We start from the raw sequence: 72,089 nt of genomic DNA, 5'->3' as shown, positions 1-72,089 counted from the left end.
ACTGAAGTTGCGCACAACTTCAGTTTCTCAAGTGTAACACCCTTTGTCAACATATCAGCAGGGTTCTTACTTCCACAAATTTTCTCAAGTAGCAACTGTCCATCATTTAACAATGATCGTATAAAGTGATACCTGATCTGAATGTGCTTAGTCCTGGAATGAAACGCTGGATTCTTGGCAAGGAATATGGCACTCTGACTGTCACTGTAGAGAGTGCCCTTCTGATTCTTTTTACCCAATTCCTCCAAGAAGCCCTGTATCCAAACCATCTCATTTGCAGCTTCTGAAACTGCAATATACTCAACTTCTGTAGTAGACAAAGAAACTGTCTTCTGTAGATTGGAACCCCATGAAACTGCAGTACCACCTAGAGTGTAAACAAACCCTATGGTATTTTTTCTGCTATCAATATCTCCAGCTAAATCGGTATCAACATAGCCCTGCACCTCTAAGTCCTCAACTGAGAAACACAAGCACGTTTCTGAGAAGCCTTTTAGGTACCTCAAAATCTACTTCACTGCTTCCCATTGTTGTTTTCCAGGGTTACTCATGTATCTACTCACAACTCAAACTGCATGGGCCATATATGGTTTAGTGCAAACTATAGCATACATAAGTGAACCAATAGTTGAGGCATAAGGAACCTTACTCATATAGTCTTGTTCCTCTTCTGACTTTGGTGTCTAATCCTTGCTGAGTCTGAAGTGACTACCCAAGGGTGTGCCAACTGACTTGGCCTTGTCCATATTGAACCGGTTGAGTACTTTTTTCACATACTCAGCCTGTGAGAGTCTCAACGTGCCTCTGACTCTGTCTCTGACAATTCTCATGCCAAGGATTTGCTTTGCAGCTCCCAAATCCTTCATTGCAAAATGCTCTGACATCTACTTCTTCATATTATTGATCTCATCAATATTTGCCCCTGCAATAAGCATGTCATCCACATATAGCAACAAAATAATGTAAGAATTGTCAAACTGTCTGACATAGCAGCAGTGATCTGCCTGACATCTGATGTACCCTGCACTGTACATGAAACTGTCAAACTTCTTATACCACTGTCTAGAGCTTGTTTCATGCCATGCAAGATCTTCTTCAGTCTGCAAACTGAACCTTCCTTTCCCTATACCACAAACCCTTCAAGTTAGTGCATGTAGATGTCTTCTTCAAGATTTTCATGAAGAAAAGCTGTTTTCACATCTAACTGCTCAAGAAATAGATATTCAGTAGCAACCATAGCCAAAACTAACCCGATGGTTGTGATCTTTACCATAGGTGAAAAGATCTCAGAGTAATCAATGCCCTGTTTCTGCTAAAAGCCTTTTACAACAAGTCTGGCCTTGTATCTCTTACTGCCATCATGCTCAGTTTTCACCCGGTACACCCACTTGTTTTGTAATACCTTCTTCCCTGATGGAAGTTCTGTCAACTCTCATGTTTGATTCCCTAACAGGGAATCCATCTCATCCTTCATGGCCAACTCCCACTTGCGAGAATTTTTATCTTGCAAGGTTTCTTAGTAACTCTGTGGTTCTCCACCATCTGTTAATAGAATATAATTCAAAGTAGGTGAGAAACGCTGTGGAGGACGAATAGTCCTAACTGACCTGCGAACTACAGCTGTAGGAGTGGACGGCTCTAGATCTGACTGCGGAATAATAGGAATGGGTGTACTGGACCCATTCTCCCAGTCACTCATTTCTCTAGACTGCACTGTGACCTCTGGTAGGTCATCCAAACTCACAAACTCAGACTCCTGAGGAACAGCTTCAGCAACTGTACTACACTTGTCTTTGTACACAATCTTCTCATTGAAGATCACATTCCTGCTTCTTATAATCTTCTGACCCTGATCGTCCTAGAAACGATAGCCAAACGCCTTGTCTCCATAGCCAATGAAATAACATTTCCTTGACTTAGCCTCAAGCTTGCCGCGAGCATCAGAATCAATAAGAACATAAGAAAGACAACCAAAAATTTTAAGATGAGAAAATTTGACCTCCTTCCCTCTCCAAGCCTCCTCAGGCAATCCACAATCCAACGGAACTGATGGCCCTCTATTTATCAAGTATACTGCAGTGCTAACTGCATCTGCCCAGAAAGTAGGTGATAGCCCAGCATGCAGCCTCATGCTTCTAGCACGCTCATTTATGGTTCTGTTCATGCGTTCAGCAACTCCATTTTGCTGTGGTGTTCTAGGAATGGTCTTCTCCATTCTAATACCCTGAGTTGCACAATACTCCTTGAACCCACCATCAATATACTCACCACCATTATCTGACCTCAAGTATTTCAACTTCAAGTCTGTCTCTGTCTCAACCATGGCTTTCCAAATTTTGAACACATTAAATACATCAGATTTATGTTTCAAAAAATAGACTCATACCTTCCTACTGTGGTCATCAATGAATGTAACATAGTAACGAGAACCTCCAAGGGATGCCACTAGGGAAGGTCCCCACACATCAGTGTGCACAAGATCTAGTCTCTCTGACTTTAGTGTTCTGCCACTCTTCAAGAAACTGACCTTCTTCTATTTCTCCATAATGCAACTCTCACACATACTGAGATCAACTAACTTCAGTTCTGGTAGCTTGCCTCTAGATAGAAGTTCTTTCATGCCCTTCTGACTCATATGACCAAGCCTGCATTGCCACAAATCTACTGTGCTCTCTGCAACAGTAGTAGCAATAGTGTTATTCAAACCAGTAGTCATGTAAAGTGTACCAGTTTTCTTACCCCGAGCCAGTACCAATGCCCCTTTGGTGACCTTCCAGGTACTATTTGAAAACACCACTGAATGGCCACAATCATCAACCTGCCCAACAGAAATGAGATTATTCTTCAACTCAGGAATGTGTCTAACCTTTTGCAATGTCTATTTGTTCTTGTTAGGAAGTGCAATATCAATATCTCTCATCCCTACAACATTCAAAGTCTCTCCATCAGCCAAATACACATTTCCAAAATCACCTGCAACATAGTTTTGCATTATCTCCCGATGGGAAGATATATGGAAGGAGGCTCCTGAATCAAGTATCCAGTCATCAACTGGACTATGAACTGCAAGCAATAGTGCATCATGTACTTCTTCAGTTACCACATTAGCACTATCATTTTCAGTCTTCTTGAGATTTCTGCAATTCTTCTTTATGTGGCTAGCTTTGCCACAATTCCAGTAAGTTGCCTGCTGGCCAGGCCTTGACTTGCTTTTGTCCCTGTTCTTTGATTTTGATCTACCTCTGTTTGAGTTCATGTCTTGTGCTCTCCCTCGAGAGTCAACATCCAGTGCTGAACTCGAACTCGAGGTCTCACTTGAATCTCTCATGCGCACCTCCTCAGTCAAAATCAAATCACGGATATCATCATATTTTAACTTTGACTTACCGCCAGAATTACTGACAGTCATTCTCATGACTTCCCAACTATTTGGTAGTGATGCCAATAGTATCAGTGTGCATATCTCATCATCAAATTCAATTTCAACAGAAGACAATTGATTTGTGATAGTATTAAAATCATTCAGATATTGTGCAACAGACGTAACATCTGTCATCTTCAAATTAAATAACTTTTTCATCAGATGTACCTTGTTATTTGCTGACGACTTTTCATACATACCTGACAAAACTGCTATGAGATCCGCATTCATCTTCTCCTTGATGACGTTGTGTGCAACGGATCTCGACAGGGTTAATCGAATAACCCCCAGGACCTGTCGATCCAATAGGGTCCAATCAGCAACTGACATGTTGTCCGATTTAATCCCCAACAATGGAAGATGAAGTCTCTTCCCGTAGAGGTAGTCCTCCATCTGCATCCTCCAGTATCCATAATCCGTGCCATTAAATTTCTCGATCCCTGATACTTTCACTTCCTCTCTAGCTATCGTTTATTCTCAGACCCGAACCTTGGCACTTGATACCAATTGTTGTGAAAAAATGATGACAATAAAGTAAATTCAAACACGGAAAACAAGCAATCACACACGACATAGTATTTACATGGTTCGGCAAATTGCCTACATCCACGAGAGCTGCAGAGGATTTTTATTTCTTGAGGAATCACAATACAATATATGTAAAACGGCTACTGTTCACTCTGATACAGTACAAGTAAAAAACATAACAAATATATATGTCATGCGGCGGAAACCCTAAACTCAGCAGAATTAGTGATGTTCGCTCAAGCGGCGTGTCGAGCCCGCATCGAGCGAACCTGTTTCCCGCAATCGCTCGAGCCGTGTGTCGAGCGGCTCCTCAAGCGAAGCTCTCTAACTTCCCTCTGCTCGAGCTGTGTGTCAAGCGGTGTCGAGCGAAACTCTCTGACCTGCCTTTGCTCAAGCGGTCTGTCGAGCTGTCTGAGCGAAGCTCTCTAACTTGTATTCGCTCAAGCGGCATGAACCAGACTCCATATACTCAACAATCCCCCAAAAGAAAAAGGTTTTCAGAACAAAAATAAATCAGAAACGTGGACTTTACAAATAACATTTGGGCCTCCTAAAAAATTAAGAAAATAAAACATTCTATATAAATAAAAAGTAAAACAATCACACAAACAGGTATATGTGGAGGTACTTAAAATTTATAAATTACAATAAAAATTCATTTTTGGGGCAATTTTAATTTGGGATGAAATAAAAATAGTCCTGAAAAATGAGAGATGTAGGGATGAAATTCAAATCTCATTCCAGAAAAAAACGAAATGTGTTTACCATTCGAACATGAAAAAAAAAAGTTCAAACAAAATAAAATAAACATTTGAACGGATATGATATATGATCGAATGACAATTTGGTGCGTTAAGTGACAAAATTTAGTGTGATATTGACTTATCATTCAAACAACATACAACAACGTTCGAACGATAACATTAATCAATGTTCGAACAGATATTATATATGATCGAACGGGAAAATGACGTGTTAAGTCACTAAATTTAGAGGAAAATTGAATTACCGTTCGAAAATATTATTGTACCGTTCAAACAATAGGTTAATCGATGTTTGAACGTAAAATACAGAATTTGAATGGTAATTTATTGCAAAAATATATCTGGCAAGAATGGAGAACGTTCAAATGGTATATATTCCTTTTAAACTGTGACATTAATTTTATAAAACATTACAATTAATATATATATATATAATAGAAATCAACAATTAATTTAGAAAAAAAAAAGATCATTCATAATTAAATTAATTTTACAAAACACGAAATATTGTCTATACAAAAAAAAAATACAAATAAAAGATATAGAGATGGACGTGTCTCTACTGACCCAACTCTCTAACAACATCCTCAACTACAGCTAGGTGTGTCACTAGATGTGTTAGACAAGTACTGATCATGACCTAAGTAACAGATATGGCATCAGTCTCTGTACTTAAGTCAGAGAAGTTAGCATTAATCTATGTAGGTAAGTTAAAGATGGCACTACGGATCTCTGTACACATTGCATCAATTATCTTTGATGTTTGTGCACATATCTCTGCAAGCACTATATCTACAATCTTGTCACGAGTAGCAATGTGTGATGTCTCGACTTGCGTGAATGTCTCATTGGCCGATACTCCACGATCCGTCGGGTGTTCATCTCCCTGAGTATAGACCGGCTCTAGAATAGGAGCATGAAAACGAAGTCTCGAGTGTCTCGGGCTTCGTGATAGGGTAGAGGAGTTGGTCAGTCCAGTCAGCTTCGGACACGCTTAGCAATATCTGGCAAGACCCCAACATGTAGCAGAAATTGTGTGATCAGGATCCGAAAGGGCAATATATCCGTTGTAATGTAGGAAGCCTCTAATCGAATTCTAGTGAATATATAACCCACTTGGTCAATAGACACGCCACGGGTGACGCGTATCATAAACTTCACTCGATCCTTGCCAACCTCTATCTTTTACTGCCAAAGATCAATATTGTTGGTGATGATTAAGTTCATGATCTTGAAGAAGCCAGATAAATCAGCCATGGATTAAAAAGTCATGATTGTCATGTATTTTTACAACGTATCTTGCTTGTTGGTATTTATGGGTAACCCACTTGACAAGAGATGTGTGCGTGGCTTCGACTGCGTTGGGGGCATTTTTTAAATACTTATGTGCTTGAACGTTGAATGTAGAAGCTTTGAATCGTATGGAACGGAAAATTGTTATAATATTGTGTAAGCTTGTGAGTATTTACCCACTGTCATTCTTCAACATTATGGTTCACTTAACTATTCATTTGCCACGTGAGGAACGACTTGCAGAACCAGTCCAGTATAGATGGATGTATCCCATTGAATGGTTCCTTGGGAAGTCACAGTGGATAGCAAGGCCCACTCAGAAGGATCAATTGTAGAAATATATATTAACAATGAGTGGCATAAATTCTGTTCTAAATACTTCTACGGAACTAATACATCATTTGATCGGCCGAAAGAAACTTTCATGTTGACCAAGCAAGACAATAAAATGGATTTTCTTTATTTCTTCAATAAGTACGTCCAATTGGTGCAGTGCATGGTTATGATTTGTGTGGAAGAAAGTTCAGTAGTACGTGCTAAACCATTGCCCAGAGATAGAGAGCCACTTGAAGTAAGTTGTTAATATTTGTTAATTAATATTGTAATTTACTAAAAAAAAGATTATAAGAATATAAATTATTCTGTAATCTTCAATTTCAGTGATCATCAACCAGAAACATGAAAAGGAGTTCCCGAAATGATTTGAACAATGGGTAAAGACATTACATACGCGAGTTTGAATTATAAAAAAATATATTGATTGTTTATTTTTGTATATTTATACTTTATACAATATGTAAGAGCACTGGTAGTGGCTTCTTCATCTTCATCTTCATCTTTAAATTTGAAAATATGTCTTTAAAATCATCCACATTGGTTTTTCTATCTTCATTTTTATCCATAGCTATAAACAGTACTTCTTCAAATTTGAAGAAGCACTGTTTTAGTCTTCAAACATTAAAAATAATGTTTTTTCTCTCTCCATCCGAACTACTTCTCTCTCTCGTGCGAAAAGTCTCCCTCCATCCTCTCTCTTGCTCTCTTCTCTTCGACAAACCCATTTCCCTTGACGAAAGTCTCCCTCCTTCTTCTCTCTTGCTCTCTCTACTCTCTTCTCTTCGACAAACAAGATTTATCTCTAAAAGTCTCCCTCCTTCCTCTCTCTTCCTCTCTCTGCTCTCTTCTCTTCGACAAACCCATTTCCCTCGAAAGCCTTCCTCCTTCCTCTCTCTTCTCTTTGCTTTGCTACAACATTGCCCAAAGCAAAGCTAAAGTGCACCACGGGGTTGTTCCTTCATCAACGACGACCTTTTCTCTCACCCAGTACTCGATTTCTTGCGACTATTTGGAAACCCTAGAGAAGGTGATTTCGTGCAAGCCACTTGTTTTGATTTCACAAATTGTTTTGTGTGATTTCCCCTCATATGGAATGTGTGATTTCCCCTTATTAGAGTTTTTTTTAGGATTTTTGTGTGATTTTCCCTAATATTGAACAAAGAATAGAGATACATAGAGCAGTGATTTTCCCTGATTGGTATGATTTGCTTATGTTCTCTGCCCTTTTATTGCAAAATTGAAGAAAACTACTTTGTATATAATACCATTAAAACAGTGCCTATGTTCATGGTTTTTGTTTGGAACGTTGTGTCAATAGCCCCCCTGTCGCTGACAATTAACAAAGCAAATTATTGTGCCTAAAACTTTGGAGTGACTTGCTTAATTAAGTCCCCCAATCATTTGTAGACTCATTAAGGGTTAAAAAGATCGTTCGGATTCTAGTAACAGTTTTCTAGTAGCTATATATACATCTTGAATGCATGGAGGGCAGTTATGTATGTAAAAGAACTCGATATCCAACTTATTGGCATTTTGATAACATATATCATGCATAAACATCAGCTTCTTTCCTCGTGCGTGTTTGAGCTCCAGTGGGCATCTGCTTGTGTTTTTCGAAGGGCAAGGGAAAGAAATCTAAAATGTTGCGGACACCCAATCTTGATTCTTGATCAAGAGGCATAAAACTAAATCAAAATTTGAATTCGACCCATACCAGTGATACCACTGCCCATTCCACGCAATACAAGTAGGCCATAATGTGCATTATCCTTGGTTATAAATATAAATTATTTCCCCAAACAAGTTAATTCAGATACTCCATACAAAATCCCTCATTAAAGCCATGGCTGGTCGCCAACATCTCTCTCTCTCTCTCGCACAAGATGATGCCTCAACACCTGGCTCACGAGTTTGAATAGACGTTCTTAACAAACTTGCTTCAAGCTCATTCAACTCATCCATGTCCAGCTCATCATCATCATCAATAGGATCCTCTTCAGGATCAGCAACGACATTAGCTGAGGTACTTGTTCCCTGCTGCTGAGCTATCTTTGACCTGAAATTGAACAACTGATTCATGCAAATGTTCTATGTGCAACACACTAGAACAAGCTCATTTTCCATATTTAGTGCTCTTCCATACCAAATCTAACGAAAATGTCTCGGTCCGACTCTTGCAAATAGACTTGTCAAAAGGTCTTATACTCTAGAAACAACAAATGTCCATAATTGACTTTTTTGAGAAGTTACAGAAGCTCAAGAACACATTGCAAAGAAGGGTACTAGTTATCATGATATGGATGGTTCTGACTAATGCAGCCTTTCTGCATCCCACCATTGCAAGTCTTTCTTGTGCACAGAATGCAAAACTATTCCATGATGTGACAGTTAGTATTTGAAGTTTTGAACCAGACAGCTCACTTTTAGGGCACTTGTTCCCCATTTCTAACCACACAAGACTTAAACAAAGACCCGTCTCAATCTCCACCCTCTTCATGTTAATTGTTCTAAGATGGTAACTTAAAGTATCTGCTTGGGGAGGCATAAGTCTGATATAAGAGCAGCCATATGAATGTCCCGAAAGTTAGATTGTTCCTTTTGGTTGGAAGTTGAATGTGTATGGAATTTATTTTGGGGTAGTTGAATTTGTATGTAATTTATTTGGGCAATTGAATTTGTATGTAATTTATTTAGGCAGTTGAATTTGTATGGAATTAAATTATATTAAGTTGTGAATTTGTATGAAATTTATTTGAGTTGGATAGTCTATTGAGTTTTTTTGCCTTCAGGTAGTGTAATTTGACTTGAATTTATTGGACCATCCACATTAACAATAGACCATCTAGATGCACAAACCAGATTTATAGGAAAAAAAATTATAAAATAATGAATACTTTATTATTATTTGATTTTAAGATGCATAATCCAATGTTGGACAAGTTCTTCATATGCAAAATCAATCTTCAAAAGATGTGATTTTGCATATGAAGATGCATAAACCACTACCAATGCTCTAAGTTGTACAAATGCATGCGAGTAATATAAACGATATATAAGATGAATTGTATGCATTGGCCCGTGGCCCCTAGAGACGCGTTGTATGATATTTTGCATATATTTCTCGACAAAGTAGGTATCATACAATGGATCGAGAACGCTAAAGAAAAACACAAAATAGTGGTATCCTAGTCGAAAGAAGTCATGACGGATAAAACATTGATTTCTATGGGTTATTGTCGATATAATTGGATGCAATATTTGGGAGAGCTTGTAATGTATCTGTTTAAGTATGATTGGTGGGATTTAAGCAATCCTCGAAGGGGAGTGCGCGATGATGAATATTTTTTTTAGTATTAATACATCAAAAAAATGGTATGAAGATGATCATTTTATTTTAGCTTCCCAAGTATCTCAAGTATTCTACTTAGATGATCCTGAATTAGGAAATCAATGGCAAGTAGTACAAAAGTTTTCTCAAAAAAATATATATGATGTTATCCCTGAGGCAGAGGGATAAGATAAAAAAGAAGATGATCTCCCTACTCAAGAAACATACCAAGAAAGTCAACCCGTCTTTAACTTGTTTGTGGATTTGAGCCAGTATGAGATGATTTCATTGTATAGAGAAGATATTAAGACTGAAATTGTTGATGCAACAATTGAGTAAAATTTTAAGTCATCTGAAGTATCTACAGATGATGAGGGTGAATAGTGAAATGAAACTGATACATATGATTGACCGATTTTGTATTCACATTACACTTTATGGCAAATCTTTTGGGTAATGAATATATCAGTGTTTCAAAATTATGCCATCGAAGAGGAAGGAATTTCGCATCTCATCTTCACTTGTTCCTAACTCTCTATCTGACTTGCCACTAGAGATTGACTCTATAGAACAAGGTAAAAATTTAATAGTCATTTTGTTTCAATGAAGGTCATTCATACATATTATATCGTTTCTAACAATCATTTACTGTTAACAGTGCAATCTCGTCAAGGTAGAAGCACTACTAGAGGCATGATGGTGGAAAAATATCGTAAAGTGGATAAAATTAAGGTTAACATTCCTAACAAACGTATCGGAGGTGAAGGCTAACTAGCACATGGCAGAAAGTCCCTCAAGATATGAAAGAGTTTATCAAGAAGCGTTATTTAGTAATGTTTAAATAATTTATTTATATTAATATTATTTAATATGTATGCACAATTTAGAATATTCTGGGTGATAATATCTTTGTATATATATTTTTTCAAGGGAACAAAATTTTGGTCAGAGAGGGGAGTGTAAGACTGTCGATGAGCTTATCTATAATGCTTTCTGAAAATATAAGGTGAGGTGTCATGAGTATTATAATAATTTTGAGAACAATGAAGATATATGCCAACATCCTTTTCAGGATGTTCGACCTTCTGATTAGGAAGAACTCTTTGACATGTTTGAGGATCCATCATATAAGGTAAGTTAAATGAATTTTTTTACATGTCCTATTTATAATTATCGCTTCATAATATTTACAACTTCTATACAGGAGCGATGTTCTATAAACAAAACAAATAGATCGAAGTTGAAGATTCATCATCATGCAGGCTCAAGATCTTTTCATTGCCTCTCTAAGAAATTGGTAATGCTATTTTATTTTTTTTATTGTATATAGTTTATTATTTTGAGGTATTCTAATTACTTTATATTTCAACAATGTCTCTTGTAACAAGAGTCAGATACCAATTATGATATGAGAAAATTATATATTGCATCACAAACTGATTGAAATTGAGAGTGAACTCATCCCGATGCCCCTAAAAATTATGTAGGTATTATAATCTGTTTTAATTAAACATATTTGAATATTTGTGACGATGTTAATTCTTTCTTTCGTGTGTAGAATAAAATGGTTGCCCTACTTGCTGAATCTACGTCAATTTCAAATTTCTCAACAAGTGATGTTGAAAAGAATTTTGGGATCTATTTTGTTGAAAAGCTACATAAATAATCATGTTCATCCTATACGTACAGATTTTGGGATCTATTTATGTACGAAGAACATTAGTACTACTGTTTTATTTATTTACTTCGCACTTATTAGACTACTTTTAAGGATTGGCAAAGTGTTTTGATATTTCTCAAATTTCTGAAAAAATAATTTATGACGCCACCTTGAAAATTTCTGATTATTGTACATGACCACACATATACTATTTCAACAATTTTGTATGATTGAGCAACTTTGATCAAAATGTGTAAAAATGATGATGTTAACTTGATGAGTATGGCGTCTAATATGAAGGTTAAGTTTGAGAATATTGGGGGAGCATGTATAGGATGAACATGATTATTTATGTAGCTTTTGTCCTTAATCCTCGATACAAAATTTAAGTATATGGCATTTTGGTTGAAAATGTTTAAAGGGATTAAGTATGGAGATAGAATTGAGACCAAAGTGATATTGCTCTTAAATCGTTTAATTGAGCAATACCATAAGTTTCAAGGGCTAAGTAGTGGAAGATCAAATGTACCCCAAGGAAGTTCCAATGCTACTTCCTCAAATATTATTGGTGATAAATCAAACTTTAAAGAATTTGGTTCAACTCTAGATCAATACTTTGAGGAGAAAAATAGTAGAGTATTTGGTTCAGAGGTGAATAGGTATTTATCAAATGAGATTGAATAAAAAACACCCGAGTTTGAGATTTTGCTTTAGTGAAGAAGAATTCATATAGATATCAAATCCTTGTCGAGATTGCACGTGTTGTGCTGTCATCTATATTCCTACAGTCAAATCCGCGTCCCATTTAGCATTGATGGATGTGTATTGAAGTCACGTTGAAGTCCGTATAAAAATGTTCAATTTGGCCCAAATGCACTCTCATTTGGTATCCTTGTCGAGATTGCACATGTTGTGTTGGTCATCTATATTCCAACTATCAAATTCGCGTCTCATTCAGCACTGGTGGATGTGTAATGAAATCACGTGAAGTCCGTATAAAAATGTTCAATTTAGCCCAAATGCACTCTCATTTGGTGTTTCTACTTCTGCATTTGATGTTAACGGTCTGTTTGTTCTAATTATTATATTTATGCTCATTATATTGGGTATATGTCTTACACTTTACTTCCCCGGTCTACAACTACTACCCAACAAAGTGTGTTCAAGTATTGGACTGTGTTATATTAAGTCTCGACTTGTGAGGTTATTAATTCCATTTTCTTCTTTCCTTAAAATGAGTTCTGTATCATCAAAAGCCTTGAACTAAATCCATAATCTGAATTTATGCAACAACATTATTGAAACAAAGGTTTTAGAGAAGAGTGGGAAGGAATTGGAAGTTGGTGAGGAACTCCAATGTGCTGCCTATGAGATTACTGCTTAATGGATCCAAACTCCTCTAAGACAAAACAAGAAAAAAGTCAAAATATTTGAATATTTGAACATGGTTATTTTCCCTTATGTCCTCTTCTATTTGACTGCTATATGTATTGCATGTTTTCATTTTGTTTTCTATTTATCATTATGGAAAGAGATTTTGTAAGATATGTTAATTTCTCATTCCATATATTTGTGTTATTTGCATTATTTGATGCAATATGTCCTAACTCCTCAGGGTTATACAAGGATTTTCTTCTTTCTGGATCAGTAGCTTTTTTTTATTTATCATTTGTCGTTTCTATTTCTGCATTTGTGTTGTAATGGTAGCTTGATTTCCTGTTGAAAACGTCATTCCAGAGACTTGGTTTCACTGTGGCTCAAGCGAACTTGGCTCGACCTTGGTTCGAGCGAACCTCAAATTGATTGTTCACTCGACATCTTGTCGAGCAAAATTTAGACAGATTGCTTGCTCGACATCCACCCAACACCCCGCTTGAGTGGATTTTCAGAAAACCTAGTTCTCATGCCATTTTATATATAAACGTATTTTTTGTAAATGGAGAGATGTGAGAGCTATGGCCAAAACAGAGAGTAAAGAGAGAGAACTCCTTTTGTGAGATTTAAGAGCTTATATATTGGGGCTTTTGGGATTGATGAGTAATTTGTGATTTCTCTCTTGTACTCCATCTTTATGATAGTGAATTCCTTGAGATTGACGCCGCCAGTGTACGTAGGCTATTAATCAAACCAAACCACTTAATGTTAGTGTTCTTTTTATGATTGTCGAATATTTTATTTGTTTCCGCTAATCTATTTCAAAGTCGTCTCTAGATATCTAATTAATCTTAACAATTTGCAACCCCAGAAAAGTCCTACGAAAGACCATGAAAGTCCTGGTTTTTAATAGAAGAGTTTAACTAAAAATTGCAGGCACAGGTGGTTCCTATGATCTGTTCTGTCTATACTCTTCCTTCTGTACTTTTTGTAACCAAGTTGCGTAATATTCTATGATGTTGAAACAACATGATTAGATCAATTATCAACTTGCTAATATTATGATTTTCTTTATAAAGGATACATGGTGCCACAATATGCATTATGGGAATTAATGAAGAAAATAGGAAAAGTTAGAAATAAGATCATTTGAGCAACATTTATTGTAATTACAGTGTAATTATTTTGTGTTATTCATTGCAATAACATTCCAATAGAGGAGCAAAGGAACCAATAGATATGAATTTGTTTATGCAAAACTTATATACTTTTAAGAAAAATGAGGCTTCAATTAGTTTCTGCAACAAAAGATGGAGATATGAATTTGCATCCAAAGCTGGATACTCGCTCGGGTTTTGACCCCGTTTTCCTCAAGCGTATATCTGCCTGCTTTTAAAAATTCGGATGCATATCTAGGTATTTTCAGATACCCAAATCTGTATCCGAATGCACAACTTTATTGATCAAGTGTAACAGAAAGACTTATTCTTTTATAAGTTCTTTTGATTTGTCTATAGTAGTGGGCACCACATTAGGAGTGCTTCTAAGAGTTATTTTGACATCATCACCTAGAAAGCCCATTTTCTTTACCGTAAGCCGAAGCTGAACCAAGTATTAGCTTGGGGGCCTTCAACTCCCAAAATTTCAATTTTTTTTTTTTATATATGAGAAAAACTTCATAAAAACTAATTTTACTCCTCTAATAAATATTATTATAATTTTAGTATTTCATCATATTGAGCTATTTGATTCCACCCGAACATAAGAATATGAATACTCTTGCCTTTTTATTTTTAAATAAGTCTATTTGCAATATTGTTTATTAACACATTGTTAATTTGGAAACATGTCAAAATAATATTAGTATATTACTATCTTCTACAAAAATAATTGACCCCACAAAATAGGTCACTACTTGTGGGCAATTAGCAACCCTCATTGTAGGAATGGTGATATGTGACACGACTCGTGAACCCGACACGAACACCATACGAAATTAGCTGATTTGGATTTTATGTTAATGGGTTTGGGTCAAAACTAGTTGACTAGTTAAGACACGATTTATAAATGGGTCAACCCACTTAACCCATGTTGACCTATATAGTTGAATGTTCATGATTTGACACGATTCGAAAACACGAATTGTCACATCTACCTCATTGCCCCCAACCTAGCTTGAGCAGGGTGGCCATATGCAGCCCCCGCCTCATATGGAAAAATCTGGCTTGAGCAAGACTGGCTGATTCACCTAGTTATGTACAACTCAGACAAGAAAAACCTAAAATCCATAAACTATATCACAAAAAATAAAATAAAATAAAAAACAAAGAATCAGCAAATCTAAAAATGTTGAAGATAAATTGTCAGAATATATCAACTCAAAACGTGTATGAAACTTGAAAACAAGCTTTAGACAAATAAGGAGAGAAGAAAGCAAACAAAAAGAGAAGAGCGAAGAAAATGCGGAGAAAAAGAAGAAGAAATAGAAGCAGCATGGACGAATACGATGAGAGAAGAAATGAAACAAAAAGATAAAAAATGATAGTTGCAGTCATGAGTGCACAAACGTCGTGCAATCATTTTGAAAAAAATGAATAAATACGGGATCCACATGAAAAAAATAATAATATTTTTTTAATAATGGATCTCACTCATTTTTAAAGCGATTGTACGATGCTTGTACACTCCATAAATATATATACTATTACTCAAAAAAATAGTAGAAGAAGGAGAAAAGAGAAAAAGATGTAAAGAGGGTGTTTCATTTCTTTAATGGGTGGCTCTACAGCCACCGCTCACAGCTCCCGCTGAGAGTTACCGTTAGTCTTAGGATTTTTTTTTTTTTTTTTAACTTTTTCTTATATGTATTTTTTAACATTTTTAAATATTTTTTAAGAAAATAAAAAATACAATATTATTAAAAATATATATCCTTAACAACTAAGTAAAAAAAGAAAAAAAAAAGGGAGCGAGACCTGCCAGCGGTAGCCCCCAGCAGGAAGGGCGTCATTTCCCTTCTTTAATTTGCTTTCTTTCCCTCTTTACTTGTAAAACCAAAGGATGATTGGGATATCACTTTCCCCCAGCTTCTAGACTCTAGAGCATTACTTTGTCTGGTCAAAAGAAAGAATATTAATTTTCTGTTTGGGTAAATGGATTGAGAGCTTGAGAGAGTGAACTTGGAGAGAGAGAGAGAGAGAGAGAGAGAGAGAGAGGAACGGATTGAGGAAGGCCAAGGAGCAGCATTTAACGTAAGCGTGAGGCAATCCGGGAGCGTCGATATGTATCAAAGAATAATGCGTCATTGTCCCATTAGAGAGTGTAAAACGCCCAAAAGCACCGCGTCCGGTTTTAATATAAATTCAAGAGTGGTGCTACTGTGCCGTTTACAGTGCACCGCTCAAGTTTACCGCTAGATTAAAAAAATAAAATTAAAAAAAATTAAAATATATGAGATGTTAAAATAAGTGGACAAATTGAGTGGATAAAATAATATTTTTCTAAATTCAAAAAAGAAAAATGAAAAGAATGTGGAAAAGAAGCATCAGTGTAAATAGTATTTTCGACCGCTCGTGATAGAGAAATGATATTTGTAGTCGTGAGTGTGCAAGCGCCGTACAGTCGCTTTGAAAAAAGTGAATAATTATGAGATCCACATGAAAATAAATTAATTTTTTAAAAGTAGATCTCACTCTTTTTCAAAACGACTGCACGACATTTACATATTCTATGACTATATATAACATTACTCTTCGTGATAATGAATGGATCTTTTCACCCATGACCCTTGCAGGTCAAGGGGATTGGTGGCCAAAATGAATTATAAAATTCTGCTTAATCACAAAAAGTGAATGTATTGCGGGTCGGGCGGATTGGTACCTGAAATGAATTATAAAATTTGTTTTAGTACTGTTTAGACAGCGAGATGGAGTAAAATGAGATCATTTTAAATAAAAGTTAAAATTCAAATAAAATTTTATTAGAATATTATTTTTTAATATTATTATTATTTTAAAATTTAAAAAAAGTAAATTATAGTATTTGAAAAAATTGTAATGATAAGATGAGACGAGTTAAGTTGAAAAGATTTCTCAATCCAAACGAGACCTAATCACAATAATTATGTATTGCACACTAAATTTATAAAGACTAATAATTTGTACAAATGTGAAATAGGTAAATTCTATGCAGTTTCTTTATATAAAAGTGGTTCTCACTTTAAAGAAATATAAAAACTATATTTTTTTAGTAGAACTCGTTTTTTGACGAAAAAAAAAAACTGATGCAAATTTTATCTATTTAGAACTTATACTATCCTTGCTTATTTATAAATAATATATATAACTGATCTTAAAAAATATAAAACTAAAAAGTAATAAAATATTAATACAAAGTCACCAAAAAAGATAAAATGAGATGAGGTAATTTTTATTTTTTGGAATTTGATAAAGGGAATGGTATCACCAATGATTGAATATTATTTAATAATTATTGTGTAAGAAAATCGAAATTTTGTATTCTAATTATATATTAGAATAATTTTGATTATTGTAATAGATAATTATATGTATTAAAAGTGTGATAGATCTTTTTTCCCCCAATTTAGTAGTTTCGAATTTCTTAATAAAACCCCAAGACCCAAACTGTTGAACTATTCAATATTTCAAAAAATATCAAATTTTTTTTATAAAATATATTATTTTAGCTATGACTTATTGATTATTTTTACTATTAGGAAATCGAAAATATTTGCGTCGTAATTATGTATTCCAATAAAATTAAATATTGTAATATCAAATTATATTTATTCAAAAATTTGAATTTTTTCTCTCTAATATTTTTAATACAAATTACTGCAAATCTATTTGAGCATTAATGTTATAAATTTTTAATTCATATTACTGAAGGAAGGCGTGAATTGAATATTTGCACATGGGCTGTCAGAAGCCCTTAGTCGGTGTCTAAAAATTGGTATGGTTACATTCATCTATAGTGCACAGATGAGATGAATTTTTAAACAAAAAAAAAAACTACTCTGCCGCCTAATGGCTACTGTTCCATTTGACAGTAGCCTAATGGCTAATAATTTTTAATGTAATTCTTCTAGGGGCAACCAAGGGTGGAGAATTCTCGAGAATCGACTAATTTGTTAATGCCACGTCATATATTAAAAAAAAAATGACGAAACATAAGCAAAAATGGAGGATCTTCGTGTGTATTGTTTTCTCCAATATTCGTTTGAGAGACTTGGTAAACTAGAAGTTCTCAGTTCTTTTAAGGGCTTTTCTTCTATTGATCATGGATTTTATTTTGCATCAAGAAAGGTTGTGACTTCTTTTGGGTATCTTTATTTGTGTGTATTTGTACAACTAATTTTATTGTTAGATCATTTGTGCAATTTATTAACATCTTTCCATAAATAGGAATCGGCGACTGCTAGAGACGAAGAACTCTCAAGAGTTGGTGAGAGCTGCTTCCTTATGTGAGGGAATTAAGATTCAAGAAAAACTCAGATACTCAAACCTTTAATTTTTCCGTTTGCGTGACCAATCAGATCTTGAAATTAGAGCAAGAAAACCAAGTATGAATGTGAAAGAGACCAAGAAAGTGAGGGAATTAAAGTGGAAAGACAAGGGAGGCTAAGAGTTTACTTACAATCGAAAATGGGAGATCCCAAATGGGTCTTGATAGAGATGAGTTTTGATTTAAGGGATTGTGATGGGGAAAAAATCATTACCTTAGGTCCAAGAGAGCAGGAAGGGCTTGTTGCAAGAGTTGGGCCAACTATGGGGCCCGGCCCGGCCACCTAAGCCTAGACAAGGAAAGACAAGGCCAGGACTTACACCTGGGCAAGGCGTTCGGGTCGGGCAAGATATTCAAAAGAAGAACTAGGGAACGAAGAAAAGAAGACTGTGACGTGCGACACCGAATGGATAGAACACAGAACAGAGGTCACGTCGTATTTAATATAGCCCAGAACAGAGGCCACGTCGCATTTAATGCGTCCCAAAACAGAGGACACGTCGCATTAAATATGGCCCAGAATAAAGGCCACATCGCATTAAATACCTCCCAAGGCACAAGGTGTGCGGCATTGAATACAACCCAAGACCATGGAGTGCACAGGGAAGGCCAGTCGTCGTCGCTGCTCATTAGGTGATAGCGCTTAAGTTGCTCGGTAAAGCAATACGCAGGGCGAATTACTCCACACGACACGTCGCCCCGACATAGGAAATCCTAAACGGCAACTATAAATAAGGTAATAAGAAAAGGTACTTTCTCTTCGTTGATAATTCAAACATCTCTCTCAAAGATCTTTTCTCTCTAGATACTGTTTAAGCTTCAAAGGATTAACGGACCTTAAGGTCCTCTCTTCGTTTTGATTGTGTAGGACCGCGCTCATATACCGAGGGTGAGAAGTTGCTCAGGCCCGCGAAACACGACATCAACAGGGATATTTGTTCCTTGTAGATGTTAATGTAATTTGTATACAAGGGCAGTGTTTCAGAGCATGTTTTGAGCTCTTGATGTAAGGCACACGTGTTTCAGAGCATGTTTTAGAGTGAGTTTGCTTGTCCTCTTTTACTTTGGTGGTTTAGTATAGCCAGGTCTGGGGTGGAGAAGATGAAGGGAAGGGGTTGGCTTCGTGGAGAAGAAGTGGGTGCAACGGTGCGTTTTGAAAAATTCAAATGAAATTGTGCATTTCATCTCCACGTGGGCGCCGATTTCCCAGTGGTTCCCCAAGAGCGGTTGCGCACAATATTTTTCTTTTTAATGTATTGATGTATTTTTTATATTTTTAAAAAGATTTAAAAATGATAAAAAAATGTGAATAAAAAAAGAACACCACTTTTACACTAGCGGTCACTTTGTAGTGGTAAGTTGCAAGTAGCACAGTAGTGCAGCTCATTTTTAAAAGGAAAAAGCTAGGATCCCACTGGAGCTGCCGCTTTTTAACACTTTTTAAAAAAAAAAATTAATTTATAATATTATTAAACAACACTTTCTTAATCATTAAAAAAAATTTTTTAAAAAAATAGGAGCAAGAGCTCCCAGCGGATCCTTAGTATTGTCCTTCTTAAAAACTGAACTAATGTGCGTTTAGAAACACGAATGAAGCCAGCCATACAACTGGGTTGAGATCCATGTATCCAAACAAGATAATGATAGTATTACTATTTTCCTAGTCATTTATTATTTTTTTTATATTTGATTTTTATAAAATAAAATTTATTTAATAATTAAGAAATAATACGACCTTAAGGTTTAAGTAATCCGAGATGTTGACAGCTTTACCAATAAGAATTGGGCTATCCTTAAAAGTTGTTGACAGCTTTACAAATAAGAATTAGGCTATCTTTAAAAAAACAGTTCCTCTTCCGAACAGACGGGCTGGTCTCAGGGAATAAACAGCCTCCAATTATAACAAGACACGTAGACTATTTCATAAAAAATAAAATACATCATTTTCTATCTGATTACACTTCTTGCCTTTCACTTTCTCTCTGATTTCACTTTTTTCTTTCATCTCTTTGAGCAACTCCGTATCTTCATCGATTTTTCCAGCCCTACAGAAGCAATTAATTAAAGTCGAGTAGCTAATTGTATCCGGTTTCAGACGGAAGCTCTTCATCTCATCAAAAACTTCTTTGGCCTCAAGCAATTTTTTCTCCTTACAAAATGCATTCATCAGGGTTGAGTAAGTGAATACATTAGGATTGCATCCATTTTTCCTCATAAATTCCATCATCTTCCTAGCACGGAGAACCCATTGATCAAAACATTGTAAGTTAGGGCATCAGGTAAGATCTGCTCCTTTGAGACCATTTCCTCGAACATATCAACTACTTCTTTGAGTCTTCCACTTTCACAAAGGCCATACCTGCAAAATATGGGGGTCGCGAAATAGTCCGTCGATGGGGGTCACGAAATCAGTCTGTCAATAGGGCTCCTCAAAGGGTGGAAGACGAAGACGAAGAAGAGTGGGTGTGTTGTGAAGGAAATCGCTGGGTAGACGAGACTGAGGGGAAGAAGATGAATGGGTCTGCTGTGAAGGAAATGGCTCTGGTCAATTTCGAAGAAGAGGATTTTGTTGTTTGAGCTTTTGATTCTCTGTTGGGTGGATGTAGGATAGTTAAATTGGATGCCTTACAAGGAGAGTTATTATTGAGGGACTGTTATGTTAGGATGAACAGACCGACCGGCTTGAAGGTTAACTCTTAAAAAAAACTTAAAAACACACAGCTTGAGTAAAGCTGGAAAAAGTAAAGCTGTTTGTTGATTAGAGAAAAAAAGTAAAACAGTTTGTACCTTATGTACTTTAATTAATTATTGACGATATTAATTATTTTTTAATTTTTTTATAAAAAAATTAAACTTATCTCCATCTTTAATCATACATTTAAATATATATTTAAATATATTTATATTTTAATATATTTTAATAAAATTTATAAAATATTACTATTTATAAATCAACTCAAATCATCTAAAATCACTGCATCTTTGAGACCTTGGCAGCTAATAAATTATAACGACTTTTATTAATTAGATCACTTATTAAAAACTAATGACTAACCATAAACTTTCCTTTTTATGATTGTAATTCTTGGGCTTCTCTATTAATTAATCATGAATAAGAATTTTTACATTTTTTATATTTTAAATTCTTAATTAATTGAAGGAAAATATGAAGGACGGGAAAAAATATAAACGTGTCAAACATTCCTTATATATTTGATTTTGAGTTATAATTGAAAAATATTCTAACCACAAAACAATTACATAAAAATAATTATTCTATATGGCTTAATGTGATTTTTTAAATTATAAAATTATTTTTATTATTAAATAAATCAGTTCAGGTAAATTTATAAAATTATTTTATTTATTAATTAGTTTGTGAATGTAAATCTCTAACAGCACTCTTAGATCTTATTGATGTTTCGTTCTTTGATACGGCCGTTTAAGTGAACTTCAATCATCCTAATATTTTTAAAGAATTATTTTCGAAGATAGAAGAAACGAAAAAGAATTACCAGAATGATTAATCATATGGAGAATCAAAGGAAATATATAGCTCTATATTTACTAAAACCCAGATCTAGTTACATACACAGCCCAGAAATTTTTCTTTTTCTTCCCAAAACCATTTAAATGGTTGAAGAGTTTCCCTTGCAAAATACTTTTACACACATGACATACCCATGCATACTAAATAGTCATGTTTCTTCTGATTGGCTTGAAAGATTACTCCCTGTGCCCAAGGAAAACGTCTGTCAGGACTGTGGTGGAGTAGAGTGAAACCTTTATCAGCTCCAAGCCCTAGAATGCATGCAGCACAAACTCAAAATCACATGTGACGGTAGAAATCATATAAAAAAAACTTTTTCTTCTCGGAAAAGAAAGAAAGAACAAGATCTAACCTTTTTAATGTCAATCTCGACGTTCTTCTCCTGGACAGAACCCATGTCTTTGATGTTTAAAGTGTTGATCAGAGTGGTAATGCTAGAAATGGTTGACATGGGTTTCACCGTCAAATCATCCATAACCATGTATGTCACCACACCTCTAACATACCCTTTCTCAGTATTGTTTTGAACATTACCACCGTAGTAGTAGTGGGGCTGAGCCCTGATCTCTTGATCAGGTGAAACGAAATTTTGCAGCAATGGAGGGGTAAGAGTTGAAGATTGGAATGCTGGTGTAGGGTTCAAGAGAGAACCCTTGGTTTGGTTTGGAAGAAGATAGGAGGGGTCAAGGTTTTGGATACTCTCATGGACTCTGCCCAGGGACCCTGACCCAGCTACCAAGTCATTATCCCGAAGAAGTCCGATGATGGAACCGAGAGGTACCTGTAGAAGTCCGAAGAGGAAGTCCACGAATTCCTTTCCGGCCTCTGCAAACACCACCTTGTTTGAGCTTTTGTCTACGAGGAGCTTCAAGCTAACTGTCGTCTCGCTGCTGCTGGGGTTTGTGGCCATCTTTGTTTCTGCATCAATTTGATGGGAGCCATGGACTCTATATATTGATGGGAGTTGTGGCCATTTTTAATATTTTTTTTAAAAAAAATTTTGAGTTTATTCTTTTTAAATTATTTCAAATTTTCTATTCATTATTCATATTATAATAAATATTTGATAAAAGAAAAAAATAATAAAAATTAAAAAAAAAGTAGAGTGTGGAGTATGAGAAGATTGTGAAGATTTATTCAAAAAGTAAAGTTATAATTTTTCACGGGTAGTAAGAAAATTGCCGAATGAGAAAGGAATGGGAATTTTTCTAAGAAAGAATAATTGTTGGTATCCAATTAAGCAAAGCATAAAAGTTTGCCAAATCTTTAAGGATTTAGATACGATTTTAGAAAATAACTTTAATTCGATATATACACTACCAGAAAATTGGTCTATACCAGTGATTTTTTAGTCGCTGCAAAAAAAATCGCTGGGAAAGGTATTCTTTAGCGGTGATTTAAAAATCGCCGGTTGTTTTAAAATCAAATACAACCAATGGTACGATGGGTCCATTAATCAGGGCCATTGCAACGCTTTTATGGTATTTGGCGACGATTAAAATCGATGGGAAAAAAATTAGCTTTACGACGCTCTAAACTACGTCGGAATACATTGTGTGGGCGCCAAATCGATCTCCTGTTTATCGAAGAGTACTTTTATTTTCCCCCCAAGCACATTTCCCCCCAACACTCAGCTTCTGCTCTTCGACGAACCCTCGACTACAGTGCACCTGCATTGCGACCTTACCCAGTGTTTGTGCACGGCGTCACCTCTTCCATCTTCAGCAAAACCTCATGTTCACTGTCCCATATTCCCACACCCTTCTCCCTTCTGTTGTTGGTTCTCCATTTTCGACGATCCTGCAAAATGGAAAAATCGGATTCCCTTCGTTTCGGCTAGTAACAACGCTATGACCATACGTTTTCTTCCCTTAAAATATAGGTTCTGTGCCTCAATTTCGTTACCCAAGTTGAACTTTTGCCGCAGTCCAGTATAATCGTCGTCTGCTCCAGGGAAGGGAACCACCATACAGGTATCCCTCGTTGCTAATTTATTTGTTTTTCCCCTTCATGTGTAGGTTGCATTCCATAAATTGTGTTTTTTTTTTTTTTTTGTCAATAATTTTTGTTTAACTTGTGAAACTAATGTGCATGTTCCTCTGTAACTTATCAAAAAACTGTTCTTCTGTTTGCTTCAAAATGTTCTGTATCTGCCTAATTTTGCGGTTTAAGTGCCGATTTTGAACTCAATGCCTGGTTTTCTTAGTGTAATATTACTGTGTTTAGTGTTTATATATAGATTTAGATCCCAGATGTAAGCTTAAGATACTGTTGCAAGGCGACAGTTCACAGTTGCCTTGTAACAGTTCACAGTTAAAATCCTATAGGAAAATGAACCAGACTTTGAGTACTTTTATTAATTTGGTAAAGGGGAAAAACCAACTCAAGTATATTATGCCAGAATGAATTTCATAATTTAAACCCCTAAAAGGAAAAATAGGCCGCCAACTTCAGGTAGGCCTAGCTCATATAAGTGACAAATTGATGGAGTTTAAAAACTGTTTCAGATTTTTTACACTACTAACTTCATATTTTTCTAATCTTATAATATCATAAAAGTTAATTTCTAGTTTTCTTAATTAGGAGCAATATTAAATATATCGCTGCTATATTAGAATATATAAGTCTTGCCACTACAACACAATTGTTTTTTAGTGACGGTTAGGAAATTGTGACAGTCCCTAGACCTTCACTAAAAGGTATTTTCTGTGACAGTTTCTGCAAACCGTCACTAAAGATAGAATGAGATTTTTTTACGTTCCAACGTATGGGAAATATGCGTTCGAGCGTTACATATACATTCGAACATTATGTCTGTTTACGTTTGAACGTAAAATGTTTTGGCGCAACCGTTCGAATGTTATTAATTTTACGTTCGAACGTAAAATGTTTGCACCAATGTTCGAACGTTAAGTAATATGAACGTCCGAACGTTCATTGTAAATTTAAATTAAATGACTTTAATTTAAAAATTATGTGGTTTTTATTGTGCATAATTTGTGAACAAGTCTAAAAAATTGAATTGTATATATTTATATATACACACTTTGTAATATATAAATATATATTATTGATTTATATATATTTGAAATGTAGTGATTTAGTATTAAAGTTGAAAAATATAACATCAAAGAAGATTAAAAATTGAAATTAAAAAACGATAGAAATATTCAATAATATTTTTCGTTACAAATATTAAAAATAAAATACAAAATTTGATATTAACAGTCAGATGATAACGTTATCTGCAAAAGTCGAACTCCGTACCTCCTCAGTCAAGGTATCAACCTTGTCGTTAAGGATAGTTACACGATGGGTGAGTTCGGCAACAGACGCCGATATAGCCTCGAGCGATCGATCGATCTTATGATCGATATGCGCAGTCAGCTGTGAGATGACCGCATCAACCCAAGCAGGCCGCACATCTCCTGCAGACATACTCGGCGTATGCTGACTACTACTCCCGACATGACCTGGCTCAGGCTGCGTCGGAGGAACTAGATCCTCTACAGGGGATGGCTGACGTCCCCTCGCCTGTCCAATGCTACGTCGATGCGTGGTCATGTCGAGGGGGCTCATCTGATCTTTAACCCGCTCCTCTGGCTGGGTCGGCACTCCCCGTGCAAGTAATAGTCGGCTGATGAGGACACCATATGGGAGATTATCCGTGGAGACGATGCTCGCCTCGTAACGGATCCTCTGAAAGATGTGCAATGGCAAATCTATAGGATCTCCACGTGCCACTCGTATCAAAAATTGTGCCCGAAGCCGACTAAATGTGGTTTTATGAGCCACAGGATCGACATTTGTTGCAACAATAAGGTGCAACATGCGGAAGAAATGCAGCAGATGGTTCTGGTTGAAGGCGTTCTTCCGCTCGATCTGCATGCGATCCCTCCCGGTGAGGATGTAGAAATCCTCGTCTCGGTCATCATCCCGAGCCTCGACGCCAGTATCCTCAGCCTCTGACTGGCCTGCATCTCTGGCTGATGCTGGCTCACATCCCCGACCAGTAGATGATGTAGAAGTGCCTACATCCTCACGGGGTGTCGAGTGTGCAAATGTCTCCACTCCTCGACGAATCCCAAGGTGCTCGCCGATGACATCTGCTGATACCTCAATGGAAACACCGCGTACAATCACGGTGTGAGAGGATGCATCCTGAGGCATGTCACACATCCCCATATAGAATTCTTGAACCATTGAGGGGTATACCTTCCCCTCAATGTGCAGATATTTCCCCAGCCTCTACTGAAGAAAACATCTCTCAGGTTCGTCTGCTGCCAATAGAGTTCGTCGAACTCATTAATTAAGACCTCTCGCTCTACCATAACCGTACGAGCTCCGATACGGGCAGTGTCCGACGTGGCTCCTTCCCTCCCTCGTTTCCTAGTATGCAGTAGAAGAGCCATATCCTGAAAATATAAAAGGAAAAAAAAATTATTTACAATAATGCATTTTTTTGTATTAATTTTAAGATGCTCTGCCGTAACGTTCGAACGTTTTATCTTTAACGTTCGAACGTTAAAGATAAAACGTTTGGATGTTTATTTATACGTTCGCACGTAAAATAATGTCAATATATTTACATTCGAACGTAAAACAAATACATTCGAATGTAACAATGTACGTTCGAACATAAGCAGTAAATAAATATTGGCTGACGTACGTTCGGACGTTAAAACAAATACGTTCGAACGTATTTGTTTTACGTGTGAACATAAATATGAACGTCCGAACGTCGAAGCATGAATAATGTAGAAAATCATTAAGTTCGGATGTTATAATTAAACGTTCGAACGTGGAAGCCGTAACGGCTCTGTAATTTAAACGTCGTACGTTCGAACGTCTTGGTGAAACGTTCGAACGTTTCGATGTAGAATGGCTGAGTCGACTCAGCCATTATTGAAATCTCAAAAATTTCTCTACACGGTTCTAAATACCGAAATGTCACCGTGCAAATGAAGTATACACTTCAAGAAACATTTCTACGGTGACTATTCGGCCAATGACTAGCCGTGGTGGCCGGAAAATGAAGTTGAAAATCCGGCAACCACTTATCCGGTTTTAAACAAAACTCAATCCAAATCTCAATAAAATACATGTTACTTGAAAAAAAGATGAATGCCTACCTTCAGTGACGATTGTGGCGGAGTTGACGGCGGCGGTGAAGGAGGCGTGGCGGCGTGTTATAGCAGTGATGATACGTATTGGAAATGTCGTTTCGACGTTCGGTTTTGGCCTTATATACACAGAACGTTCGAACGTACTTATTATTACGTTCGAACGTTTTTTAATTTAATATTATATTATAAATGTTTATGTTATATATTAGGATGTTATATAATATTATTGACAATTAGATTATTGGTTTTTTTGTGAGTGCTTGTTATATTTCTAAAGTTTAGCAATATGTTTATACATATTGTTGTGATTTTATGCTTACTCTTGAAATAATTGTGATTATTGTTTGTGAATTTTGTGAATAGTTTATGAGCTTATGGTGTTTATTGATGATTTAATAAGTAGTATATAGTTATAAATAGATATATAAAATGTAGTATAAATATTATATTATAAGTTAGTATATAATAAAGAATTTAATAAGTAACAATTTAATATATATTATTGATTTATATATATGGTATAATTTATATATTATATACATTTATGTTCTCATTTAAAATATTATGCTATCATACTATACAATGTAGTATATAGTTATAGATAGATATATAAAATGTAGTATACATATTATATTATAAGTTAGTATATAATAAAGAATTTAATAAGTAACAATTTAATATATATTATTGATTTATATATATGGTATAATTTATATATTATATACATTTATGTTCTCATTGAAAGTATTATGCTATCATACTATACAATGTAGTATATAGTTATAGATATATAAAATATAGTATACATATTATATTATAAGTTAGTATATAATAAAGAATTTAATAAGTAACAATTTAATATATATTATTGATTTATATATATGGTATAATTTATATATTATATACATTTATGTTCTCATTGAAAGTATTATGCTATCATACTATACAATGTAGTATATAGTTATAGATATATAAAATATAGTATACATATTATATTATAAGTTAGTATATAATAAAGAATTTAATAAGTAACAATTTAATATATATTATTGAGTTATATATATGGTATAATTTATATATTATATACATTTATGTTCTCATTGAAAGTATTATGCTATCATACTATACAATGTAGTATATAGTTATAGATATATAAAATATAGTATACATATTATATTATAAGTTAGTATATAATAAAGAATTTAATAAGTAACAATTTAATATATATTATTGATTTATATATATGGTATAATTTATATATTATATACATTTATGTTCTCATTGAAAGTATTATGCTATCATACTATACAATGTAGTATATAGTTATAGATATATAAAATATAGTATACATATTATATTATAAGTTAGTATATAATAAAGAATTTAATAAGTAACAATTTAATATATATTATTGATTTATATATATGGTATAATTTATATATTATATACATTTATGTTCTCATTGAAAGTATTATGTTATCATACTATACAATGTAGTATATAGTTATAGATATATAAAATATAGTATACATATTATATTATAAGTTAGTATAGTAGGAATCGTACGTTCGAACGTTTCAAGTTAACGTTCGAACGTTAAAATAAGAGCGGGAAATTTCCCGCTCGATTAAGGTATCTGTGTGATTATTCAGACGTTCGGACGTTTAGACTATACGTTCGAACGTTATTTGATGAAATCACCAGAAAATTATGTACATTCGAACACCAAATATGTTAACGTTCGAACGTTAGTTAAATTAGTGCGGGAAATTTCCCGCTCAAATATGGTAACAATTTGATAAAATGTACGTTCGGACGTTTAAGTTAAATGTTCGAACGTTTATCTGTAAATTTACGAACGTTCGAACGAAAAATTGTGATACATTCGAACATATATGAGGAAAGTGCGGGAACTTTCCCGCTAGATTTTATGTTATAAATAAGAAGGGTACGTTCGAACGTGTACTGTAAACGTCCGAACGTTATGAGCGGGAATAATTTTAGCAAATAACGTTCGGACGTACAACTTAAACGTTCGAACGTTTAAACTAATAATTTACGGTATTAATCAGTACGCGCACGGGAGGAAGCGGATCATTTCTTCTTCTCCCGTGGGCGCAACAGACAGAGAGAGAGAGAGAGAGAGAGAGAGTTAGTGTGAGAGAGAGTTGAGTTAGAGAGTTAGAGAGTTAGAGAGAGTTGAGTTTTGGTAAGAAAAAATTTTTATTTCTTGTCTTTATTTGAATTTTATGATATTTATACAATGTGTTTTTGTTATAGAATATTTCTAATAAGTTAGTGTTGTATTTATTTGAAGGATTGCTTGTTTTGGGAAGTTGGAAGATTTTGATTTGTAAGAGGATATTGTGAGTGCTAGGTATATTTCTAAACTTTATCAATATATTGTTGTGATTTTATGCTTACTCTTGAAATATTGTGATTATTATTTGTATAGTTTGTAAATAGTTTGTGAGTTTTTGTAAATATGTTGTGATATGAATTTGAAATATTGTGTTTCTTATTAGAAATATATTTTCATTAGGCTTTCTTAATACATGTTTATTACTTACTCAACTTTAAAAATATGTTAATACATGTGGCATGTTATTTTGTGAATATATTGTGAGTTATTATGAATATATTGTGATATGGACTTTAAATATTTAAATTATTATTTGTGAATGACGTTTGAATATATTTACATTATTACAAATGAGAGACTTTGATGAAATGTACATTCGGACGTTTAAGTTAAATGTCCGAACGTTTATCTGTAAATTTACGAACGTTCGAACGAAAAATTATATACATTCGAACATATATGAGGAAAGTGCGGGAACTTTCCCACTAGATTTTATGTTATAAATAAGAAGGGTACGTTCGAACGTGTACTGTAAACGTCCGAACGCTATGAGCGGGGGAAATTTTAGCTTATAACGTTCGGACGTACAACTTAAACGTCCGAACGTTTAAACTAATAATTTTAACAAATAACGTTCGGACGTAAAACTTAAACGTTCGAACGTTTAAACTAATAATTTTAGAACTTAATCAGTACGCGCACGGGAGGAAGCGGATCATTTTTTCTTCTCTCGTGCGCGCAACACAGAGAGAGAGAGAGAGTTGAGTTAGAGAGTTAGAGAGAGTTGAGTTTGGTAAGAAAAAATTTTTATTTCTTGTCTTTATTTGAATTTTATGATATTTATACAATGTGTTTTTGTGATATGGATTTGAAAAATTGTGATAATAATATTTCAAATTAAGTAATAACAAATAAAAGTAACTCTTTAAGAATTATAATAATTAAAATTATTGTATAACCATTGAAATTTAAGAATGATAATTAAATATTTATAATAATATTTAAAATTAAGTAATAACAAATAAAACTAACTCTTTAAGAATTATAATATTTAAAATAATATTATACTTCTTTTACAATTTAGGTATAACAATTTAAATTATATTTTAAGAATGATAATAATTAAAATTATAATATAACCTTTAAAATACTCTTCAATAAAAAAGTCTTGAAACTACTAAATAAGTAGAGTTTGAATATGTAAATATACTTATTTATTATAAACTAAAGAGAAAGGAAATAAGGATCAAATATATTCTTATATAAAAATTATATACTTATTGTCTATATAAGTAAATAACTCACTCAATTAAGTATAACAATTAAGATTATAATTGTGGAATGATAATAATTAAAATTATATAATAACCTTTAAAATTATATATAACAATTATAATCTGTAAATTTTGGTCTAATTGCTTGATTGTCATAGTCTCTTCGGCCTTGAGAGGAGAGTCAAGGTCGGACAGTTTGTGACGGTTAAGTAATTACTAATTAGACCAATTTTTAAACATTTCATTAAGATCATTCTCCCTCGTTGTGTACAAAACACGAAACGTAGGGTCACATAATCTTCCATCCCTCTTTAGTTTAACAATATGGAGATATTGTTGTATGATTATACTGCTAGATGTGTGTGACATTGCATAAATACCCTTAGACCCGTTTGGGAATCAGTGTACATTTATGTGTCCACTGATTCCTGAATTATCCAGTGTGGACAGTTTGAGATTATATTATCTGTATTGCACATTTTTGTTACTCGCTACTTTCCACGTTTAATATGAAGTTTCGGTGTCTTCTTCTATTGTTCTTCGGGTATACTGTTCGTAGGGTCACAATCCCGATATTTGAACATGTATACTTGAAGAATTATGGGGAGGTGCTGCCGAAATTTCTACTAACGTAGAAATTAGTAGAGTGACGAGATTTGTGCAATATGGAGAATATAATCTCGAATGGGATAGGACCAACTACCTTATCAAAAAAGTAATGACAATTGGAGCATGACATGCATGTGAATTTTCAATGTACGTGTTATTAATATATAGATGTTTTTAGAAATGGACAAAAATTGGATGCGTCTGGACGATAGACTTGGAAAGGATTACGTACCCTATGCATGTGGAGTAAGAACTTTCATTGATTTTGCACGGGCTTCTGCTGATAGTCGTGGTTACATTAAGTGTCCATGTCGAGGGTGTAAAAATTTGTGTGCGATAGGATTGGATGAAGTAGAGCGTCATATATTTGTGAACGGTATGGATCTGGGGTATACGCGATGGGTACTGCATGGTGAGCCGTATGAAGGGTCAGCAGATGTATTGGTCGATCATCACAATTATTTGCGGCACATGGATGATGATTATGAGCACGATGAGATGGAGGAGATGTTGGGTGACATTGGAGCTGGGATGTTTATGGATGAGGTTAACGACAATGCCTCAACTGGTGGATCAGGGACTGATTGTGATAATTTCCCTTCACTGTGGGAAGATGCAAAGCGCGAGCTTTACCCAGGTTGTACAAAACATTCCAAAATGTCGTTTATTGTGCGGTTGCTTCACATTAAATCATTGTGTGGGATGTCGACGAAAGCAATAAACATGGTATTGGACTTATTTAACGAGGTTCTTCCCGAAGGGTCTGCATTGCCTAAGAACTTTTATGAAGCGAAGCAGTTGAGAAAGGGATTAGGATTTGAGTACAAGTCCATACATGCATGCAAGAATGATTGTGTATTGTTCTGGAAGGAGAACGAGGAGAAACAAGCATGTCCTGTATGTGGAGAGTCGAGGTGGAAAGGTAAGAAAAACGTCCCGGTTAAGGTGTTGCGGTATTTTCCCTTGAAACCTAGGTTGCAAAGACTATATATGTGTAAGAAAACAGCTCATGATATGAGGTGGCACGAGGAGAAAAGAGTTAAGAATGACGGGTATATGAGGCATCCAGCTGATTCACTTGCGTGGCAGTCTTTCGATAATCAGTATCCAGAGTTCGGGTTAGAAGCTCGGAACGTGCGCCTGGGACTCACAACCGATGGATTCAACCCTTTTGGGAATATGAGTACAAGTTATAGCACTTGGCCCGTGGTATTGATTCCGTACAATCTTCCACCATGGAGGTGCATGAAGGCGCCAAACTTTTTGTTAACTTTACTCATCCCTGGCCCTAGATCACCTGGGAATGATATTGACGTATTCATGCAGCCGTTGATTGAAGAGCTGAAAGAGTTATGGGAAACAGGGGTTAGAACTTATGATGCATCTAAGTCGACATCTTTTCAGATGCATGCTGTGGTAATGTGGACCACAAATGATTTTCCGGCGTATGGGAATCTTTCCGGCTGGAGTACGAAAGGGAAGTTAGCGTGTCCGACGTGTAATAAAGAAACTGCTAGTGAGTGGCTAAAATTTTCTCAGAAGTTGTGTTTCATGGGTTATCGACGTTATTTACCAGCAAATCATGCATGGAAAAGAGAATGTGCCAAGTTTGATGGAAGAGTAGAGGATAGGATTGCACCAAAAGAGTTGTCTGGAGAAGAGATAGTGGAACAATTGCAACATGTTAGAGCGAACAATTTTGGCAAAGGTCGGGGAAAGAACAAGAGAAAACGAGCCGTACAAGAATTGAATTGGACAAAGCGTAGTATTTTTTTTGACTTGCCGTATTGGTCGTCATGCAAGTTGCGACATAGTTTGGATGTAATGCACATAGAGAAGAATATTTGTGATAATATACTGGGTACATTGATGAGTATTAACAAAAAGACGAAAGACACGATCAAGACAAGGAAAGATCTTGAGAGAATGAGAATTAAACATAATCTGCATTTGCGGGTGGAAGGCAACAGGGTGGTCATGCCGCATGCATGTTTTACGATGACGAGGGAGGAGAGGATGGATTTCTGCAAATGGTTGTAAGGTGTGAAGTTGCCAGATGGTTATGCTTCAAATATTGGTAGATGCGTGAGTCCTGATGATTGGAAAATCAATGGATTGAAAAGTCATGATTGTCACGTATTTTTGCAGAAGTTATTACCTGTGGGAATTCGTGGGAAGCTTACATCTAATGTACGTGTGGCCATATCTGAACTATGTATGTTTTTCAAGGATTTGTGCTCTCGGGTAGTAAATCGAGATGTGTTGTCGAAATTGGAAGAAGACATTGCTACTATACTATGTAAATTCGAGCAGATCTTTCCACCATCATTTTTTGATGTCATGGTCCATTTAGCAATACATTTACCGCGAGAGGTACTTCTGGGTGGACCGGTGCAGTTCCGTTGGATGTATCCAGTTGAAAGATATTTGGGTCGATTGAAGCGCACTGTTAGGAATAAAGCCAAAGCTGAGGGTTCAATAGCAGAGGCCTATATACACGATGAATGGTTAACATTTTGCTCTCTATATCTTCGTGGTGTTGAGACACGATTTAATCGTCAAGAGCGAAATGCTGATCTTGCTACTCCGCCTCCTCGTGAGCTATCAGTGTTTTCCCAGAATGTACGACCCTTGGGTGCACAAACAGGTTACGATTTAATTGATGGAGAGTTGGGTAAAGTTCGGTGGTATGTGCTAAATAACTGCCGAGAAATTGATGATTATCTTAGGTATGTCATTTCATTTCTTTGAATAATTATAGTTTTCTTTAAATTAATTAGAATTGTTGTGCTCAAAATATACTTCTTTTGCAACATGTTATAACAGTGACCACATGGACAAACTTAGGACGGAAGGCGTAGAAAATATAGAGGCAAGACACGAGGAAGAATTTCCCGGATGGTTTGAAGAACGTGTATGAACTAAAATTATATATATGTTATATTGTGAAATTTTTAACTCTGGATAATGAAATAATAAATATATACTATTTCAATTTATAGATTTTGGAACAACGTGCTCGTGATCCCGGATCAATTTCTTCTGAATTGTATGCATTGGCCCGTGGTCCCTCAAATAGAGCACTTCGATATACTGTATGCATAGTTCGAGGTTATAGATTCCATACTTTGGACCGTGAACGTAATAGAAAGACTCAAAATTGTGGTGTGTTAGTCGAGGGGAGTCATGGAACAGATGATATTGACTATTATGGTGTCATACGTGATATTATCGGATTGAAATATCTGGGTGGGTCTGTAACATATGTCTTTAAATGTGATTGGTGGGATCTAGGCGGTGGTCGGGTTTCGATACATAGGGATAATCACTTTACGAGTGTCAATACTGCATCTAAATGGTACGAAGATGATCCATTTGTATTGGCTTGTCAAGCTACCCAAGTCTATTACTTGATTGATCCAATGAAAAGTGCTGATGAAGATAGTGGGGAGATAACTTGGCGAGTCGTACAAAAATTTGTTCCTCGAAATATATATGAAGCAGGAACGGGTGCAGATTACGAGAATAGTGGAGATGAAGATGACACTCCGATTGTTGAGGCATACCAGGAAGATGGAGAGGGTATTAATTTGTTTGTTGACCTCGGTGCACTCGAGTTGCTCCCCTTGTGTAGAGATGATGTCCCACCCGTACATCTCGACCCGTCTGTATTAAATGATCATTCAATTCAAGTCAGTGAGGAGGAAGAAGAAGAAGACGAGTCAGAAGATGAAGACGAATCAGAATCCGGGCAGGAGGTGGATAAAGATGATGAAGAAGAGGTGCATGATGATGATGAAGATGTTATTGATGGAGATTCTGAAGCATGCATGGAAAATTCATCTGAAGAATAAAAGTACTAAATATTTTATTCATATAGGTGACTAAAATATCTTGAATTTTCATAATTTCTTCTAATTAATTTTCTTTGATATAATTAATTATTTTCAAGAATGCCGCCAAAACGACAACGAAGAAATGTGCCTCCGCCAAGTCCAAGTCCTGAACCCATTGAGGACTTCCCACTCGAGGAATCCGTTCCTGAAGATGAAGCTAACACAGAAGAGAACAACAGCCAGTCGACACCTACCAGTAAGGAAATATTGTCGTTGATAATTATATATATAGTTAATATTTTTTTCTCAATAACTATATAATTATAACTATAGTATATCTATTATCATGTAGTTGATGCATCTGCACGTCGCGGTCGTGGCTATACACGTGGAATCTCTCTTGAAAAAAATAGAAGGCATGGTAAACTGAAAATCACAATTCCTGATAATTCCACTGGAGGAGTGGATGATAGTGCAGCAGCGCTTTCCTCCTATATTGGCACAGTAGTTCGAGCTTATGCTCCATTTTATGTGCGCTCATGGCGAGATGTTCCGATAGAGATTAAGGAGCACATTCGAAGTCGTGTGCTGGTGAGTTTACTTTTCAGTACATTTTTTTCACCTAGATTAATATATTATATTTTTTACCTGATTCCCTTATTAGGATGAATTCGACCTCGACTTTGGCCGTAGCGAGGATTTGAGAACCGTGAATGAGTTGATGGCTACACTATTCCGACGTCACAAAGGACGATGTCATGACCACTTCAAGAAGTTTGAGACGTTGGAAGAGGCTGCGCAGTCTCCTTTTCAGCATATGAAGTTAGATGATTGGAGAAAGTGTTGTGATCTTTTCGCATCTCCAGATTATCAGGTATTTTACATTTATATCTTTTAATTATTTACATTCATATTCGTTTTATATATTATATGTATATATATTACAATTAACATTTTTAATATATTTTGTAGCACTTGAGTTCTACAAATGCACAGAATAGATCCGTTCTGACTGTCCACCATCGTGCCGGTTCAAGGTCATTCCACCGTCTTGCTGAAAAAATAGTAATTAAAAAATTATAGAATTCATTTATTTTCCTGATATTATTTCTGATAAGTACTAATATTATCTTTTTAAAATTGCTAATATTCTCGCTTTGTTAGAAACGTGATGATCCTGAAAACTTTTCCCTCATTCATGTCTATGCTGCTGCTCACACTAATGAGCATAGTGAGTGGATGGATCCTGTCGCTGCAGATAATTATGTAAGCAGTGTTAATTTTGTTAAATAAATTATTTATATAATATTTTAATAGTTTATTTCTTATTTCTATTTCTTTTAATACGTTACTAATTATTTACGATCATTACCTTTTAAATTGCAGAGCAAAATGTTGGAGATGCAGTCGGCTTCTGAGGAATCCTCTCCTAGTGACATAGACATATTCACGCAAGTGCTCGGGCCGCAGTCTAGTATGGCAAGAGGTTTGGGACGATCTATCAAGCATAAATGTTCATCCTCCTCAACCTCATCGGCTTCACAAATTAATAATCTTACGGCAGATTTAGAAACTGCAAGGCGTGAGAATGAGTATATGAGGTCGAGACAACAAGAGTTAGAGTCTCTCTTAGAACGACAGTATCATTTAGAGACGCGTTTGCAGGACCAACAGAGAGACCAGGAGGAAAGAATACGCAATGAAGTGCAAGAGCAAGTGCAACGGGAGATGATGGTGCAAATGGAACGTGTTATGTCGTTGCAACAGAATCCCCGTGGGCGAGGGAAAAAGAAGAAATAAATTTTATCAATATTTCTGACTAGTTTTAATATCTAATTTTGTACTTTTATAAGACATTGTTACTTGTTAATTGGGTATGTAATATGATACAATTGGTATTATGTTTTTAAATTTTATGAAATTAGTATTTCTGATCTGTACGTTCGAATGTAAATAAAAATCGTTCGAACGTTGGTTCACACTGTAACAAACGTTCGAACGTAAATACAATTGAATCGTTCGAACGTACTCACGCTAAAACGAACAAACCGTTCGAACGGTAAAGCGACTAACGTTCGAACAAAGAACTTGCATTCGGACGCTCCTTCATTTACATTCGAAATAACGTCCGAACATTAAACGCGCTACGTTTGAACATTTACGTTTACGTTCGAACAAATATTCGAACGTTTAATGTAATTAACGTTCGGACGCATTAACATTCGAACGTAAATTTTATACGTTCGAACACGATATCCAACGAACGTCAACTTCTCTCATTCGAACGCCAATCGGTCGGGTATAACGTCCGAACGTTTGATTTTACGTCCGAACGTGATTTTCTGTGACAGTTCATAACCGTCACAAAAAAAGGAACGTTCGAACGTTGTACCGAACGGAACACTTCCAACTGTCACTAAAAATATTTTTTGTGACGGTTGAACAGTAAACCGTCACCAAATGTTTTCTGTGACGCACTTTAGGTGACGGTCATGGTGACAGTTTCAAACCGTCACCAAATATGTTTAGTGACGGTTTGCCATTTTTTTGTGACAGTTTTCTCTGTCACAAAACACACATTCTGTTGTAGTGTGCATAGTCTCATTGACTTGGATAATTAGAGTGTATAATTAACTGGTTGTGGAAAGCGAATTGGAGAGTGGACATAAACTCTGGCTTTGATAATTTTGCTATATGTATCTTCATAATCGAAGATGTCGTTAGTTCCGACAATAATGAGGAACAAAGACTTAGAAAGCATACTAGCTGTTTTCGTTGGACCCAATATCTCAGTGATGTTAAGCCTAACCAAAATAAATTGTTGGGTCTGCTCTTTCATTGACACCACCTCTTCCTACAAGATTTCCATATTGTAAAATCATTTACTGACCAGTTAGCTTATATATATTCATGCACTGCTTCTTTTATCTCTAATTACTTGCATATTCTTTGTTATAACTTGTGAATGATCACTCATTTTTCCGAGTTAATGATTAATGATGGGGGTTGTTTGAATATCATACACAGACTGTTGTTTTGGATTAAGAAATTAGTCAGTCATCTCCTTCCATGTGTGGAATCTCCTCCATGACAGCCACCTTGTTCTGTTTTGATCACCCTGCAACCATGCATTAATTGAGGTTTTAGGATATGCGGGGATGCATAAGTTATGTAAATATTGCTCCCAATGTCGTATGCATAGATGTGGTTTGAGAAATCTGTTTCAGCATAATCATTATATAATTAAGGCAAACAACTCAGAAAACAGTCTTTGAACTTTAACTGTTAACCTACTTTTTTAACTCTAATTTACTAGAATCTGACCTGGAATGAGTATAATTACCCTTGCTTGATAGGTTAACAAACTCTTGCTTGTGTGTATTATTGCTATAATCTGAATTAATTACATTGTCAAGTACTGTGGATTATTCTAAGCAAAGTGTGGTGAGAATGATAACTCATATAATTGAAATCTAGTAATTGGGGATCTAGTTCAGTAGATCTTAGGAAGCAAATTGCATATGCTAAAAAAATAGAAGAGTCATGATATATATATATATATATATATATAATGCTCATGATGTAATGTTGGACCGACCTTATTTATATGTCCATATATATGTATATGGTTGTAAGTCATATATATATATATATATGTATGTATGTATCCATGGCATGGTAGACATTGATGAGTAGGGTCCATGCAGTACGTACATTGAATGCATATCCATGCATGCTGCATGGACCATGGCCGGCTTAGCTAGCTAGGTAATTAGTTTGCTTCATCTGCTCCTTTTGATCATCATTATAGTTATATTTTTGTAGTTAATATTCATATATCTATGTTCTTGCTAGTTGGGGGAACTCAAGTTCTTTCTAGTACTGGTCAATTAAATAGCTGAGCATTGGCAAAAATTTCCCTTAGGGTTTCAAGTGCTATAATACTTGTCAATACCTTCAGCTATTGAGATTTTCTGTACTAAATATTGAGGCAAACATTATTTCCCTTGGGGAACTCAAGTTCTTTCTGCATATAGAGATTAATTTTTCTTACAATATAAAAAGCTGATCAATTAATTATCCTTGTCACAGCAAACTATATAAATATATATTAGGGGTGTATATATAAGTAGGTATGTATTTCAGTTTGTATGACAACTATTTGTAATTTCTGTTTGTGATCAACCAAACATTTATCTTTGTATATGCATGAAAAACATATACTTTTTAGAATAAAGTTGTACTAGGCTATTTGTATTATTACTTTTAAGAATGAAGCTAAACTATATGAATCTTTTATCCCAACATATTTGTGTTATTACTTCTAATATTTAGTCTATAAAGCCACCACCCGGCCAATTTTGTAATTACTAATTAAATGAAAACTAAATAATATATAGCAAAGAGTTAAATTTATCAACTAAAATATAATACATCAAACAGAAATATGTCTAAATCCTTTTTAAAGTTAAAATTTTTTAAAGGAAAAAAAATTATATTACAGCGGTATCATCTAAGTATTAATGATATATATATTTTTCCCATGAAACGCTACTTAACGGCGATTTTCTAATCGCCGTAATACATGTTTTCCCATCGATGTTATAGTCGCCGCCAAATAATTTGGAAAACGAAAGGATATTACCGGCGAATTTATAATCGCCGTTATTTAAATATTAGCAGCGATGTTATGTTCGCTGCCAATGAGTATATCTCAATTGCAGCGATGTTAAAATCGCTGGTATAAGTCATAGCCGGCGCAATTTAATCGCCGGCATTGTTATTTCAATTCTGCTAATTATATTACAGCAATTTGAAGACATCGCTGGTAAATATTATTTCCGGCGATTTTTTCTCTTTTAGCGACACAAATTAATTGCTGGAATTAGTCTTTCCCAGCGTTTAACAATTGAATTGTATCTTCATTTTGCGGCGATTTGAGGTGATATTGCGGCGTGCTTTATTCGCCGGTAATATTGCAATGTTTGCCGACGATTTTTGGGTTCTGTTGGAGTAGATCTAAAGTGGGACTTTAATACCGGCGAACTTGCAGCGAGTTATAAATCGCTAGGAAAGGTGTTTAGCAGCCATTGTGAGAGTTTTTCCAGCGATAGTGAATCGCTGGTAAAGGTGCCAATCCTTATAGTGATAGTAAGTAAAAGAGCACTAAGGATGAATTATGACTTTAGGTAAATTGTCATCTTAAATTAAGTTCTGCATCTAAGCAAATTAAAGTTTGCACATCTTCAATAAACTTATACGTTTTACAACTACTAAGATGAAATTGTTCAAAAGTATAATGAAAAAGAAAAAACCTTAGACCACATAATTAATTGCATACACAAAGTGGTAAATATAATTCTAAATTACTTGAGAACGAGAAGTTCTTACACTTTATTATTTCAACAAGTTGCAATTGTAACATTGATTAATCTTTTAAGAGTACAGTCTCATATATGGCTTGAGTTTTATTTGTATTGTTACAAATGCTTTCAAAACTAATTTCAACTAAAATCATATTATGTGAAGGAGAAATGTTATGTGAAGGAGAAATGTTACATATGCAAAGATATAATATAAAAATAAATTAATAAATTGATGTAATTTCACATGATTAATTAGATATAATTTATAATAAAAATAATTTTATAATCTGACATATTACATCATTTTATGAATTAACTTTTAAAAAATAAGTGCCTAAAATATTTTTTTTCATAATTATATTTATTACATCTCAAGGGTATATTTGCTTGGACAATTAGATGTTAGGTGGGATGTCATCGTGGAGTAGTAAACCTACACAGAAAATATGAATAGATGGCTAGTACGAGAATACACCATTAATTTTTATTATTTTATTATTAATTTTTAATTATTTTCTATTATTTTTAATTATTTTATTAGAATATTTAAATATTTATAAAATATTTAAAATTACCACACTATCCAAAGTAATCTAAAAGATAAAAACTCACAACCGGTCGGGTGTAATACCCAATTTCACACCTGCCAATAAGATCGCACCACGTATGAGATTTATTTATCTTCCAATGTCACCTATCTCACGGAATAACTCAATTTCCTTTCCATCTCCTCTCTCTCCTCCTGAATCCCTGCAACTTACTTTCCCTCTTTCCTCCCGAACCCCTGCTCTCCCTCTCTCCTCCCTTTCTTGTTCTTCCGATTCGAAGGATCCTGAGATTTGAAGTTCTTGTTCTCCCATCCCGATTCCAAGGATCCTGATTCGAAGGTGAGCCGATTCGAAGTTCACATATATAATTTCTACGGGGTGCTGCATATATAATTTCTACAAGGGCTAGAAGGCCCAGAACTGGGCAGCACAGCTATGTGAAGGTTGGGGTCGACGAGGAACCATACACAGTTGTTGCACTCCAGACAATTTCTTGACACTTTTGCTGGTGATGCAATCATGGGTCAGGTTCAAGCTACCCAGAGAAACCTTGGGCAAGATACTTCCTTGGGCAATCATGTCCCTTAAGAATTGGTTCCCAAAATTCTATTTCTATCATGTACTTGCGATTATATTGAGAAGTTTTAATTTACTAATTCTCACCTTATTTCACCAGTTACTCAAAGGAAACGGGCTTGACCAGAAATCTGGTAAGATGATTCTAAAAATGGTTTCTTAATATGCATTGTTGGTACTGGAATTTAAAAGTCATTTGGCATCTTCATTAATTTTGTATACCAATCAGGTTGCAAACTGGTTTATTAATGCACTACCTCTGGAAGCCCATGGTTGAGGAGATGTACAAAGAAGAGTGGCAGATCAATTTTGAACTCTAATCTTCACCAAAAAATGACTCGAAAGCACCAAGGGATAATTTTGGGGCTTTTGAGGATAGGGGGAAAGACGGGGGTTGGGAGGACAGTGGATGGTGAGAGCAATGCCTACTTTGTTTTCACACAAAGTAGAGAGAGAGACGGGAGGAGGCCGACGATGGGGCAAGGAGGAGAGGCACAAGACTTCTACGTTGGCTCAATCTTCTGGCATCGCATTTTAGGAGATCTTCAAGCTATGAAATTGTGATCCGCTGCATGTTGTTCCATTCTCAACATAACTGAAATCTGCACGTGGCATTTGTTTAATGACCGGTATAAATCAACTTTAGACACCCGACTAGCTCCAAGTGCCACTTAATCTAAAAATATCTCTGAGCAACTACTCATGTGGAGGCAGACTGGCAGTTATCATTTCTCCTGCACAAAAGCAGAAATCCTAGTCCTTTCTTCCCCCTTCTTCTACCTATGTATATAAGCGAGATGCTTGTACTTTTAAATTTTTAATAATATGCAACAAGTCATTTTTTTTTAATAGTCAAAATAATAGATCTCAATAGACAATCCAAAATAATAGAAAATTGTAAAATTAAATCCTAATTGAAAATTAATGTCAAATATTTCATCAGTTAGCCGTCATAAAGACAATAATTAGAACAATCTACTTCCCAGATTGCTTGAATATGTATTAAAAATAATAAGTTTTTCCACAACTATGCATTAGAATATAAATTTATATTAAAATTATTTGAATTTTATTGAGTTTTTTCTATATATGTACTTCAAAAATAATAATATTTTAACAGAAAGTTGTGAAAAAATTGTAGAATGGTTCTCCCTATCACTTTTCAATGCATGACTTACCTAAGATATTTTTATTTGATTTCTTTATCGATAAAGTATTTTTTATTGCTATTATAAAAATAAAAAGTGATAGAATCACATAGAAATTTTATAAAAATGAAATTTACATATTGATTTAGTTAAATATGATATGCTATATCTATTTGTAAGAAAAGGGCACCCATAGTGCCACCCCTTCACCTCCTATTGGGATTATGAAATGGCTCTTAAGCCACTTTATAAGGCTTGATGGCTGGCTGCCAGCTAGGGGGTTACACTAGAGAGGCTATTTACATCTCTCCCCATCTTTGGAATAGACTTGCATCAAGAACGATTTCTCTCTCAAATGATTCTCTATTGTAACAACATCTAAGTTGTAGAACGTGTGAGTGTTGCTCTGGTATTACCACATAGCACACTCCACTATTGATGTGAAGATCGTGGATGAACAACGATGCTGGAGAATCCGTGGAACAACCGCACTAGATCCGAGATATTTCCTGTGAGGTAATATCGCTTCCGCTGTGCATTCTGATCTAGTATTTCTAACATTAGTATCAGAGCCCATTGGTTGTTCCCGATTTGTATTTTTTTGACGTGCGATTTATAATTTCATTTACTGAAATATTTATGCACGATGAAAATTTTTTTACCAACAAGATGGCTGCCATTACGGTGGTAGCGCCGTTGTGGAATGGCTGCAACCACCCAATCGAATCAACAAAGACAAGGCAATATGTGGCAGCAGTGTTCATTAGAAAAGGTTTGCGCCCATGTCGCTTCGACCACCAGCCGCAAGCAACACTGCACTAGGTGCTGCATGATGCACAACACCACAAAATGGTGCTGGGTGATAGCAATCGCTGCTTACCAAGGCATGTAAAGATCTGCCTCGCGCGAAGCCATGCACCATGGTGGTGCCGAAGGCTGAACTGCAACGGGCAGATCCGCGTGCAGGGCCGCACGCAGAGCTAAGTGCTCTGCGCGGCACCTCACCTTGGCGCCACAAGGGTCGTTTTGCGGCCTCTACTGCTTGCAGAGGAGCAGCGCGCGCCAAGGGAGATGCACCGTCGAGGTACTGCGGGCACTAGGTGCAACGCGCACCAGGGAGCGGCAGAAGGCATGAACCCCGCGGAGTGTCTGCCATGGAGGGCAGAGCCTTGTGCGCTGGTTGAATGGGTGGCGACGAGCACTGCAGCTTCGCGACACTGCCATGGTGCAACGTGGGCCACAGCTCGGCGACTCTGCCACGGCTACGAAGTGCATCGAGCACTGCAGCGTGGGCGCACCAACTGGGTGCAGAGCCATCCAGGGCGTCGCGCGCACCAGCTGGGTCGTTTTCCATGGCGCTGCTTGCACCGGTTGGGACCCCAGGGTGCCGCACGAGGCAGCGCCGCATAGGGCAGCATTGCAACCTGTGTCGCATAGGGCAGCTCCGCCATGGAGATGCACTGCCATGAAGGCCAATTTTTCTTCCGTTACAAGCACTGTAACCGTATGGTGGACGAAGATGAACAGTGTCCTCATGTGTTTTACGGATGAAGACGCACTGTGATCTATTGCTTTTTAAAAGTACACGGGCTTGTTTTAAATCTTTTTCGGCTTTGATGAATTTGGGTTGTGGTATGTAAGACCAAGTGTTTTTTTTTAAATCAATGTTTTAGGCCCGGCCCATAACCTTTTTTTATTTTTTTCAACAAAACAAAAACAGGTTTTGTTTGGGCCATTTTTTAAAAACTCCGACCCGTATCACATCCTGTCAAGGGTGCTTGTGGATTGGGTTGTGAGCCCAACAGGCACAAGCCCGCTTTGTAGATGGGCGCCCAAGGGGTGCGGCTCATTGGCTGTCTAAAAACAGTGATTTATTTTTTGACAAAATGCTTGGGTGGTATTTTGAACCTAAGACCCCACACACAATGGCTATAAGCTCAACTATTGGGCTAGAGCTTATTGTTAGTGTGTGTTAATTTTAGTTATTTATTCAGCATGTTATTGTGGCATAAAATATTTTTTTTGAAATATTTTTGCATGTCATTATGGTTATTAAATACATGCTTGCCATGATATTATTTTTGTCACATTTGTTTGGCATTTTATTTTACATTATAAATTGCCTAGATTATTGTTTTTGTGAATAATAATTATTTGAATGAAATGTGATGATTATTTTTTGATACATGTACTATGATTGCATGTAATTGTGAGCTTAATTTATTACTTATATTGTTAGACTATTTTTTAGAATTGTCTTCAGTTTTTTAGAATGTGATAAATTAGAGGATTAAGTAGCCCGAGTTTGATTAGTCCATGCTTCTGATTGGCTCAAATGAATTTCGTCGATCAGAGAAGAATTTTTTTTTTTTATGTGACTAACTTGGTAGATTGCTTATCCTAGTGGGAGTATGGTTGAGATTAATTTAGAATTAATCTCCTATACGATATAAATTTGCCCGAAAATTAAATTAGAAATTAATAATTAGACATTGAGGCGCAAGAGATGAGTAGGAAGCTTAGCGAATTTTCGATCTTGCGACATGTATTAATTATTTTTGTTCTAACTTATATTAACGCAGCAAATTTTATAGATATGTGTGCAATTAGATGTGCATAGTTTAGTAACTTTGAGATAACCATAAAGAAAACCTAGAGATTATTTATACGATTTAATCGTCCCATTAATCTCCTCCATGAGCAGTAGTTGGAAATAAATAAAGATTGTTATGAGTGTCATATAGTCTTAGACCGTCATTATTGTGAAACCTCTAAAAAGTCTAGAATAAAATTGGAACTGCTCGTGAGACGCATGCACTACAATTTTTATAGAAGTTGATAGGATCAACTGTCAAATAGAGCTAAACCACTATTTTGCCTTTGAATCTTGTGGGTAATAACAAAAGTTGCTCGTTGTTTTTGTAACGCAAAGATTAAATTGCTCCTATATTTGAAGTTGAGTATTATAATCTTGAAGCAACTTAGATTAACTCACAGATAAGCACATACAGTCTCTACTTGCTAGTATGTCTAGCAAGTAAGAATATTAAAATTTGAGTGTGCAAGATTGTTAAGGACATTCTTGATTGACACATTCATTTTTTAAAGGTTTTATCAGTGCACCTTTCTGTGGTATTAGCACTGATAATTTTGCTCAAGTTTATTTCTCTCTAGCAAGAACAAATGGGTTCTTGCGGAAATATGAACGTAGGAGCACCCCTTAAGAGTAATACCAAGCACCTTGGAGGTTTTCTTGGTAACTGTGGCAAAAGTCTGAATGATTAGGTATGACTTAAATTAAGCCTAAAAATCTTGCTCGTAGTTGCATTGATGCAAGATAGGTTTTACGTTAAAATAATTTTTCGTAAATTTTTTCTTTTCTCTCCTAGAGTGGATTGAAGAATATGAAAATATTGAGTAAGCGAGAAATGAAGATCTATTGCTAGTTAACGACTAAAACGTCACACACAGCATTTTTTGCACAAAGTGATATTTTTAGTGCTTTTAATGCGATAATAAATAAGTCTATACCTAATTTGATTTAAGACTCATTAAGTGGTGTTAGCGAGAATTTCTAGAGGTTTAGAAGTTAGATGGTCACTCATTGACTCAGTGATATTATTTCTCGGGTGGGGAAATGATATATTAAAATATGCCATGGAGGCATAGGATTATGGGTGTGAAGCTTGAGAAATTGAATATTTTCTCTCTAATGAGATCCCTCTCCTTAGTTTAGAAGAGTCAAAGAGAAAAGGCAATATGAATATTTTTCTATGTGAAAGTTCCTATACGTGCACACTAAGGACTTAGATAATAAAAATATTGTTTCATCATATAAATGTGATCTAAAATTTCTTTTAGAAAAATATATTTTTTCAATTAAAATATTTTCAAAATCGCAATCGTATGAGTTATATGATGAGAACAATTATCTCGCAGTTTATTGACTTGCTGAGAATGGTGTTATGCGCAAAGCAGTTGTTACATCACACTTGGGTTGATGTAATATAGAGTTGCGACCGTAATTCTTATTTGTCGTCTTTAAATCGAGTTCATTCGCTTTTGAGAAAGGCTGAGTGATTATTTTGTGTAAACGTGAATTCTATTAAAAATCGAGAGGATCTAAATTTGATCAATTTTTTTGTTGAGTCAAGAAAATTACTCGTATTTTCGGCGAGAGTGAGGAATTGTGGATTTTTTGTAATACTTATTTTTGGAAAGAACGTTTTCATCACGATACATTCCACATTACCTTAACCCTAACATTTTCAAAATTCTTTGTTATAAGATCGCTGAAAATAGTGGGAGTAATTCAATAGCTAGTGAGAGTATACCTTTGAGTTAAGGTGTACCATTAGTGATAGTGACTCCCAAAAGTTATAGAACATAAGGATCCTCTTAAATAGCGTGGTAGCTTTATATCAATATTCTCTCGTCGTTTAGAGACTAGAAGAGAATATTTGTAATATGGCTCCGCTAAAGGTATTGAATTCACATAGTAGGAATCCCAACATAGAATCTTAGATTCGCTTCACTTATATGATCCAACTTGGGGTTGTTAATCTAATTGACAAAGGAAAAGTGGAGTTGATAGAGGTATAGATCTATCTCTTGGCACTAATTGAGTTGCATTTAGATAGCCAGTGATCGCATATTTATTAAAACTTTTCTTGAAGGTGTTAAATAGCTGATTCTCATAGGAGAATTAGATTGTTAGCTTTTGTGATGTTTATGCATGAAGTACTTTGAGCGCATGATTAGTGCTAGTACTATTTTGGTACAGAAAGCGAATAAATGTTGCTGGTACTGTTTACATGTGACCTAAACAAACCATCTATTCAAAGATACCCAATGTACCTAGTCATTTTTTTTTTTATTAAATGACCTATTGAATAAAATGGGGTTCTTTGAATGCTGTTGACAATATTAGAAAAGTGTCATCATAAGAGATATTGCGACCTGGTTATCTTAGATAATTAATTTTCGCCTAAAAAGAGGTTTTCCATACTACGAGGTGATGGACATGGGTTTGTGAAAAGTAGCTCAGGTTTCATGTCTTGTGAGACTGTTTATAAGAAAAACAGTATCTATGAGCTCTTGTTCAAAATCCATAGACAATTAATGAGACGGAAAATACTAAAGAATCTAGTTTTGCATATACTGTTTGGTGTTTCCATTATAGTTTGCTCATGAGAGTTAGAGGTTAAGATTTTGTTAAGAGGGTAAATATGACTTACTTTATGAAGTGAGTTTGTGATGCGATTGTCATTAAAAGTAATGATTAAACTATTATGATTGTCTTTGGGGGCAAAGGCCCTAATCGCTTTACCCTTAATAAAAAATAAATTATGGTTATCTCACATACTTTTGTTGAGTGCAAGAGATTTATATGAAATCTTGAAGTCGCAAATTAAGTTTGCTGAATAACATTTGTGGTCACCTTGTAGATTCTTAAAAATCGCAGTTAGACTTGCTGACTAGAATCTACGGCTTATATTGTGAGTCTGACCAAAATGAGATTCACGATGAGTCATCGCTGACTTCATGGTTGTGCAAAGGACTTTTACATGTAAAAGCTGAGTCTCTTGGTAGGAGCATGTTTTGGAAAGTTACTACACATTAGAATACTAATGGAGAGAAATGATCATTAAATACCACTTGAGAGTTATGGTTTAATAATTTGTTGTTGACCATGTGATTTTTCTGTACCTCACAATATTGCTCGTCATGCACATGATACTGATATGTTCTATGATCATGTGGCGTGCTTGGAAGCATTCTTTGGTAAGCACACACATTCACCATAAATTTAGGAGTTATGGTGAAAAATGTATATTGACAGGCTTAGATCGGCTCACTCACACGAGCGATCGCCTTTAGCGCTATAAAGAGGTAACGAGCAAAGATGAGACAATGTGTCACTCAGTACTTGTCCAGAGAGGGATAAGTTATAAGACACAAAAGATATGTTGCCTTAGTGGGAACTAAGATGGGGTCTAAGGATCGTGCATGGTTACCCACAATCCATATAGCCTGTGGTTTAGCTAGATGCGAGATTCTCTTTGGCGCTTTGGATAGCGAGCAAATGGAAGGACTCGGGTTAGGCGCTGAGATAACGACTAGACTAAGATATGTACAGTGAATTGAGATTAGATATACGCTCTTTCTTTGGAAAGAGAACTCCACCGTAACATGTATTTCATACAACATGTGCTTTTGCGACCAACAGTAGAGGTGAGTGAATGGTTCCCTGCTTCCTCACCGTGTGAGTCCTGTAGGTTATAATTGATGACCTTAATTTATTTATGCCCTTAGGAGACCTTTGACTATGTCACGAGATTGATATTTTAGTGTCTGCTACTTTGGCATGTTATTTATGGCCATGAATGATGCGGTCTAAAGAGGCATTGCTAGGAAAGCGACTAGACTGAAACTAAATGACATGAGCGCGAAGGGAAGACTATTTGGTAAACACATCGATAATTGTGTGTACTCGTTGCCGGCAAGTTATGTTGCTTCTTGGGAATTGCAATATAGTTATGAGTACATCATGTTTTATGGAGATTGAGCATTGCTTTGAGTCATTTGGACTCGAGAGGGATTAGAGATGCTTGGTCTGATGTGACCAAATGAGTCGGGACATAACGAGACACTTTTAGGGATGTTGCTATGCTGGTCTTCTCTCGGAGAAATTTGGTATAATGCTCCCATTTTTCTTTTACAGCTGTGCTCGATAGTCGCACGGCCTATTTTCCAGTATGAACAAGATTGAGAACAGATTGAGGGATGCAGACTTAGAGTCTTGCCCACTATGTGTGAGTGGGAGATGTAAGAAATGGGCACCCATAGTGGGCATCCATTCACCTCCTCTTGGGGGTTATGAAGTGGCTTAAGAGCCACTTCATGAGACTTGATGGCTGGCTACCAGCCAGGGGGTTACACTAGAGAGGCTATTTACATAGTCTCTCCCCCTTTTTGGAATAGACTTGCATCAAGAACGATTTCTCTCTCAAATGGTTCTCTCTTGTAACGGCATCTAAGTTGTGGAACGTGTGAGTGTTGATCTGGTATTACCACGTAGCACACTCCACCATTGATGTGAAGATCGTGAATGAACAACGATGCTAGAGAATCTGTGGAACAACCGTATTAGATCCGAGATATTTCCTGTGAGGTAATATCGCTTCTGCTGTGCATTCTGATCTAGTATTTCTAACACTATTTTACATTAAAAATTAGTTTGTGAACTTCATATTTATGAGATTTTTACAATAAAATTGGATGATCTCTGAATTCGATTATATCTGAACTTTACTTTTTTACAATAAAATTCGATGATCACAGAACTTGACATTTTTACATTTGATTAAAAAAAGACCTCTGAATTCGATGATCTATTGACCCGTCATCGGAAGAAAAACAAAGAAAATCTCAGAAGCGGCATGAAAAGTACTTTGGATGGAATAGAAAGGATGGAAACATTTTGGTAGATTAAAGATAGATGTTGTGTATTAAACAGAAGGATTACTGTTAAAAAAAAGATTTTATAAAAATAAATTTACATAAATTTATATAATATATTATGTATATTTTATAATAAAATATCTTTACCAACTGTATCAAATTATTTTAATTTATAAATTTATCCGTAGAATATTCTGAGGCTAAGGATATGTTTGGATTATAAATTCATCATAATTCATCATTACAATTTTTTCAAATTTCGACACAAAATATAATAAACAATTCAACTTTTTCAAATATCAAAATAATAATAATAATAATAAATAATATTTTAATAATATTTTATCATCTCAACTTAACTCAACTCAACTCAACTTAACTCAATTTAACATCCAAACAAAACCTTAAAGTATAAAATATCTAAATCGTCAATTTTAAATGGTGAATTAATTTGTAATTATTATTATTTTATTTATTTTCATAACTCTTCTCAATTCTTATTATCAAATTATTAAAATTTTTTAAAATTTTTACATAAAATAAAATAAATAATTTAATTTTTTAAAATTTTAAAATAAAAATAATATTAAAAAATATATTTTAATAATTTTTTATTGATTTGAATGATCGAAAACAAACTTGCCGAGTGTTTATCATAGGCGTGGAAGCCAAGTGAAAACAGAGGAGTGCAGAGATCCCCTGGCGGCTTGGCCACAAACAATTATCAACAAATTAATCGCCGGCTCATGAAAGCCCTCCAAAAAAAATAAAAAATAAAAAAAGTGGAAACAGCCATCCACACCTTCCGCCCTCAAGTCACATCAATTAGGGGTGTGCAAAATTTCGAGAATTCCGACTCCGTCCGACCTCCGCTCCGACGCCGACTCCGACGGAGTCGGAGTTGTCAGAATTCGGAGACGGAATTCGGAACTATTCCGACTAGTGATTCGGAAGCGGAGTCGGAGTCGGAGTTGGAGCTCCATGTAGCTCCGACTCCGACTCCGAATTTTTTTTTAAACCCAGCTGTAAAACGACGTCGTTTTACAACTGGGTTTAAAAAAAATTATTGAACGACACCGTTCCACTTAATATGGAACGGCGTCGTTTCATATGTCTTCCTAAGGAAGCCTTCTCCTCATACGTTCCGGTTCCCCCCTTCTTCTTCCTTCTCCAGTTCTTCTTCTTCTTCCTTCTCCCTTCTCTCTCGCGTCTCCCGTCCCAGTGACTGAACCATCCCTTCTCTCTCGCGTCTTCCGTCCTAGTGCCAGCGTGCCGCCGTTCGTCGTTGCTCCTCCGTGCCGCCGTTCCTCGTTGCTCCTCTATTCAGCTTCCACCTACGGTGAGCCCTAAATTTATGAGCCCTAAATTTAATTCAAGCACGTCTCTTATGAATTGGAGCCAGCAATTGTGATTCTTGTGAATTGGTTGTATTGAATATTCAATATAGTCCCAACACGGCGCTCAAAACCCTGAATTTTACATTGTATTGCAGACTTGCGCTCGAGCGAGGTGTCGAGCGCAAGTCGAGCGCACGTTGTATTGAACATTGGCTCGAGCGCCACGTCGAGCACAAGTCGAGCGAACCTCTCTGGATGGATTCTGCTCGAGCGCCACGTCGAGCGCAAGTCGAGCGAACCTCTCTGAATGGATTCTGCTCGAGCACCACGTCGAGCTCAAGTCGAGCGAACCTCTCTGGATGGATTCTGCTCAAGCACCATGTCGAGCGCACGTCGAGCGAACCTCTCTGGATGGATTCTGCTCTAGCGCCATGTCGAGCGCATTTCGAGCGAACCTCTCTGGATGGGTTTTGCTCGAGTGTCATGTCGAGCGCACGTCGAGCGAACCTCTCTGGATGGGTTCCGCTGAGTCGAGCGCAAGTCAACCGAACCTCGATGTAATAATATATCGATACAATAATATATTATGATACAATAATACATGTCCTATTGTATAATACAATAGCCTAGTTTATTTTTAAACTAATTTTTTGCTTCTAATTTAATTTTTTCAGCTTCATTGATTGTGATATGGATCCTAGACATAGTGGAGATGATCGTCCACAAAAGAATGTGGCGGATGCCAATGCTACAACTCCTACACCGGTGGGTACTTCCACCCCTAGAGCCACATCTAGGGCAGCTACATCTAGAGCAGCTACATCTAGAGCAGCTACATCTTGTGCGAGTAGTCGACTCCCACTCCCAGTTGATATAGAAGATGAGGATATGTTCAACGAAGAGGAGGAGATGCCCATTGAGCAAGATCAACCACCACGACCTTCTAAAAAGAGGTCGTGGACATGTGAGTATTTCACCAAAATTCCTGGTGAAATTGCGAACCCAGTAGCAAGATGCCATTACTGTGGATCACTTTGTGGATGCCATTCGAAGAAGCAAGGTACCAGTGTGTTAATAGCACATCTAAATGGTTGTCAACGATATAAGATAGCGAAGGGATTGCAAGCCACTGATCAGACCAACCTCAGTTACCAAACTTCTACACCCACTGATGGTACACAGACTAAGAAATTGGTCATCCCTCAATACAGTGAGAAGATGTTGAGGGACATGCTTGCAGAGATGATAATTACTGATGAGATGCCATTTACCAGAGTCGAGAAAAGAGGCTTTCGAAAGTTTCTAAATTTTGTTGAGCCACGATTTCCCATTCCATCACGGTATACAGTGATGCGAGATTGTATGAAGAGGCATGCGAAGGACAAGGAGGAGATGAAGAAGATGTTTATTACCACTGGCCAGAGAGTGTCTTTTACGACTGACACATGGACTTCCATACAGAACGTCTGCTACATGTGTATCACAGCACACTACATTGACAGTGAGTGGATTTTGCATAAAAAAAATTATTGGTTTTAAAGAAATTGTGGATCATAAAGGTGCATCCATTGGGGCGAAGATGGATGATTGTTTAAAGGACTGGGGAATTCGAAAAGTGCTGTGTATTACAGTTGACAATGCCAGTGCGAATGAAACAGCAATTGATTGGTTTAAGCAGAACACGACGGTGAGAGATGATGTCATTCGGGCCCACGAGTTTATTCACGTTCAATGTTGTGCTCATATCATTAACCTCATAGTTGTTGAGGAATTAAAAGAGGTTCATGATTCCATAACCCGAGTCCGCAACATTGTACGATATGTGAGGGGTTCCCCTCAAAGGCTTGCCAAGTTTAAGGTAATAGCAGAAGATCTGAAGATTGAATGTTCTAGTATGCTGTGCTTGGACGTTCCGACTCGATGGAATTCTACATACATGATGTTGGATGTGGCACAGAAGTACCAAAAAGCATTCGAGCGGATGGAGGTCGAGGATGGGGGCCTGAGGTATGCTTTGTTGGAGCCAGCAGGACAGGGGCTCGGTGCGCCGGACGCACATGATTGGACCAGTGTGAGTTATTTTGTTGAATTTTTAAGAACTTTTTATGAGATAACCATGCGGCTATCTGGATCCAAATATACGACTGCGAACTCATTTTTCAACGAGCTCTCGGAGCTTCACTTCCAGTTGGAAAATAGTTGTACTGACTCTGCTGGATTGTTATCTGTTATAGCTACGAGGATGAAGATCAAATATGATAAATATTGGGGGAATATTGAGAAGATAAATAGATTGCTATTTGTGGCTGTGATCCTTGACCCCCGAGTTAAGTTGGCCGTTCTAGAATTTTGGGTAAATTCCGTCCTCGGGGCAGTGAAGGCTGCAGAGTTTATTAAATTGCTAAAAGGTGATGTTGATGACTTATATCATCACTACAGTACTAGTGCTCAGCCTTCATCCGCAGTTGGTAGCTCCTCACATTCGAGGCCGACAGGATTGACAGTTTCCTCAAGTGATACTGACCCATCTGTAGGGGTTAGAGGCAATCGTATTATACAGCAGTATCATCAACTCATGTCAACAAGGAATATTATGCATTGTATATCTGAGGTTGAACGATATTTTATGGAAGCTGTCGAGGCACCTAGTGATGTATTTCAGTTATTAACTTGGTGGAAAGTTAATTCCACCAAGTATCCAGTCCTTTCCCGTGTGGCCCGAGATGTGCTAGCCATTCCTGTCACTACAGTTGCCTCAGAGTCGGCATTTAGCACTGGAGGTCGCGTGTTGGATGCTTATCGGAGTTCATTGTCACCGTCAACCGTGGAGGCCCTCGTTTGCACACAGAATTGGATAAGTGAAACGCCTATTGGACTAGATACCGTTGGCGTTGATGCCGAGAGCTATAGGCTTGAATCGGGTAAGTTTATATGCTTTTAAATGATGATTTAATTATTTTTAATGTTTCTAACTTCTAATTTTTATGATTTTATAGATCTAATTGTGAATCCTAACATAATTACCGATGATTGAGAGTCTGGAACGGACGCTACTTGAGAGTTGGGATGGAGTTGGGAGAACCTCCTTTCTTGGTAAGAATCAAATTATTTTTTTACCGTATTCAATTTTTTATTATCAATTTTTTTTCATCTATTGATTGCTACTTTCTATCTTCATTTCAGGCATGACCAATGGAACAAAAAGTATTTGACTGAAATCCGTGTTTAATCGAATTGTAGTTATATTTCAAATTATAGTCATATTGTTATTACGTTATAAATGAGACTGTTATAACTTATGGCTACATCATACATGTTATTTACTTTTTAAACTATTTATATAGTTATATTTATGTAGTTATATCCCGAACAAAAATGTGAGATAAGTACTCTTTATTTTATAATTTCTATTAGTACTTATCCATCCTCTCTCAAACGTTTAGAATTTATTATCTAACTGAAATTAATCGAATTATAGAAATTCGTACCATCATTCTTTTTTATAAAATTTTAAATTTATGTAATTTTCAACTCATGAGTCATGAGCACTTTTAATGCTAAATTTCAGGCGGACATAAAACAAATTAAAGATATAATCAAAATTCAGTAACAAAATCAGAACGAATATTTAAATTATTGAAAACTCTTGAATAAACCAAATATTTGTAGATCGTTTCACTTTTAAAAAAAATATATATGTTGCTCACTATCTGAAACGAAATTGAACAATAAAATTTAAATAATAATAAAAAAAAGAACAAAATTCCGTTCGGAGTTCCGATCGGAGTTCGGGGCTCCGACCTCCGATCGGAATCGGACTCCGACTACGTTCGGAGTCGGAGTCGGAGGTCGGAAATGACAACTCCGACTCCGTCGGAGTCGGAGCCCACCCCTAACATCAATACATCAAAATTTGCTATGCATGATGAAGTTGCCATCCCAAAACATTAAAAACAATGCATGATGAGAAATGTTTTGGTCCCGAATTCGAAACTTAAAAAATGTATTGAATGGAATTTTTTTTTTTAACTGGATGATTAAGAAAATATTTTTTACTAATATTGTAAATTTTTTTATTTTTTAAAAATATTTATAATAATTAAAAAGATACATAAAAAAAAAAATTATTATACTATTCGAGATAATTTTTTGAATTCTAAATTTGGGACCGTAGCAGTACTAAGTATGATTGCATCATAGCTGTCCTACATTGATCCAGATCCCAGTGCCATCCCACGCCATTACTGCAGATGCAAAATTTTGGCCATTTTTCTTTCCCCAAAATGATTCATTCATTTTATAGTCTAGACTCTATACTAAAAATGATGCATGCATTTCTTTTCATCCCACTGTGAAAAGAAAATCCAGAACGCTTTTTATTCTGCACTCCATTTAAGGCTACGTTTCTAGCACAATGGATGCTATTCATCATTTTATACTATACATTTCATATGTTTTAAAATTATTTTTTATTTTATTTTATTCTTATTAAACTAATTAAATTGTTCTACTTATCATCTATATAATATATATTTTTTATAAAAAAAATTAAAAAAAATTAAAATAAGTGTGATTTGTAGTGTGTGAGGATGATAAGTATAATTATTCTTCAAACATAAAAGCAGCTAAACTTATTAAAGTTGAGTTCAAATTTAAACATAACCCAACATTCAAATATACAATTCTCAAATTACTAAACATTACTCGATTAAAGACCTTTTTACTAGTAGAACTCGCAACCTTTTTTAATTCAACACCTCTTTGCACACGGATCCATAACTTTTTTCAACTTTTCGCAAATACGTCAATTTACGAAATGTACATAAGTTTTTTTCTCGTTTTTTCCTTAATTTTCTAGCTATAGTATCAAGATGTGCCGATTTGCTGCTTACCGGCCTCCTAAAACCCCCCATGCGCCCTATCATCAGATTTTCCAGCAGCTGATCTGTCAAATGATAGAAGAAAACTGACCAAATGATCGGCGCGTGTGTCTCACGCATGTGTGTGTGAGCCTCACTCGCCGCCCAGAAATTTCCTGACCGTTTAAGTAAGCTTCAATCATCCTAATATTTTTAAAGAATTATTTTCTAAGATAGAAGAAACGAAAAAGAATTACCAGAATTATTAATCATAAGGAGAATCAAAGGAAATAGCTCTATCTTTACTAAAATCCAGATCTAGATACACAGCCCAGAAATAAAACCCAGATCTAGTTACATACACATACACACAGCCGAGAAATTCTTCTTTAAATGGTTGAAGAATTGCCCTTGCAAAATACTTTTACACGCATATGACATACCCATGCATACTAAATGGTCATGTTTCTTCGAATTGGCTTGAAAGATTACTCCCTGTGCCCAAGGAAAACGTCTGTCAGGACTGTGGTGGAGTAAAGTGAAACCTTTATCAGCTCCAAAAAGAAAGAAAGAACAAGATCTAACCTTCTTAATGTCAATCTCGACCTTCTTCTCCTGGACAGAACCCATGTCTTCGATGTTTAAAGTGTTGATCAGAAGGGTAATGCTAGAAATGGTCAACATGGGTTTCACCGTCAAATCATCCATCACCATGTATGTCACCACACCTCTAACATACCCTTTCTCAGTATTGTTTTCGACTCCATGGGCACGACGTCGCGGCCGACTATAGTCACCATCAATGTCATCACCGTCACAGTAGTACTAGGACACATCCCTGATCTCTTGATCAGGTGAAACAAAATTTTGCAGCAATGGAGGGGTAAGGGTTGAAGATTGGAATGCTTTTAGGGTTCAAGAGAGAACCCTTTGTTTGGTTTGGAAGAAGATAGGAGGGGTCAAGGTTTTGGATGTTGTGAAAAACGATGACAATAAAGTGATTATAGACACAAGAAAACAAGCAATCACACACGACACAGAATTTACGTGGTTCGGCAAATTTCCTACGTCCACGGGAGCTGCAGAGGATTTTATTTCTTGAGGAATCACAATACAATAGTGTAGGACGGCTACTGTTCACTCTGATACAGTACAGGTCAAAAAACAAATCAATATATATGTTGTACGGCGGAAACTCTAAATTCAGCAGAATTAATGATGTTCGCTCGAGCGGCGTGTCGAGCCCGCGTCGAGCGAACCTGTTTCCCGCAATCGCTCGAGCCGTGAGTCGAGCGGCTCCTTAAGCGAAGCTCTCTGACTTCCCTCCGCTCGAGCCTTGAGTCGAGCGGTCATCGAGCGAACCTCTCTGACTTGCTTTTACACGAGCGGTCTGTCGAGCTCTCTTCGAGCGAAGCTCTCTGACTTGTATTCACTCGAGCGGCTAGACGCTTCGCTCGAGCGGCGTGAACCAGACTCCAAATACTCAACAATTCTCCCACTTGGAGACTGGTACACCCACATTGTCGCCCCTGCCTCAAACATGATATCCTCCACCTCTGCAACTCACAGCTCCTGTCTTCATGCTAGAAGACCAACTGAAATTGCGCACAACTTCAGTTTCTCAAGTGTAACACCCTTTGTCAACATATCAGCAGGGTTCTTACTTCCACAAATTTTCTCAAGTAGCAACTGTCCATCATCCAACAATGATCGTATAAGGTGATACTTGATCTGAATGTGTTTAGTCCTGGAATGAAATGCTGGGTTCTTGGCAAGGAATATGGCACTTTAACTGTCACTGTAGAGAGTGCTATTCTGATTCTTTTTACCCAATTCCTCCAAGAAGCCCTGTATCCAAACCATCTCTTTTGCAGCTTCTGAAACTGCAATATATTCAGCTTCTATAGTAGACAAAGAAACTGTCTTCTGTAGATTAGAACCCCATGAAACTGCAGTACCACCCAGAGTGTAAACAAACCCTGTGGTACTTTTTCTGCTATCAATGTCTCCAGCTAAATCAACATCAACATAGTCTTGCACCTCTAAGCCCTCTCCTGAGAAACACAAGCACGTTTCTAAGGAGCCTATTAAGTACCTCAAAATCCACTTCACTGCTTCCCAATGTTGTTTTCCAGGATTACTCATATATCTACTCACAACTCCCACTGCATGGACAATATCTGGTCTAGTGCAAACCATAGCATACATAAGTGACCCAATAGCTGAGGCATAAGGAACCTTACTCATATAGTCTTGTTCCTCTTCTGACTTTGGTGTCTGATCCTTGCCGAGTCTGAAGCGACTTCCTAAGGGTGTGCCAACTAACTTGGCCTTGTCCATACTCAACCGGTTGAGTACCTTTTTCACATACTCAGCCTGTGAGAGTCTCAACGTGCCTCTGACTCTGTCTCTAACAATTCTCTTGCCAAGGATTTGCTTTGCAGCTCCCAAATCCTTCATTGCAAAATGTTCTGACATCTGCTTCTTCAGACTGTTGATCTCATCAATACTAGCCCCTGCAATGAGCATGTCATCTACATATAGCAGCAAAATAATGTAAGAATTGTCAAACTGTCTGACATAGCAACAATGAGCTGCCTGACATCTGCTGTACCCTGCACTACACATGAAACTATCAAATTTCTTGTACCACTGTCTGGGAGTTTGTTTCAGGCCATACAAGCTCTTTTTTAGTCTGCAAACTAAACATTCCTTTCCATGTACCACAAACCCCTCAGGTTGGTGCATGTAGATGTCTTCTTCAAGATCTCCATGAAGAAAAGCTGTCTTCACATCTAACTGCTCAAGAAATAGATCTTCAGTAGCAACCATAGCCAAAACAAGCCTGATGGTTGTGATCTTTACCACAGGAGAAAAGATCTCAGAATAGTCAATGCCCTGTTTCTGTTGAAAGCCTTTTACAACAAGTCTGGCCTTGTACCTCTTACTGCCATCATGCTCAGTTTTTACCCGGTACACCCACTTGTTGTGTAATGCCTTCTTCCCTGATGGAAGTTTTGTCAACTCCCATGTCTGATTCCCTAACAAGGAATCCATCTCATCCTTCATGGCCAACTCCCACTTGCTAGAATTTTCATCTTGCAAGGTTTCTTGGTAACTCTGTGGTTCTCCACCATCTGTCAAGAAAATGTAATTCAAAGAAGGTGAAAAACGCTGTGGAGGACGAATAGTCCTAACTGACTTGCGAACTGCAGCTATTGGAGTGGACGGCTCTGGATCTGACTGCGGAATAATGGGAATGGGTGTGCTGGACCCACTCTCCCCGTCACTCACATCTCTGCACTGCACTGTGACCTCTGGTAGATCATCCAAACTCACAAACTCAAACTCCTGAGGAGCTGCTTCAGCAACTGTACTAGACTTGTCTTTGTACACAATCTTCTCATTGAAGATCACATTTCTGCTTCTTATAATCTTCCGACCCTGATCATCCCAGAAACGATAGCCAAATGGCTCGTCTCTATAGCCAATGAAATAACATTTCCTTGACTTAGCCTCAAGCTTATTACGAGCATCAGAATCAATAAGAACATAAGAAAGACAGCCAAATATTTTAAGATGAGAAAATTTGACCTATTTCCCGCTCCAAGTCTCCTCAAGCAATCCACAATCCAAAGGAACTGATGGCCCTCTGTTTATCAAGTATACTGCAGTGCTAACTGCATCTGCCCAGAAAGTAGGTGGTAGCCCAGCGTGCAGCCTCATGCTTCTAGCACGCTCATTTATGGTTCTGTTCATACATTCCAACTCCATTTTGCTGTGGTGTCCCAGGAATGGTCTTCTCCATTCTGATACCCTGAGTTGCACAGTACTCCTTGAACCCACCATCAATATACTCACCACCATTATCAGACCTCAAGCATTTCAATTTCAAATCTGTTTCAGTCTCAACCATGGCTTTCCAATTTTTGAACACATTAAATACATCAGATTTATGTTTCAAAAAATAGACCCATACATTCCTGCTGTGATCATCAATAAATGTAGCATAGTAGCGAGAACCTCCAAGGGATGCCACTGGGGAAGGTCCCCACACATCAGTGTGCACAAGATCTAGTCTCTCTGACTTCAGTGTTCTACCACTCTTCAAGAAACTTACCTTCTTCTATTTCTCCATAATACAGCTCTCACACATATTGAGATCAACTGACTTCAGTTCTGGTAGCTTGCCTCTAGACAGAAGTTCTTTCATGCCCTTCTGACTCATATGGCCAAGCCTGCAATGCCACAAGTCTGTTGTGCTCTCTGCAACAGTAGTGGCAATAGTGTTATTTAAACCAGTAGTCATATAGAGTGTACCAGTTTTCTTACCCCGAGCCAGTACCAATGCCCCTTTGGTGACCTTCCAGGTGTTATCTGAGAACACCACTGAGTGACCACAATCATCAAGCTGCCCAACAGAGATGAGGTTCTTCTTTAACTCAGGAATGTGTCTGACCTTTGCAAAGTCCATTTGTTCTTGTTAGGTAGTACAATGTCGATGTCTTCCATTCCAATTACATTCAAAGCTTCTCCATCAGCCAAATACACTTTTCCAAAGTCACCTGCAACATAGTTTTGCATTATCTCCCGATGGGAAGATGTATGGAAGGATGCCCCTGAATCAAGTATCCAGTCATCAACTGGACTATGAACTGCAAGCAATAGTGCATCCTGTAATTCTTCAGTTACCACATTAGCACTATCATTCTCTGTCTTCTTGGGATTTCTGCAATTCTTCTTTATGCGGCCAGCTTTGCCACAATTCCAACAAATTGCCTGCTGACCAGGTCTTGACTTGCTCTTGCCCCTATTCTTTGATTTTGATCTGCCTCTGTTTGAGTTTATGTCTTGTGCTCTCCCCCGAGAGTCGACATTCAGAGCTGAACTCGAACCTGAGGTCTCGCCTGAATCTCTCCTGCGCACCTCCTTAGCCAAAATCAAATCACGGATGTCATCATATTTCAACTTTGACTTACCAGCAGAATTGCTAACAGCCATCCTCGTGGCTTCCCAACTATTTGGCAGTGATGCCAATAGTATCAGTGCACGTATCTCATCATCAAATTCAATTTCAACAGACGATAATTGATTTGTGATAGTATTGAAATCATTCAGATGTTGTGCAACAGACGTACCATCCGACATCTTTAAGTTAAATAACTTCTTCATCAGATGTACCTTATTATTTGCTGACGGCTTTTCATACATACCTGATAAAGCCATTATGAGATCCGTAGTCGTCTTCTCCTTGATGACGTTGTATGCAACGGATCTCGACAGGGTTAGACGAATAACCCCCAGGACCTGTAGATCCAACAGAGTCCAATCAGCAACGGACATGCTGTCCGGCTTCTTCCCCAACAATGGAAGATGGAGTTTCTTCCCATAGAGGTAATCCTCTATCTGCATCCTCCAATACCCATAATCCGTGCCATCAAACTTCTCAATCCCCGATACTTTCACTTCTTCTCCAGCCATCGTATTTCTCAGACCCTAACATTGGCTCTTGATACTAATTGTTATGAAAAACGATGACAATAAAGTGAATATAGACACAAGAAAACAAGCAATCACACACGACACAGTATTTACGTGGTTCGGTAAATTGCCTACGTCCACGGGAGCTGCAGAGGATTTTTATTTCTTGAGCAATCACAATACAATAGTGTAGGACGGCTACTGTTCACTCTGATACAGTACAAGTCAAAAAAAAAATCAATATATATGTTGTACGGCGGAAACCCTAAATTCAGCAGAATTAATGATGTTCGCTCGAGCGGCGTGTCGAGCCCGCGTCGAGCGAACCTGTTTCCCGCAATCGCTCGAGCCGTGAGTCGAGCGGCTCCTTAAGCGAAGCTCTCTGACTTCCTTCCGCTCGAGCCGTGAGTCGAGCGGTCATCGAGCGAACCTCTCTGACTTGCTTTTGCTCAAGCAGTCTGTCGAGCTCTCTTCGAGCGAAGCTCTCTGACTTGTATTCGCTCGAGCGGCGTGAACCAAACTCCAAATACTCAACATTGGATACTCTCATGGACTCTGCCCAGGGACCCTGACCCAGCTACCAAGTCATTATCCCGAAGAAGTCCGATGATGGAACCGAGAGGTACCTGTAGAAGTCCGAAGAGGAAGTCCACAAATTCCTTTCCGGTCTCTGCAAACACCACCTTGTTTGAGCTTTTGTCTACGAGGAGCTTCATCTAATTATCGTCTCGCTGCTGCTGGTATTTGTGGCCATCTTTGTCTCTACATCAATTTGATGTGGCCATCTTTTTTTGTGAGCTTTACATATTTAAATAAAAAAATTAAATAATTTTTGCAATTAAAAATATAATGCATTTGTAAAAGAAAATTGTTATATATAAAAAAAAAATTATAAAAAATAAATTTATAAATTGATATGGTTTTATAAAATTTATTTTATAATAAAAATAATTTTATAATACGTATTATAACAAATCAAATCTATTTTTATATAACTAACCACTTAATGGTTAAATTATTTTCCTTTGTAAAAAGGTCACTTCCAACTCTTCACAATTCACATATACAGTAATGACCATAGAGGGGCCCGGGGTTGGCAGGGTTGCAATGCTTCGACAAAAAATCAGTACAATTATAACTGAAGTTGTCGTCAGGCCCATTAGAAATAATGATCAGCACTACGCATACCGAAAAGAAAAATACTAAATATAACCGGCTGGAAAAATCGTCAGGTAAACGTTGCCTATGTGGTAAGAAATGATGCCGTTTATATGCACCAAACTTTCTCTCCTCGTAGCCTACTTTGTTCTTAGACCCACCACCTCCTGTTCATCTTTTTCTTCATTTTCATCGTCTTTCTCCCTTTGTCTTTTCACAGATCCACACGAACTTCCTCTGTTGTTTCTTCAGCGTCCTTCGAGCCTCCCTCCCAAACAGAATCCTTCATCTTTACAATTTCTTCTTCGCATTTTCTTCTTCTTCTTCTTCTTCGCATTTTCTTCTTCTTCTTCTTCTTCTAACTCGGATCTAGAGCCATGGAGCCAGAAAATATCATCCATTAAATTTGGAATCAGCTAATTTTGTTTTGTAATCCGAGTCATGAACAAATGCCTCATCATTTACAGCGCCATTGCATAAATGTAGCAGGACACATAAAGTGGTGATGATCCAAAACGATGGCATTCCAATGAAATCCATCGCTTGATTTATTTTTACGACAAGCAACTCTTATAGAAAAACAAATGGGATGCACTCAAACAAAGCAACTCTGATTTCACTCCCTCTCCTTTCACCTCCAACCTCTAGGAGTGTAAATTTAAACCGGAAAATCGGATCGGATCGAACTGGACCGGACCGGTTGGTCCGGTTTTGAACCGGTCCGGTCCGGTACCAGTTCCTATATTATGAAAACCGGCCGGAACCGGTCCGGTTTCGGTTCCGTAGTTTCCGAAACCGGACCGGTTGGAAAAAATATATATATAAAAATTAATTTTATATATTATATAAAATATTTATATATATAAGTTTTATATATAATATATAATTATATATCATATATGAAATAATTTCATATTATAATTTATAAATTATAACATAAGATGTTAATCTTAAATATGAATATTTGTAATTTATTTGATCATATGTTATTAATATAATTATATATAAGATAATTTTATTATAATTTATAAAATAAAAATTTAATTGATTATATGCTTTAAACATAATATATATATATTAAATTATTAATAACATTTTATCATAAGAAGTAATAATTTATTATATATTTTTTACATTTTAAAAAAATCGAAAAACCGGACTGGACCGGACCGGAGACCGGTAAAACCGGATGTAGCGGTTTTGGAGGGTAACCGGGGCGTAATCGGTTTTGAAAAATGAAAAACCGGTACATACCGATTCGGTCCTAGATTTTGTTTAAAAACGGACAGGACCGGACCGGTTACACCCCTACCAACCTCTCCCCATTTCATTTCCCTCTCCTTATAAACAAACACCCACCAAAAAATCAGCTCCATCATGTTGGAAATCGCTTGCTAGGGTTGTAAAAAAATCTTTGCTACTCAGCCAAAAAATCTGCTCTATTTTTTTTTTTTTTAATTACTGTAACCATAGCATTAAGAAGTATCAAAATCTCATTCAAAAATGGAGTATTTCGAAAAGAAAAATCCTCCCAAGGAGCCCAGCTTGAAGCCCCCAATTGCTCTGTTAAAATCTTCTCCCAAATTCCAAGTTCTCATGTTCAAGAGGCCAAAGTCAGAGTTAATGCCAACATCAAAAACAGAGAAAACAAAGTCCAAAAGCTTTTCCATGGACACCCAAAAGCAAAAAATGCAGGTGATATAGAGATGGAGATGGATGGATTTAGGATACAATATGGAGAGGAAAAGGGAGAAGAAAAGAAAATGGATAGGAAGAGGGAGAAGAGGTCCCACGGAGATGGAGATGGAATTGGAGGGAGGGAGGGAGAGGGCCCAATAGATGAAGATGGAGATGATGGGAGGACTTCTTTTGAGATAGAAGATGAGATTACTTTCGAGATGGAGAAGGAGACGATGGGATGACTTCTTTTCTTCTTTTGAGATAGATGCTGACATGTTAACAGGTTGCATCTCGGTTCCGCATAGCCGGTTGTACCTAGCAGAATTGTACCGAAAACTATTCCGAATAGTTGTTTTGAAGAGCATATTCTATTTTTTTTATTTTTTTTTCTTTTTTCATATATTTTTTTAATCATTATAAATATTTTTAAAAAAATAAAAAAAAATTCACAATATCATTAAAAAATACTTTCTCAATCACTGAGTAACAAAAAAAATCTCATTCAAAACACTTTTTAGATCCGAATTTGGAACTCAAAACATTTCTCAAAAATAATTGGCCATAAAAAGACTTTTACGGCGCGAAACTTAAGTTGCGGCAAAAGATATATGGCCACATTTCTTGAAGTGAAACAAAAACCCATTGATTATAAAACTGCACAAGTACCCCCAAAAGAAAAAGGTTTTCAGAACAAAAATTAATCAGAAATGTGGGCTTTACAACTAACATTTGGGCCTCCTAGAAAATTAAGAAAATAAAACTTTCTTTATAAATAAAAAGTAAAACAATCACACAAACAGCAAACAGGTATATGTGGAGGTACTTAAATTTATTTTACCACTTAAATTTCTGAAAGAAAATAAAATAAAAAACTTTGGCGTCCCCCAGGATTCATCACTGCACTATGTCAATAGGATGAGCATTGCTACACGATGTAGCACGAGACCCGCTAGGACAAAAATGTTTTTTTTATTTTTTTATATTCTCAAATATTTTTTAAAAAAATTCACAACATCACTCAAAAATAATTTCTTAATTACTAAATAAAAAATAATAAAAAATGATCAGAACCCAACATTCGATAACTCTAACATTTTTTATTTACATATTATCTTTTCTTTTCTGTTCTATCACAGATATTACTCTCAGAACCTGCGATCATATCTTCAAGATCTTTGCTAGTTAGTGCTCAATTTTTTTTCATCTATGCATTTTCAATTATAGGGTTATAATTTTTATATATAAATTATAAAATATTTTCAAAATAATAGTAGTTTGAAGGGTATAAAAATATTTTTCTTTTTTCTTTTCTCGTTGAGATCTAGACTTGAGAATATGAAAAATAAATAAAATAATACTACTTTGCTATTTTATTTTATTCTCTTATTTTGATCGCTCATGTATTTAATTTTTTTTACCTACTAATTAAGCAAGTAACTATCAGTGTATTAATTTTTTTTATTTTTTAAATATTTTAAAGAAGTTAAATAAATATTAAAAAAAATAGAAAGGATAAATTTTATCTAAACGAAATGCCCAGCCGTCACTGCTGCGCAGCCTAGCATTACCCAAATAAACAAATGTTTCGCTAAAAAAACAATTTGGATTATTTGATGGGCTTGGGTTATCAAGGAAGTGGACGAGGATCCTAAGAGGAAAAATGGGCCATTGAGATCATGGGCCTAACTAGTGATCAATAAAAAACCAAAACCTGAGCCCATAACCCGATAAAGATGTTTTCTATTTATCTGATTGAATTGGATGGTTTAATTTTAAAAAAATTATTCTCATCAGTTACTATTCACTATCTCACACCCTATACTTTGTAAAAAACAAATCTACACCCTATGAAAACACCTCCACAACTTATAAAAAAACTATAAATGTGGGGTGTGTGATGTGAACAGTAGCTGATTTATAACAAAACTCTTAATTTTAAGAGATAGTGCTACTATGCCACCCAAGTTTGCCCACTTGGTGTGCCGGTAGTAGAAATTGTACTTTTTTTTTCTTTTTGCTTTTAAATATTTCTAAAAAATTAGAAAAAAAAACCAATACACTAATTTTCTCTTATTTAACCACTGAGTAGTCAAATTGATGAGGCAAAACTTAAGCGGCATAGTATTATTTTCCAATTCTAAAAGAGTTTTTCTACTCATCATCTCCACTAACTGCACATCATACTTATTTTAATTTTCTTAAAAACAATTTCGTTTTATTCTTCTTAAATTAATTGATTTCTTCTACTTTTCATCTATACACTACATATTTGATAAAAAAAAAAAAAAACTATATGTAATATGAGGATAATGAGCATAATTTTTCATTCTAAAATATATCACTCCGAGAAAAACTTGACTAACCTAATAATTCCAATAGTACATCCCCTCCAAGATCCGCCTTAATTACTAGTAGAAATGTTGAGAATAATAATTAGTTAATATCGTGAAGAGTCAATTACAAATAACAGTTATAATTTTCTGGGGTACGCAGCAAGGTTGGGTCCAAATGGTCTTACTGTGGAGAGATTTCCCGACATAATAAAATAAAATAAAAAAGTAAGAAAATTGCTAAATGAGGAAGGAATGGGAATTTTTCTAAGAAAGAATAATTAGTGGCATCCAATTAAGCAAAGCATAAAAGTTTGCCAAATCTGTAAGCATTTAGATACGATTTTAGAAAATAACCTTAATTCGGTATATAGTAAAAGAGCACTAAGGATGAATTATGACTTTAGGTCAAATGTCATCTTAAAGTTCTTCATCTAAGCAAATTAAAGTTTGCACATCTTCAATAAACTTATACGTTTTACAACTACTAAGATGAAATTGTTCAAAAGTAAAATGAAAAAGAAAAAACCTTAGACCACATAATTAATTGCATACACAAAAATGGTGAATGTAATTCTAAATTACTTGAGAACGAAAAGTTTTTACACTTTATTATTCCAGCGAGTTGCAATTGTAACATTGATTAATCTTTTAAGAGTACAGTCTCATATATAGCTTGCATTTTATTTGTATTGTTACAAATGCTTTCAAAACTAATTTCAACTAAAATCATATTATGTGGAGGAGAAATGTTACGTATGCAAAGATATAATATAAAAATAAATTAATAAATTGATGTAACTTCACATAATTAATTAGATATAATTTATAATAAAATTAATTTTTTTAATCTGACATATTACATTATTTTATGAATTAACTTTATAAAAAAAAGTGCCTAAAATATTTTTTTCATAATTATATTTATTACATCTCAAGAGTATATTTGCTTGGACAATTAAATGTTAGGTGGGATGTCATCGTGGAGTAGTAAACCTACACAGCAAATATGAATAGACGGCTAGTACGAGAATACTCCATTAATTTTTATTATTTTATTATTAATTATTAATTATTTTCTATTATTTTTAAATATTTTATTAGAATATTTAAATATTTATAAAATATTTAAAATTATCTCACTATTAAAAGTAATCTAAAAATATCTCTGACCAACTACTCGTGAGGCAGATTGGCAGTTATCATTTCTCCTGCACAAAAGTAGAAATCCTAGTCCCTTTTTCCCTTCTTCTTCCCATGTATATAAGCGAAATGGTTGTACTTTTAAATTTTTAATATTAAGCAACAAGTCTTTTTTTTTAATAGTCAAAATAATAGAAAATTGAAAAATTAAATCCTAATTGAAAAATAATGTCAAATATTTCATCAGTTAGCCGTCACAAAGACAATCATTAGAACAATCGACTTCTCAGATTGCTTGAATATGTATTAAAAATAATAAGTTTTTCCACAACTATGCATTAGAATATAAATTTATATTAAAATTATTTGAATTTTATTGAGTTTTTTCTATATATGTACTTAAAAGATAATAATATTTTAACAGAAAGTTATGAAAAAATTGTAGAATGGTTCTCCCTGTCGCTTTTCAATGCATGACTTACTTAAGATATTTTTATGAGATTTTTTTATTTTTAAAGTATTTTTTATTGTTATTATAAAAATAAAAAAGTGATAGAATCACAAAAAGATTTCATAAGTGAAATTTACATATTGATTTAGTTAAATATAATACGCTATATCTACTTCACATTTACGAGATTTTTACAATAAAATTTGATGATCTCTAAATTCAATTATCTTTGAACTTCACATTTTTACATTTGATTAAAAAGAGTCCTCTGAATTCGATGATCTATTGACCCATCATCGGAAGAAAAACAAAGAAAATCTCAAAAACGGTATGAAAAGTACTTTGGATGGAAGAGTCAAAGAGAAAGGAAGGAAACATTTTGGTAGATTAGAGATGGACGTGTATTAAAGAGAAATTACAGTTACAAAGAAGAGATTTAATAAAATTAAATTTATAAATTAATATAATTTTATATAATATATTAAGTATGTTTTATAATAAAATATATTTACTACATCAAATTATTTTAATTTATAGATTTATCCACGTAGAATATACTGAGGCTTAAAGTATAAAATATCTAAATCTTCAATTTTAAATAGTGAATTGATTTGTAATTTTTATGATTTCATTTATTTTCATAATTCTTTTCAACTCATTTTATCTAATTATTATAATTTTTTTAGATTTTTATATAAAATAAAATAAATAATTTAAATTTTCTAAATTTTAAAATAAAATAATATTAAAAAATATATTTTAATAATATTTTATTTTATTTTTAATTTTAATCTTAAGTCAATCGTCTCGTTTTAAATCGGAAACAAACTTCATAGGCGTGGAAGCCAAGTGAAAACAGAGGAGTGCAGAGATCCCCTGGCGGCTTGGCCACAAACAATTATCAACAAATTAATCGCCGGCTCATGAAAGCCCTCAAAAAACGAAAAAAAAAAAAAAATGTGGAAACAGCCATCCACACCTTCCATCCACAAGTCACATCAATACATCAAAGTTTATGCATGATGAAGTTGCGATCCCAAAATATTAAAAACAATGCATGATTACATCATTGCTGTCCTGCATTGGTCCAGATCCCAGTGGCATCCCACGCTATTACTGCTGATGCAAAATTTTGGGGATTTTTCTTTCCCCAAAATGATGCATTTTATATAGCCCATACTAAAAATGATGCATGCATGCATTTATTTTATTTTATTTTATTCTTATTAAATTAATTAAATTATTCTACTTATCATCTATACATCACATATTTATTATAAAAAAATAAAAAAAATTAAAATTAAAAATATGTATAATATATAATGTGTGAGGATGATAAGTATAATTATTCTTCTAACATAAAAGCAGCTAAACTTATTAGAGTTGAGTTCAAATTTAACATAATCCAACATTCAAATATACAACTCTTAAATTACTAAACATAACTCTATTAGAGATCACTTTACTAATAGAACTCACAATATTTTTTTAACTAAACACATTTTTATACACGAGACCTACAATTGTTTTCAACTTTCCATTAATAAATCCATCTTTACATTCAAACATATCTAAACTTATTTTTGGTGGGCTACACAAAACTCATTTCACCATTTCAACTCACTATTATTTATAAAGAACTCAACTCTATCTCAGCTCAACATCCAAACGCAACCTTAGGGAATGTTTGGAAACAGTTCTTCTTTCATCTTCATCTTATCTCACTTCATCTCATCTTTTTTCCAAACATCGCTCAAACATAAACAGTTTTAAACTAATGATTACAACTTTCTCAAACTTTTAAATTAAAATTAAAAACAATGAGAAATTATATTTACAGACGTGAAGTGAGCAAGTATCGTTCAATCTCTTTAAAAAAAAAGTGAGTAAATATGGGATGCACATGAAAAAAATTAATTTTTTAATAATAAATCCTACTCTTTTTCAAAACATTTACGTTGCACTTATGCATTTTACAACTGTATGTAGCTTTATTAAAAAATAATTCAATTTTTTCAAATTTCAAAATAAAAATAATATTAAATAATTATATTATAATAATATCTTAAATTTATAATATTTTTTATTTAATTTTTTCTCATTTCTCAAAACTCAGAAAATACTTAACTCAAACTATCTCAATACTATTTATAAATTATCTTATTATTAATTACAAAATTCTCATTTTATCTCATTTTCTAAGCATCTCTTAGTTTGACATTGTTTATCAGTTCATAAATATTTTATATATTTCTCCCTTTTCTTATTATTTATTCCTTTTATTTCATTTCTCCCTTCCTTATTATTATTTTAAAATGATATTATTTGACTAAAATAGATAAATTAGTATTTGACTGACTATTTTAAATAAAAACTTATATATACGGATTGCTATCTCTTTTTGCATTTTATTAATCCTACTAAAAAATTAACGCCACATGGGGTTTACTCATATAAATTCTACGTAATAATAAAATATTATTTTAAAATTTCTATATTTTGTTTTAAAAAAATGCTATAGGTAGTTAGCTGGTGCATGCGTGGGGCAAACGTGACGTGGAAGAAATTAAAAACGCACCATTTTAAGTTTTTACCTCATTTCCCCAGATCTTCTGCTCTCTATTTTCCTCCCTCTCTGTTTTCTCTCTCTCGAAGACGAACACTCCATTTCTCTCCCTCTCTGTGTTTCTCTCAAGACCTTCCATTTCAATCAGGTGCTGAAAATGAACGAATCTTTGGCTTTTTTTTTCGTGAAGGGTAAGAGAATAAACCGAACCAGTTTGCATTTGGATTCACGCAATAATTTCTGAATCGATCCATCAGAATAGTCAATGACCGTTCGTTGTTCAGCTCCTCAACTATAGCTCGAGTGAACTCTGAAAATCAAAATCCAAAAACTGATAAAATTAGAAATGGTAAATGAGTTTGAAGTTTAGGGCTCGTTTGTTTTCAGAGATGAGATGAGATTAAAATTAAAAAGTTAAATAAAATATTGTTAGAATATATTTTTTAATATTATTTTTATTTTGGAATTTGAAAAAGTTGAATTGTTTATTTTATTTTGTGTGAGGATTTGAGAAAATTGTAATGATGAAGTGAGATGAGATGAGATGAGATGTTTCTTGAAAACAAACGAGGCCTTAGTTTCTGGATTTTTTACCTCTGATTTTTCGTAGCAAATCACAGTGCTGCTTTGAGCCCAAATGCTTTCCCTCCATTTTTCTTCTCCAATTGAAATCACAATTTTTCTTCTTCTTCGGCTTTTTTTTTTTACTTTTTAAAATTTGACGTGGGTCAATGATTGCATACCAATTATATATAACGACTGTATATAGAAGAATTGTTTATTTTTCAAAAGTCATATTTTACAAATATAATAATCATATGTTGTGATCTAAACACTCCATAGTTCCTTGGTTTTCTCTCTCTTGTGGAGGTTTTTTTCTCTCTACCAAAGACCCACCTTCTCTACTCAAAGGGAGGTGAAGCTTCGGCTCCTACGTCCCTCTCCTTGTCCGGCCAAAGACAGAAATGTACATCAATTTTTTTCTCGATTTTTCCTTA

At 35.4% G+C, this 72,089-nt stretch overlaps 1 protein-coding gene across 2 annotated transcripts; it reads right to left on the bottom strand.

Annotated features, from left to right (window-relative positions):
- Positions 1-21,763: 21,763 nt before the first annotated feature.
- LOC121240627 lies at positions 21,764-57,245 on the bottom strand. Of its 2 annotated transcripts, none has more exons than XM_041138106.1 (2): positions 22,130-22,725; positions 21,764-22,028 (listed from the first exon to the last, which is right to left on the bottom strand). In XM_041138106.1, the coding sequence occupies exons 1-2, from the start codon at positions 22,685-22,687 to the stop codon at positions 21,954-21,956; spliced, it is 633 nt and encodes a 210-aa protein (XP_040994040.1). In that variant the 5' UTR covers positions 22,688-22,725; the 3' UTR covers positions 21,764-21,953. The 2 variants fall into 2 exon arrangements, 1 of the variants encoding a protein (XP_040994040.1); XR_005935576.1 differs by lacking the exon at positions 22,130-22,725 and adding an exon at positions 56,868-57,245 and having other exon boundaries at positions 21,894-22,028.
- Between the last annotated feature and the right edge of the window lie 14,844 nt (positions 57,246-72,089).

The sequence above is a fragment of the Juglans microcarpa x Juglans regia genome, chromosome 7S (genome assembly GCF_004785595.1).
Source record: "Juglans microcarpa x Juglans regia isolate MS1-56 chromosome 7S, Jm3101_v1.0, whole genome shotgun sequence".
Classification (NCBI taxonomy): domain Eukaryota; kingdom Viridiplantae; phylum Streptophyta; class Magnoliopsida; order Fagales; family Juglandaceae; genus Juglans; species Juglans microcarpa x Juglans regia.
The sequence above is the reverse complement of the archived record's forward strand: the minus strand, read 5'-3'. Positions and strand labels throughout refer to the sequence as shown.

What these genes read in the sequence shown, in the direction of transcription:
- LOC121240627 (XM_041138106.1), bottom strand. Translation starts at nt 22,687, where the DNA reads ATGGCCACAAACCCCAGCAGCAGCGAGACGACAGTTAGCTTGAAGCTC. An exon ending in TCGAGATTGACATTAAAAAG is followed by an intron (nt 22,029 to 22,129) that starts GTTAGATCTTGT and finishes CATGCATTCTAG; the next exon opens with GGCTTGGAGCTGATAAAGGT.